The sequence below is a fragment of the Argentina silus genome (genome assembly GCF_951799395.1).
Source record: "Argentina silus genome assembly, chromosome: 6".
Lineage (NCBI taxonomy): Eukaryota > Metazoa > Chordata > Actinopteri > Argentiniformes > Argentinidae > Argentina > Argentina silus.
Window position 1 is genome coordinate 9513865 of NC_139660.1, and position 69320 is coordinate 9583184.

Consider the following 69320-nt stretch of genomic DNA (forward strand, 5'->3'; position numbering starts at 1 on the left):
GGGCCACACTGATCTGGCTCAGTGAAAACCAGACCTCATATTTTGACTAAGTACCTTCTTAGCACTCAACCTTAATATTTCAACCTGTGCAGAAACTAAAACTTAGGGAATCTGAAACCTTCCGTTACTCCAAGCCAATCTATCTCCCACACACAACTGCAGAGAAAGAGGCCATGTCAGCTGACTAGAAGGAAGCTAAAGGTTCTGTGTTGTGTGACAGTGATATTCAGAGGAACTGACTGCCTTTAAGTATTTACATCTTCTCTTTTGATTGAATCACCTCCTATTCCCCTGGTTAGGACCTCCTGAACCTCCTCAAAAAGAAGTTTAATGGCATTTGAATATATTCAATTTCAGGCCTTTGAAATGACAAGCTAGGCAAAGTACCAAACCACCCCTGGAAGATGGCCTCTCTGAGAGGAGTGGGAAAGAGCATGAAAAAGGAAGGAAAGGTAGTCCTGTGAGAAAGTAGGCATGTTTCATTCAAGATAAGCTTAAAAGCAAGAGAAGACCCCATCAGTGCTGTGTCTAGATCAATAAGTAATATTCATTGCTCTATTGAAAGGCCCATCTAAAACCTGATTGGCTCCAGCCCCTAAAAACCAAGACATGACCCTGTTGTTTCCGCCCCTTCTAACAACAACACCCCTAGGGGTTGGCCATAAAACAGATAGTTGTGCTCTGTGAGGAGGTGCCTGAGCCCACCCTACTTGGCTGAGTCTCCCCAATATCAGTGTTAAGAGTGCTGCTGGTCAAGTAAACCAAGGGTATATTCTCATAAAAGTGATCCTTTGTCTGAGCTGTCTTGATATGATGCAATGCTTACTCGAGTGCATGCAAACTATGACTGATTGAATTAGCTTTGGATTGTAAAAACAAAATAACAAATCTGTCTGTTTGGCTGTCAGGTAAAAACAAAACTTTCCCCTGGATAGACAATAATCATATGAAAATCTGTGATCTCACCATCTGGCTCCGGATGTGAGGAAGTATACAAATGAGGACTTGGAGAGGTGTATAAAGAAGTTGGAAAATTAGTAATCAATTGGAAAACAGCCTCACTGAGTGGGGGATCACTCCTGGCCTGGTTCATTCTGGTCAACTTCACACTCTGCAGTTTGAGGACACAGAGGATGTAGAGACTGACAGGCACTCAGGCCAGCAGAGTGACATCATACAGGCAGAGCTCTTTGCCCTTAAGTGGTCAGCGGGGTTTGGGAAGTGTGGACGGGTCAAGTCAAACATAAGATGTCGTCATGAGAGCTCTCATCCAACTCGCCCTGGGCCTCTCTCACACTGTATGCTCCAAGGACCTCTAATCAAAAGAGAGGATGGGCCAGCTTTGCCTTAGGGGAGAGAATGGTGTGTGTGTGTGTGTGTGTGTGTGTGTGTGTGTGTGTGTGTGTGTGTGTGTGTACTGTATGTGTATGTATGTGCAGAGGTGCACATGATTGCTTAAGTCTAGGCGGTCTCCCAGAATGCCACATGGTCTGCATCATGTAATGACCTCACCAAAGAGAGAACTCATGACTTCATATCAACTGTGCCAAACACATCATTACTACTCATTGTTGTCAGACAAAGTCCATAGAATAAGAGATATTTACACTGCTCTACAGCATGTCAAATAATGGATCAATGGTGTATAGAATGATATGGATCTCCAACATTTAATATATTACACTATACACATCTCCAGCTTAATAGCAACTTAAGAGCTACCGTGAAAGGAAGATAAGAAAACAAAATGAGAAAAGCTTATGAATGGTTATAAGAATTTATTGAGCATAAAATGTGCATACAAATGGCATGCTTATTTACAGCATATATCATTTACAAAATGTTTCACAAACAAACAAAATAACCTTGTACTATAACTAATAACTTTGAGGCCAAGGGTAATTTGACGGGCATTTGATAAATGACTTCTTTGGCTGTGTAATGTTTTACATAAACAACTGTGATAACAAGTACAATAAAGGGGTAATGCAAAGAATCAAGAGTTTAATTTTGAAAATACAATATGGCCTTTCTCAACAAGCTCTCCATACCATAGTAAAACACCATAACAGACATTATTTGCAGATATAATGCCCCAAGCCCTCTTCTCTCTCTCTCTCTCTCGCTCTCTCAAACACACACACACACACACACACACACACACACACACACACACACACACACACACACACACACACACACATTCACACAGACACACAGACACACACACACACACTACAGTGAGGTAGACAAACGTTGAGAAAACATTCAAAATAGAGAAACAAACAAAATACGTACAATCAATAATTCAGCGGTTTCTCCCAAAAGAAAAGCTGTTTTCAGTTCAGAATGCCTTTGGCTGTATGGACTGTATACTGTAGAATGGGGCTCTTATGTGGTGTCTAAAACCAGAACACAGTCACAAACACCCAAATCTACTTGCATGACACAGTGACTAATCAAGAATGTGACATCACAGATTTGGGAAAGATCTATTGACAGAATATCTCATCTAATTAAAATTCAAACTTTTCAACACAATAAAGTCACTGGACTTCATTGGTAGTTTGACCATAAAGGAAACAATCATGTCTTTAAATGTTCCTGTCAAAGGGTGAAACCTCTGAGGTTTTACTGAGTTCAACCCCTTTAAGACAGGGTGGCGTTAAGGAGGCAATGACATGGATGAACTTGCCAGAGCTGATAAGAGAAGCCACAAAACTACAGGAATGTCATAAACCCACAAACCCACAAATGACCACGATGATAGGCTACTGGAGATTCCCATACCACTAGAAACAACATCTCAGAGAGGACTTACACATACAGTATAATACATTATGCTTGATTTGAAAGAACTTCACAATAAAAGGCTAAACACTGATTAAGACCAGAGTTCAGAGAGTAAGCATGCAACTAAACCTGTAGTGCTTAATATGTGTTAACAATAAACTATAGCCCACAGAAACTTCCATTAATTTCTTTATCCATTGATTTGTGTAAAATACATAACTATGTTTTACTACATTATACACGACTTCACTTTAGCTTAAATGTATGTTAAATTTGCAATTATGATATGGATTTAAAATATATTACTTTTGTAATGCTATATAATATTAAATGTCTATGTTTATATATAAGACACATTCAGTACAAGACAGTATTAATGTAAGGTAGTCAATGGAACAAACCTCAACACTGAGTGAACACTTAGGGAAATCTCTTAAAATCAAAACATCGCATATGAAAACAATACTAATAGTTTAATATTTTCAAATAAAAAGATATACAGAAATGTATGTACATTTAGGGAAAATTGAATGAGCACATAAAAAAAAAATTCACAGTACTCAAGGAGACAATAATAGTTTGGCTCTAGGTAAATAGATTCAAAAATATAATTTTATACACAAATATATATTTATACTCTGTTTTCCTCTGTTGAGACATCTATACATGTTTACAAAAAAAACTAAAACTCAAAGCTGTGATATAACATACATTCTCTATTTAGGATCTGCAGCAAGCAAAAAACAAGGATCTGATGTAAATGACGTAATTGTGTCTTATGTATTGGGTTTCTCTCTCACATTTAAACATACACTGTAAATTCAAAGTGTATAATTGGTGGAAATTCCCTTTATCTCCTTAATAATATAATATTTTTCCATTCAAACCCCCAAAATGCATGAAATTCTTTGAGTTAAGGCACACCTACAAACATTCGTAAGATTGGCGTGGGACGGTGGGATTATTTTGGTTTTGTATTAGGGAAAATTACAAATGAAGCAAATCAAAGGTGTATGTCACCTCCAATGTACTTACTGTACATGCATGTAAATGTAACACTAAGTGCCCACACAGGTAGACGTAGCAAGAAAAAAATACATTTCTCACTTGAAACCAGAGCACATACAATCAGGATGAGTTAACCAATGAACGGTGGAATGTTTGTAGGAACATGTACACCTGTAAGAATCTGAGACCTGCTGAACGGCCACATCATCACATCATCTTCATTTGACAATACTGGTCCCTCGGTTGAACAATCTCACTGTAATTTCCTTAACTAGCTTAGTTCCAAAATTGCAAGCAGATCATTATTAACAATCATTTGGTTTGAAAACATGGCCATATAAAATAGTGTACAACATTGTGTACTATACAATCAGGAGAAAATAAAGTTGGAGGTCTGCTAGTGGTGTAGGACCCAGACAAGCACATTGTTTTATGGTTTCATATAATGCCCAATTATTGTGACCAAGTTCACTGTCACTAATATAAGCTTTTTATGATCCAACACTGTTCATTTAAATGTTTTAGTTAGCTTCCTCACAGTGGATAAAACATAAAACATTTGGGCATACTGGCTTATACAGTATTGTAGCCAAAATGTCTTAATGCATCATATATGTATAATGTATCTAATGCATAAAAACTCACAAACATTTAGACTTTCTTATAACATGATCAATTATTTACATTATTTACAATATATACATACCTTTACAATGGCTGTCTTTTTCTAGAATAAGGGAACCCATAATGTCCCTGTAAAGCTGTGTAACATCAATCAAATTCAAAGCTGAGACCAAGGACTGATAAGCACTCACTGTCACTCAACATAACCAAATACATGGCACTGATATTAACCCTTAGATGTCTCAATCCACTAGGTAATGAGAGAAAAACTGTCCTCATCAAATGTGTTGTAGTTCACAAGGAGGGATATCTTGTGACAGTGCTAATTTGAATGATAGCAGCAAACTGACTAGAAACACTGTTATCATCAGGGATAGTTCACATTACTTTTGTCTTCACATTTCTTGGCATCTATCTATCTATCTATCTATACATTCAACATCCATACATCTTGTTTGATGTTTTAGTCCCTTCAAATAGCGAATGATTCATAGCACACACCAGGATGCTTCACTCTATCTGACATTGAAAAGCAGAGATAGTGGTTGCCTTGATTATATATATATATATATATATATATATATATATATATATATATATATATATATATATATATATATATATATATATATAGCATGTGGACCGGATGCTGCAGGCAGAACTATTTACAGCCATAATAACTGATGGCAAATGCCGCCATGCTCTATGCAGACAACCTCATTAGTTCCAATGCTATTGGTATATACTTGCTTTTTATTTACAGCCAAAACTATACCATTTAAGGTAAAAACTAAATTCTCTATTGTGGTTGAAGGAAAAAAGCAGCATTTGTATAAGAAAAAAATTGGCTGGTATTTACTAACATTTGTTTGTTCTTTTAGCTACAGTTAAGCACTAGATTTGAGGCTGTGTTACCATTCTGGGTCTTGGAACGGTTTTGCTCTCACACCAGTAATACCAGTACAGTAGTTCTGTCTAAAAATATAAAAAAAAACTTTGTTTAAAAGAGTCAATTTAGCGAGGAACACCAGGTGTGTGTTTTTTGGTATGTGAAAAAAAAAATTCCCTTCTTCTTCCTCTTCTTCTTCTTCTTCTTTTTCCTCTTCTTTTTCTTTAAATCACCCTTCTTCTTTGCTTTCACAAAGCATCCCAAAAAATGTCCTTTCATCCAGGGAAACAAATGTCAACAAACCAGTCCCTGTGACCCGTATGGCCCTTCCTGTGGCCCTGCAGGGGAGGGCATCCCACTGGGCTGCCCTGGGCTACGCTGTGCTGCTGCTGGAACAGGGCGTGCTTTGTGTGCTGCCGATACTGTGGGCCACACTGCTGTTCTCTGAGGCGGGCTGGGACTTCGAGACCTGCTGTCGGCCAGCTGTTTCACCTGGTAAAAAAGGAGAAGGAGAGGGAGAGAGAGAGAGAGATCACAATCTTTAATTCAATTCAATTCAATTCAAAATACTCTTCAGTTATGTAGTTAGGAGTGCAGACACACAGAAACAACACACAGCAGTTTACACAGGACAGAACACAACAACACACACTCATATTATCAGACATTCAAAACGCGATGTACATTGATCCAAGTCTAGTCAGGTAAAGAAAAAACAGATGATTATAAATATAAATATAAAGTGACTGTGTGCTATCATTGACCAGTTTAATGGCTTCAGGAACAAATCTGAACTTCCTCCTGTTCGTTTTGCACTGGGGGCAGAGGAAGCGCCTTCATGAAGGCAGGACTTTGAAAGAGTGATGGAGAATGTTGGTTCCATCCCCCAGTATAGCATGGGCCTTCCTCAGTGTCTGCTGTGCATAGATCTGGGCCAGGCTTCTTTGGGGCTCACCAATGACCTTGGAGCTGAGGTTCACAATGCTCTGCAGGCAGTTCCTGTCCTTTTGGCACAGAATTGTGTGCCAGCATATAACAGAGAAGGTTAAAATACGTAATAAAATAGCTGTAAAATGTGGATAAAATCTTCTTGTTGACTCCAAACGAGATAAGCCGCCACAAGGTGGTGATAAGAGCTGTGAAGGATGGGATATGCGTCTTGCACTTGCAAACATCCATGTTTGTTTACACTTGATATTATCAGATAGATTGGCAAAATCAAGTTTATTATAGCAGCTCATGAATTGCAGAGATGAAGGGTGGAATGGTTTAAATATCAGGTTATTTTAACGAGGACCCAACTCCAATCTACTCTCATACCGTCATCAAGCATTCTCTCACAGCGTAGAGAAGCGGGGGAAATGTTTAGCGCCGTCTGACATGAATAAGCGTGAGTAGGCTTTAATAATGCATAATAAGCCCTCTGATTGCCTGTTAAATACAGCCCTTGATTGGCTATAATATACAGCCCTCTGATTGGCTGTAATATTGAGCCTTTTGATTGGCTGATAAATACAGCCCTCTGATTGGCTGTTAAATGCAGCCCTCTGATTGACCAATAATTACCACTCTGATTGGCTGTTAAATACAGCCCTCTGATTGGCTGTTAAATAATGCATGGAACTTAATAAGGAATGGTGTTAAACACAAGTTCCATTCCATTTCATACATTGATGAGCCTGTCCTCCGATCTCTACCTCCACAAGCCTCCCCTGATATACAGTTCATGGTATCTTTTCTATGTTGACGTTACTTGAACATTGTATTGAGATTGTTTCTGTGCCACGGTCAGTATGATGCCAATCCACTGATTAAAGTTAATGCCTGTCTTGTTTAATTGGTTGGAACTCAATGATTGAAATTGAAAAATTGTATTGATGCATATAGTTACAATACAAGCTTACAGTACATGGGATTGAAGGTCTTTGCACATCTGTGAATGACCTGTGTGTGTGCGCGTGGATTTGTGTGTGTGTGTGTGTGTGTGTGTGTGTGTGTGCGTGTGTGCGTGCGTGCATGTGTACTGTAGCTGTTAACAGCTGTTAGAATCCTTTAACACTACAGGCTTCTTGTTATCTACAATAGAAGCCACAGGCTCAATCTCGTCAGTTCCTCAGTTTGTGGAGCATTCGATGTGTTGACCAATCCACTGCTGTGGCTTTTCTAAGTGAAAGTAACAGTTGCTGGCCCAGAGTCAACGCAAGTCAGGAGGCAACCAATCATATCACAGAGACAAAATCCCGAGTGGAAAGAACTGAGGCTTCTTATTCCAGTCCTCCTCTTTGTTATCTGCAAGCAATTAGCATAGCTTAAGCACATGTAGCAGAATAAACATAAGACAGATCCCTCTGCCTGGATCTCAAACCACTGACTTGTTTATTGTTCTATGTTTAAATGAGCATTCCAGTTTGTAGATTCCAAGGGCTCCAAAGCAGAGACTGAAAGTTAGGGGGCAAATAAAAATGCTTCCATTTGTTTGGAAAGCTTGTCTAACAGGGAACTGAAAAAAAAGCCTGTGTTGGTTTTCCATATCTGGCACAGTGTGCTTTTGGTATTAAAATGCACTCCATCCTTGTTTGCAAGCAGTCTCTCTTCCTGCATAGCGCAGTGAGGACCATAGAGGATTCTACAGAGAGAGCCTGGAAGAACCAAGTCTGTGATTACCATACTGTATCAATATGTGTTGGTTTCTTGTGTGTTTCGATGTTTATTACTTATTAGTGTGTGTGTGTGTGTGTGTGTGTGTGTGTGTGTGTGTGTGTGTGTGTGTGTGTGTGTGTGTGTGTGTGCATGCGTGCGTGCGTGCAGTGCCTGCGTGCATGTGTGTGTGTGTGTATGTTTGCATGTGTGCGTGTGTGTGTGCCTGCGTGTGTGTGTGCGTGCACATTTAGGCCAACATTCTCATTCCCTCTTTCAGGCCCCTCGCCTCTGCTAATGTTTGCCAGAGCAGGGCTGCCAAAGAACTCCAGCTAAAAACAGTCCATCTCCTCACAGAACTTGGGGCTTTCAAACACAAAAGTGCCTCATCTCACATAAACTTCTCTTCTCTGTCCATTCTCTGAGAAAACCTGTGTTCCAAAGTTGTTTTCATATCTTTGTAGGAGTCTAATGCTTTATTTGGTTTGTCCCAAAACCAGATTGTGAACAAACAAAAAGATTGTACATTCATGTATCAGTAACTCTCACAAGGAGTTTTTCAGACTACATAAACACGTGGCCCAGCTAGCTGATTGAGACACATGTCACATGGTGACGTGTCATTGAAGTAGCAGTCTATTGAACCTCTTCCATCAAATGTTCTGTTCCGCGGGTAACTCCCACTCTCTCTGTCTCCGGGGGCAACCTCCTTAACCTTTGGTGTGATCTATCACCAACAGGGCTGCGGGATCACAGCATCTCTTTTATAACCTCCACATTCCAAACGTAGCATTTCCTAAAATAGAGGCCTCTGGATACTTCTACAATATACAGGATGCACCACTAATGCACTCACATTCCTTTAAATAATTTACTGTTTAAACAACATCATCATCTGTGTTAGAGGTTTACGAAAAAATGCCCCTTCCCTGTGTTTAGGGACAATGTATCAATAAATAATAACTGACAGTGTACTCTCCCTAGTAATAAACCAGAGAGTTATGCATATCAAGGTGTGAGCAAGTTCTGTAGAGCCTGGATTGATCAGTGCCTTCTGCCACCTGTTGTGGTCCTCTGTGGCTCAGTTGGTAAAGCATGGCGTTAACAATGCTAAGAGTGTGGGTTTGATTCCCGCTGGGACCATATATACTGAAAAATGTATGCACTTACTGCAATGTAAGTCGCTTTGGATAAAAGCGTCAGCTAAATGGCATATATTATTATTGTGTTTTGATGCCTTTTCTTTTGATACAGTAGGCTTGCGTTTTAGGCCATCTTAATAAATTCTGTTTTGATGCCCCTGCACAGTACCATGTCAGGAGTAGGCCAAACAGGGTCCACAAACCCCATGGAGTGAACTTCAAATGTGTGTTTGTGAGAATGTAAGGCAGCATGGTTTAATGAAAAAGCTAAGTATATTTGTGTAAGAGAGCTGCCCATATGAGGCAAAGTAGCTTTGGCACAAATAGGAAAAACCTATAAAATTCTAACATTGTCATTCGCCCCTGAGGGGATGAGTGCAGATATATTTTCATGTTTCATTCACTGGTTTGAAAAATGCTCTAGGCTGATATTTTCGGTTGTTTTTGAAGCTCAAAATTCTTGGGGTTAACTTGGATATGCCAAGGTTTCCATGTAGGGCTATTTCAGTCAAACAAGTCAATACTTTCCAAAAAAGCAGAATAGGCCCTTCCTTACTATGATCCAACAGAGGAACTGTTTGAGGGATCATTATCAGAAACATATGCCTGGAGCACTTCTATCAAAACTTCTCAAAGGACCACTCCTAAAACGTTCATAACTACATTCCTTACACCTGTTTCCCTACAGAACATAAACTTCTGACCTCAAGAATCTTTGGCAAATAGGCCAATCAAAAGGCTTGCATTAGTGTATTGGTCTCTCTAGGAAACTCATGAAACTCAAATAAAATGGCCTTTTAAAGAGGTGCCAGTATAAACAGGCTGATAAAGATAAGGGAACCCACATCTGACACCTGATCTCTCCAGCTTGATGTATGAATGAAGACTCTTTCTACAGCAGGCACAGTTGACTGTACTATAAATGTAATGGGAGAATAAATGCACAAAAATGTTTTATAGATTGCAGTTATCCAATGAACCCTTACTGTAGAGAAGTAAGTGTCCAATGCACACTTACTCAGGAGAAAATACAGAGAGCATAAACTAAATTGCTGGATGACACACGACACAGGTCACTATTATACATTGACTGACACAATTCTTGAGCATCTTGACTCCTTCCACCATGTACAGTATATGTGTATGAGTTGCACACAAACACACACAGCCACATTGTTCCTCTCACTGATGACCTCATGCACCTAGAACTCCCTGGTCCTGTTTATGAAAGATATGTCAGTTTTCCATGAGAAACACCATCAGGGCTGGAGGAATGGGTCAATAGCATGGCAGATACACAGTCAACCAGTCAGGCAGAGAACAGGGCTGTTGTATGGTGCTCATGCACTCATCAGGCCGCAGGGACCACGTTTCCTCGCAGAGGTCAGCTTGGGTTAGGAGCCTTGGGACGGTGGGGAAGGTCTTGGCATCTAACGACAGATTGTGTCTCTCTTCCTGCGAGCGCCCCGCTAAACGGACATGGGGAATTCCAGCCTCTCTCTGGCCATTGTGCTGAGAATACTCAGAGAATGACCACCCCACAGCCCCAAAATGCAGGAAAGAGAAGAGCCGCTTTTGATGACAAACAGGATATATTTACAGTAGAGCAGTCAATCTGTTAGAGTTAACTCACCTCTGTCAGCATCGGGATGTTTTCCAATTATAAAAATGGCAGCTTTCTGGCATGGTGATGCTCAGACATTCTTTGGTAGCTTATCTTTTCATCAGCTTAGAGAGGCTCATGAAGGCCATGTAGCAGGTAGATGAGTTCCGAGAGAGACTTACCTGTGTGAGAGTAGATGAACCACAGGGCTCCGGTCAACAGGGCCCCGATCACAAATGCAGCGAAGGCGATTCCGACAACCATCGGAGTGTCCAAAACATACATGATGGCTGAAAGAGAAAAATGCTTGTTATCATTCACTGTGTTACCTGATAACAAAACCATGTTCATGTGAAAGATAAATGCTGAATACACTAAAACACAATAATGTTTTGATCTGATACAATTCTTTGAGAATTATTAAAGCTCATAATAACCATTTTTAGCATGGTTGATGCAAATTATGCAGCTTGGATAACAATGCATTAGTGTATTGGTCTCTCTCGAAAACTCATGAAACTCAAATAAATGCATTCAAATAAATGCACAGTATGTCAAAGTGTTGCTGATTAATACAAATAAAAACATCAGTTCAGTGCACACGTGGGAATGATAAACATACTTTCTTTTGGTGGATCAGCTGGGCCTTGGGATTCTGAAAAATTAAACATCCTCAAGTTAACTCAAAAACACTTGAACAATAAAATAAAACAGCAACCATCATCACAACTACAAGTATTTAAGTGTCATGGACAGCTTTGATGTAAAATGGTCACCATAAGCCTGCATTGGGATAACCAGATCCCTAAAATGGCATTGTTTTGATAAGCCTTTTTCTGATGTTTGTGGTTTCTCTGATGAAGAAATCTGATGCAACTCAAAGCTGATACCCGAGCTAAACCTAAAGGATGAACCCATTGACTCCAACCAAGGCTCTGCTTACTATTTAATTTCAAGTCATCTGGACTGTTTTCAAAAGTGAAATTAGCTTTAATTACTTCTGAACAAACAACACAATGGTGCTTGTGTAGAGGGGAATTCAAGAGCAAGTTTGGTCTGGGTCCAAGACTTCGGAACAATGGCAGCTATTCTCGGAAAGAACACCTTTGGAGTTTCATTCCTCGTGACGGACGATGACAGACCATCACTGGAGAGTTTGGTTTCAGAAGGGGCTACCGCTACATGACAGCACCCCCTCCATCCCAGCCCCCCCTCCCTCCCAGCCCTCCACTCTTATCTGGCCCGCCTGGCTCGTTATGTAGAGAATGCAAAGCTGAGCCTTCGACACACTGTATATCTATAGCTGTTGGACATACGTTTAACAGTCTCGTGAAATAGACTGATGTATACATACTGTGTATAAATGAATAAAATCTGGGCTGCTTTTATGAAGTTTGAAAGAAGAGCCCCATCTCAGTTGCTGCTGGGGTTTTGGCCGAGGTTTTGTGCATCATGGGTCACAGCTCTGCTCTGCCCCACCCACCCATGTGCTCTAGTAAAGCACTTGAGTAGACAGCTATCCATAGGTCTCCCTAACCAATTCACATGCCAGGATTACGAATGAGACCCTCAGGACCAACGATTTTCCATGTACTGTAAGCACGGTTTTGTTCATCTCACTTGCTAACCAGTTGAAGTGAGCTCAGCTGAGCTATGGGTGAGAACTAAAGGCAAGGCCATGTTCTCATCTGCATGCTTTAGCCAGAGTTGACCCTGGTCTGATGGTTGAGCCAATGTCATTTGCTTGCTCAAGTTTGCTATTCATGGAGTGGAAGAACACTCCTTTGAGGTTCCTTGTTTCTTGTAACCTCTGAACCATCTCCCCTAAGTGTGCAAAAATGACTAATGGAGTCTCTGTGAGATCTTTGACATCAAAGGTCTGATCTCATAAACCAAGCCCCAGTTTACTTGGTTGCACAACCAACAGGCAGACAGTTTCATGTGTTTTATAATTACTGTAAACAGCCAGTCCATTTCAAAGGAAATGCTTCAAGAGATGAAGACCTGGGATTAAAAATGGCAGTCACACGCTTCTCATCACCTCTCAACACTACTGTCCCTTTCAGTATCAACCAGAAGGAAATGGATCATTCTATTTGACTTTTCCTTACAGCTTACAGGTCTACAAAAAAGGGTGAACATTTATTGATGTTGTGAGGCAGTAAATCTACTTTTGATGGCAAGGCTTTGAGGCTGTTATGTTTTTCCATGCACCACTCTGCCCACAAACGGCCCTCTTTGATTTGTAGATCAAGCTGAACTCTTTGGGATCCTGTCCAGTGCAGGACGGAGGCCCTTGAAAGGCTGCTTGTTTTCTTTGCCATCTCAGCATAAGAGATGCCTTTGTATTAAAAGCATGGCTTTTGAGCTCATGGTATTTTTTTCATTAGGTTTATGGCATATCTGGTTTACTTAATCAGCACCACAGAATATAAACCCACAGCATTGGCATCCTGGCATGAGCAGTAACACTCCCCGCCCACTGCCAGGTTTGGCTAGCTAAGGCTTGTGTTGGCATGGTCTCACTTGGGCAGTTACTCCACCTTCAAGGTTGGCTAATAGCTACCGTAAGACGGGTTGAGGTTGTTGAAATCATTTCTCTAATTTAACATCAACAAGGACACACCACTAGATTACAGCATATTAGTCTCTGCTCAACTGGCAGACCCAAGAGTAGCATGGTCATTTATGAACAATGCCAAATTGAAAGCAGTAAACACTCCCATTCCTATTTGCCATGCTTCATTTGCTAGTGGCACAATGACAGCCAATAGTGATTAATATGGTCTGATTTATATTGAACTTGTGAGTCAGTAAAGTTGACTCACACCAACCGCAGTCTACTTGTTGATGTAATTACACCGTGGGGATGCTGATTTGAAAAGCCCTGGCAGTTAAACAGCAATTGGGCTCTCATGATATCACCCCATCTCGGTTTAGGTCTTAATCAGTAAAACGTGATGTTGGTCACCCCCGGGCCTCCCCTACATGCCCCACCCTGACTCTGATGACATACTCTCCCAGCCTTCGGAGCCCCAGAGACTGAGTGAGTGAATGAGTGAATGAGTAATTGACTAATGCAGCCTTGAGGGGCCTCAGGCTCTGGCTGCAGTCCCAAAGCTAGCAAGACCACTCCTCTCTCTCTCTCCATCGCTCCCTCTCTCTGTCCCTCCCTCTCTCTACCGGGAAGAAGAGGCCACAGAGAAGGGCTAAGTGAAAACAACTGTAGCCCCGCGCTGGATGACTCCCTCTTTTTCCACTCCTTCCGCACTGCATGGTCTAGTGTGGCAGAACTGGGCTGGGGCCTCAGCAAGTTTTCCTCCACTCTAATCAGCCCCACATGCACGCACGCACGCACGCACACACCCACAAACACACACACACACACTCGCTCACTCACTCACTCATTCACACTCTCTCTCTCTCTCTCTCTCTCTCTCTACAGTATCTCCCTCTCCATCTCTCTCCAGCAAGCTAACCAAGTCCAGATGCAGGGAGCCAATGCTCTCTGTTTTGTGACTGGAACGGTTTGGTCTGTCCTCCTGGTGCAGCACTGATGTTTCTTCCTGCCACCCAGACAGGTCTTTTTACTCGCTCTGTCTTACTGTCACTCTTTAATGACCACAAAACAGTCGGCTTCGGCCAACTGGCAGACCTCTGCATGTCTCTTACTTAGGCAGGAGGCACATATGTCTTAGTTAGGCTGGCTTAGTGAAGCTTGAAGGCAGGCCTACGATACTCATATTGCATAGACTTGTTGTGAATAGAGATTAGCTTGGTTATAACCAAAGGTTCTATGGAACCACAAGCTATTTGCCCACCTGGTTGCTCCGGTGTTTCATCGTCAGACACCACCACCAGAGTTCTGGTAGATGTCTTGGTGTACATCATCATGGCAAGGATGATCTCTACATTGATAGAAGTGCAGGCCTCGTCCGGTTGTATACACTGTGTGGTAAAACAGAATCACAATAAGATACAGTAAATACAATTCAGCCTTGGATGTCATGTATAACATGAGTAATTAGAAGTGAATAATTCATTTGTCAGCCGTGAGACTACTGTAATTAGTGAATGACGGTAAAAATGTTATTCCTATTGCAAAGAAGTTAATAACGCCAATAAAACATCACATTTCTCAATCTCCCATTTAAGTGTATTGTTTGATCTTTGACCACAGGTACAATTTTGAGGAAATAATACCAACTCAAAACCTCAACCTGCCCCCAGAATGTAAACATTGAGCTCCACTGCCGTGAGTCAGCTTCAAGGCCAAGCCACAACTTTGACAAGACCTTTTTATCGTAAAATACCCTCAGAGACCAAAATAGAGGTCAAGTGCACAGGAAGAACTGCTTCAAGGAAGTTATGAAAGTCCAATGACTTAGCAGAGATGGAGAGAGAGTATGGCGAGGGGGAAAATGACACTTCAGCTTGGCGCTTGTTTAGTTCTACAGATGATTACTTAGGAAACCTGAAGTAGATTTATGCTTCCTGCTCACTTTGAGTAAGGATTGAGACTGGCAGATGGTGCAGTCCAGCCAGTGCCAATTCTGAAAACTAAAACCCAGACCATCCGAATGGCCAGCCTAGCTATACTGATGTTGTAAATACAACCTAAGTTGACTACTTAAATTACACAGGAATGTATAAATCATTGACTCCACTAAAATGCAGGCTACCTAAGTCAGTTTTGAGTCTGGATACTGGTGGACTTTGAGAGAGGCAGATGCTACGTACGTCTGGTAGTCCCTGGTTGTTGTGGGGTCTCTTGGAGCAGAGGGACATCTCACAGTGCAGGAAGAGCAGGGACTCGTTGAACTGAGAGTTGAAGGTGAAGCTAAACCTCTTGCGGTCCATCTGTGCGTGATGGATAGGGAAATCCCTTTGAGGGTAGTACTTGACTGTGTCATCCGTGGGGCAAATGTTCTCAATGAGGGTGTAGTCAGAGGCCATGTTGGGGGAGGAGTTAGGAGAGATGAAGCATGTTCGGATCATGAATCCCAGCTCAGGATCTGCCTTGGTGGCTAGGATCTAAAGCACAGGAGAAAAGAAACGAGTTAAAACTTCAAAGGTGCATTATACAAAGGGAATATTTTACGGTTCCCGAAGTGCAGGCAATAATGGAGGCGATGATTGATATGCCTCTAAGTCATTTCTTGTTGAATCCTCTCCTCAAGGAGTGAAACTGTCAAACTGCCTTGTCCGTCTGCAAACTTTTGTGAGGAACACCATTTTGGCATCAGTCTATACACTGGCTGTCCAGGAGCTGACTATTTGTTTTAACACGGAGAACAAGCAATAGGAACACTATCAAAGTGATATCTGATCCAAGAATCACAGATCTTGAAGTAGGATTTCAGTCCCTTCAAAACTTTTAAGAGGATCTTTCCGTCGGCAGACCACAAGGCATTTCCCTGAGTTATTATCCCTCTGCTTCTTTTTCTCTCCTTTTTCTATGAAAAACCATGTGCTACATGTGTTTTCTAACTGTGGCATCAGCATGCCAAGGTTGTCAAAAAGCTTGCCCAGAGTCAAAAGCACACATACACACACGCGCACACAAAAGGACAGCTTTCATGCTCGGCAGGGACTAGCGAAAACAGGGAAAACATACAATCTATGAGTAATACAAGTTATGACAAAGTTCTTGCACAACAGCAATTTCTTACACACCTTTGGGCCTTTGCCTGAGGGCATGTCAGCTCTCAGCCCAATGTGAGAGGACTGAAGGTGGGGGAGAGGGCCAGGACTAGGCCTCACACACAGAGACCTCTTTGTTTGTCTCTAAGTCCACACTGTCAGTGAAGCTAACCCCCTCAGATGCCATCATAAATCCCCACTTCAAAGAGCCTCATATTATGAATCTTTACCATTTCTTACATGACCTACCTAATTACTTTTTCAGTACTATTAGCAACATGCATCCTGGGCCTACCAGACAGAATAAACATGCCTCAGTGGGTATGGAAAATTCCATATGTGCCAGGACACACTGTGGGGACAACAATGACTACTGTTGGAGGGGTAAAGGCGGATTTGAGATGTTAGCTTGTTCTTTCTATCCCGACCCAGACCAAATATTCCCTGACCATGTGGAAGCCACACTAAGAGATGAAAGTGCAACAGAGCTCATGTCCAGACAAAGAGTACACACAGCACAGTGCTCTGTCTTGTTCTAACAGGGGAGATATTAAGAGGGGGAAAGGGACGCACACGCACGTACATGCAGACACACGCACACACACACACATGCACGGACGCATGCACCGCAGGGACACGCACACACACGCACACACACACACACACACACACACACACACACACACACACACACACACACACACAAACCCTCTTGTGAAATCACTCACATATGACACAACTGTAATGTATTCATCTGCACACATACACATGCTAAGAAACAATGAAGAAACTGTACACTACTGAGTTCATAGCTTTCTGTTTCTTTCAGTTTACCTCCACAAAGACTTGCTTATTTTCAGAGACTCTGTGGAAGGTCTGGGGGGCAGGGAGGCGGAAGAGGTTTGTGTTGTAAAGTTCCATGCTGAACATCACACTGTCGACCGGTTCCTTTGCCGGTATAATCCTGGGAAATGATCCTGGGGTTTCCTGGTTCTTTCGGTATGTGCAGTTGAACTGGGGGGAAAGCAAGAGAAAGCCAATACAAACATCAGCATGGCTCTGACATCAGATTCCACCACTGAGCAATCCTCACCCTGAGCGGCAGTGTGTCAAGTGTTTCATCACAGCATAATGAGTGAGAGAGCAAGGAGAGAACATAAGAGATACAGACAGGAGAAATCAGAGGGAGAGAGGGAATGGATGGGAAAGAATCAGGAGAGAAAGGAGAGGTTGCAGTATAAAGAATATGGACAGAGAAAGAGAGAGAGGGAAAGGGAGAGAAGCAAAGAAATGGTGAGAGATGGAGAGACTTTTAAGTTAAACAGGAACAAAATGTCAGGTCAGGATAAGTTCAAGAAACAAACATAATGGTGAGACAATGAGAGTTGAATAATCCTCTGTCCTCCTTAGAAACCAGACCAACTCTTTACTAGCACTAAGGGACTCTGTAGTTAGGAGACGTAGTTTCAACAATCTGGACAGGATTCAAAAGAAGGTACTGTATACGATGTATGATGATCAGTGGTCTTGACTCCCCCACCCAGGCCTTTCATGCAATGTAAGAAACAAACAAATTAGAAATCAGATGTCTTACCAGAATGGTGGAGTGGTGTTCTGTGTGCTCCAGGAAAGTCCTCTCCATCTCCTCTGTGTCCCCAGGGAAGCCCACATCTCCGGACTCCAGATCCTCATAATCAGGAGGCCCGCCACTCCCATCCTTGGGCTCGGCTTGACTGATCAGGATCTGTCAAGCACAGGGGAGTTCATCAATCAGCTCGGATCAGCTACATCTGAAGGTGAACAGAACGCTTTCCCAGCAATTGGTGCCAAACTATTTTCAATACTATTTTGTGTGAATGGTGTTGCTCCACTCTGACACTCTGGATGCTCGTGACGCAGAGATCTGAATCTTTGAGAGGCCTGCCAAAATGTTCTGCAACAGATGAGCTGGAATTAAAACGTGGGAACATCCAGAGATTTCAACAGTGGGGCTCTCTAGGCAGAACCATGAGACATATTTTTCATTTCTCAGAAGGAAAGAAAAAGCCAGAGCCTATCAAGGGTCAGAGGTGAGTGGTGCTGGAGGACATAGGCTAAATGAGGTCTAATAACACCAAGACCACTGGCATTTTAACACACTGACATTTGCTTATTCCTGCTAGCACTCTCTTTCTAACTTGCTGACCCGCCAGTGGAGGCTACTTAATTAAAATGGCTTATCACAGGACAGTACAACAACCATAAAAGGGTATTGGCTTTGATGTACATAGGCATGGAAAATTAAGATTAATTTGTTTTGATCATCAGGGTCTGAAGCAATCACTTTGTCCAAGAGAAAAAAACAAAGAGAGGTTTGGCTGTGTGCCCAGGACTTTGAATCTGTATTTGGACTCAAAATTTCCTCCACAAATGATTTCAAGAGATGTATAAGGATGTGATTCGTCCTTGCTTGTTAGCGAAAACACACGACAGTATGCATTCCATGTTAATGATGATTACTCAAAATTATGTTGGATGGTTCCATTAATCCCATAAACCTTTCATAGTGTTGCCCTGATTGAACCCTGTTCCTCGTACATTCAATAGAGATGACGAGTCTCTGTGGGTAACAGCCAAGACTAAGGTTAGGGGATAAGATGAGTTCTTTGTAGATTACCATCTGGTTAGTGTGAATGTGGTCACATGGCAATCATAAAGTATTGTAGGTGACCCCTGGCCTTTTAGTTAGGGTGTATTACTGTACTGGGTGTATAGGGGTGTATTACTGTGCTGTACTCACTGAGTTTATGTAGATGACCACTGGGTGCTTGGGGTACTTGGTGGTCTGACAGCCAGTTAGAGGGGTCTCCAGTGTGTAGTGGGTGGAGTTGACGGTAGCTTTGCATGCTGGGTCTTGAAGAGTGAGGTTGGCATTACCATAACCTTTGGCCTGAAGAAAGACCCAAACCATATCAAGTCAATCATCTTAGAAGTTGCTACTTTATCAAAATATTCCAAATTGATAGCCACTGTACATTTCAGATAAATTACTAGTCCAAAACATCTTAAAGTTATTGAGTTACAAGCAACTATAGTGTGGCATGAGAAATGGCACTGTATGGCATTGAGTGTTTCTGTGAAGTTCCCAGGAAGAAATAAAACCTACAAGATGGTCCAACTCCACCCTAACTATTCCTAATTGCAGACTGGTTTTTCCCACACTAAGATGTGGTCTATTGTTTTCTCTGTGTCATGCAGTGCCCAGTGTAGGGCACTAGCACACACAGTCTGGGAAAATGCACACAACTCATAAATCCATGCCAGTCTGTATCAAAGGGGGGAGACTGACATCTCTCATAACACCATAATGAAGAGTTTTCCCTCTTTATCATACAGTCTGAACATCGTATCATGGTCTTGAGATTACAATGTTTGTCATTGAAGCACTGATACTGATGTATCTGACATTTACTGATGTGTTATTAATATTACTGTTTCATCACAGTGAGAGATCAGCTGGAAGCAGCCTACCACTCACCTGCAGGCTTTCTTTGTCAATGCTGACCACCATCCTTTTCTCTTCACATTGCACGCTGAGGCCCACACTCAGGACTCCTTGCCCCTCCTCGGGCACTGCGCCCCCGCCCAGCCAGGGCCGATCCTCCAGGTGGGGGGGCAGAGAGAGGTAGGGCAGGCCCTGATCCATGGGTGGGGCGAAGGGGAAGGGCACGCCCAAGCGTGGTGCTGCAACCCCTGGTCCTGTGAGGGGGTTGGTGTTATGCAGGATAGAGAACTCTGGGGGGAACATGGTATCCAGAAGATCCACTACATCTGGAAGTCACACACAGGCCACTGTTAAAGCATCATGAGGTCTGGCGTTTTTACAAGAAGGGAAATTAAAAGCAGAGACAGTAAAACCGGCCCACAACTTCACGCTACTCCATTTATACAATTTATAAGGACCATTAAATATAATGATATTAGTGAGTGATATTAAACATTTATACTCAATTCTCATAATTTATTAACAAAGTACAGTAATGTCCTTTGTTGGTTTGACTGGTATCATCTATTTTTGCTTGTTATACATTTCTATTTGTTTACTGTAACTGAACACACATTTGAGCAATTGAGATTAGCTGGAGTGTGGACAGGTCTGGGCCTCTATGATCTGGCTCTGCTTACCTGGCTCCCTGATGCGCAGGTTAAAGTGGTTGGCCACAGGGGTGCTGGTGTAGGAGGTGACTGGCCCATAACCATGATCCTCTGCCCACCTGATCAAGGCCTGGGACCCAGAGGGCAGGTGGTACTTGGGTGTTTTGGACACTTGCATCTGTCTCTCTGTGTTTGGGCTGAGACTAATGGTATCTGATGTCTAAAGATGAAGAAATGTGCAGATGTCAGTCATGTGAATATGTTGGTAGAGGCAAGACAATCATCAGAATTTGCAGTTTTTGTTTTTCATCAACAATCTTATCGGATACCAACGACGGAGAATGCTACTCTAGTTTCATCTCTTGATGTTTTAAGTGACTCAGAAGTCGCACCCCTACAAAAGCAAAAGTGGGTGTCCTTTTCTTATGAAGTCAGCAGCATTTACCAGTAATCTAACTGCTGACGTTTCATTTCCGGTGTCTCACTGTATGTTACAGTAAAAATGCCCCAGTCAGCTTCAAAAGCAGCCGTGACCACAACCCACAATGAAATTTTCAGTTTGCACATGCATAATTGCACTGCTTACATTTGCACTGTTTTATTATTATTATTGTTGCTTTTTTATTATCACATGCTGCCTTAAATTTTGTTATCTTGTACATTTTGTTTAGTATATATTGTATATTTTTTAGTATTGTACATTTTACATTGGTTGGCATTCTGCGGACAGCAAAGCAAGAATTTCATTGTACAGGGAAACATGTTTTCTACTGTGCATATGATAATAAACACTTTGAATCTTGAATCTTGAAAGTGTGAGAATATTCACTTTCATACTGTATCTTGAAAGAGTAAGAGGCATTTCATATTGTCATATGCAGTATTGTCCACACTGGGGAAGTGTGTGGGGGATGGGGGGTGGGGGGTGGGGTGTCAAAGTCTGATCAATGGTGGGACTCAAATGTGTCAAAATTCCTCATTAGTTCCCCGCATCTCCCTGTTGGTAATGTGAGGGAGCACTAATCCCTTCCCACAGCCATTTCCCACAGATCCACTCTGTCCCAGGAGCAGCACTGTTGCCAATCCTTCGACAGTAGCAAGGCTTTGATTTTATTAGGCTATCATATCACATACAGTACATAGCTGACTAGGCACTCTGACACAGTAGCTATTTCCCAAAGACAGATACACACACACGCATAGACGCACATACACACACACAGACGCACGCACACACACACACACACACACACACACACACACACACACACACACACACACACACACACACACACACCCACACACACACACACACCCACACACACACACACACACACACACACACACACACACACACACACAGACACACAGACACACACAAGGTATACATGCAGAGAGGCACATGCATACTACAAAATTACTTTGGTCTGAGATTTGTTTCATTTGTTCTTAACCTGGAGAAGCAAAACCAGATCCAGAAGGCAGCTCTGAAACATCTTGAACACACATCCAGTGGTATTGTCAATGCTGTGTGCTGTTCTGTATGTTTGTCGTATGTAGAATGCTTGGCCCATGCCTTCATTCTCACAGTGCAGCGCTGCCATGTGTTTCCAGTCACCTCCCCCTCATGTTGCCATTATTGTAGCGTAGCTATAGCTGCAGCACTGCTGACCTGATTGATTCAGTGCAGTGACAGGGCAGCTGTGCTAACAGGCTGTGCCTTGCAAAACTGCAGCGTCATGGCTGGTACCCGCCTTGCAGGAGGATCAGTGTTACATAGTGTGGGAACCTAGGGCCCAAAGTACACCTCCACAGAGCTCAGCACAGACACTATGGAACTAAGCTTTACTGCACTAAACACCTTTCATATCCATGTATGGGCGCAATGGCTTCATGATATTGATACCAGAGTGGTCTCCAGTCATTTTAGATATTGGTACTGAAAATTGTCTCTTTTGGTTTTTAACATACACTATTCTGCAGTAAGACAGAGCTAAACATTCCAACCCAAGAGCAAATGGTCATTGGACAGTTTCCCATAAAACCAAATTATTCTCCCTTAGTGTGTGCATCTTGACAACTTATGTCTGCCTTTCAAACATTTGAGAAGATTTTGTAAATAATAAAAAAGTTTATACAAGAGAAACAGGGTATCAATGTCAACAAATATGGAACAATATTTGAATTCCAGATAGATTTGGGCAATGATTGTGTTGTACTGCACTGAGATCCAAATCACTCAAATCTGTTGAAACCTTAGACAGAGAGAGCCTGAAGCCAGCAGGGGTCATAATTCATGTTATGATGGATGACAAACAGGTCAGGATTTGCTCACAATAAAAATACTGTGTTGGGCCTGGCCTATGAAAACGTCTTGTCTCCCCCTCCCCCCAGTCCCACCACTCATTTGATACGATGACAGCCCCTGGAGCTGTCAGGATGAAATTTCACAGTTAATTTCTGGAATCCCTCACCCCCACCCTACCCCACAGAGACCAGGTGCCACTTCAACACGCCTCGGATTGTGACAAATTTATTGGTCAGCACCGCAAAGTGGTGACATTATTCGTCTGCCTGTCTCCCCTCATCACTGGTGCCATTGTGATATGTTTATGGGCCATAAAATACAAAAATCTTGAATAAAATTGTCACTGAAAATATGAGCATTACTATTTAGGATTAAACAAAAAAATTGGAGAGGCTGTCTGTCACATTTGGAGTCACATACCACAACGTCCAGTTTGCCTATAACCCTGTGGGCCTTGATGACCCAGTTGACAGACTTGTCACACTTGAGCAGCAGGACGACATCACGATCCAGCGGCACGTCTGCCTCCAGTGGCCGTAGATCCACTATTACATCCACCTGGAAGGCACTGCTTAAGAGGACAGGAAAAAATAGATAGATAAAGAGAGAGACAGAGAGAGAAATCAAGAGAGCCATAAGAACTTTGGAAGGCCAGATACACTCGGTATAAACATGCCTCCTCTGTCTGGCCAACTGATTAAAAAACTGGATGCATTCCCAGAAAAGAGGAGGACATGTGCACTGCAGACCACATAGCAGCACTATGGTGAAACGGATCATGGCAGCCACATTCCCAGATTTCTGGGCTCTATTGCATATACAGAGTAATCGCCCCAGTGGGAGAATGAGGCGATTACCTGGCAGCCTGAAGATAGAGACTCAAATCTGAGATAGAATTCTCAAAAGAATGTCATGAGGTCAATATTATTCCCCCTTTGTATCCAAAACAAACTCCAAGACCATCTTGACCTCTAACATAAATTGTACTGTAAAAATGTGTGCCCTATTTGACTCAGGCTTTGGTTTGGTTCTGTTGGCCTACTCACCTGCTGGAGTTTGGGGCTTGCAGCTCGATTATGTGGACCTCTTGATCCTGATCTGGACCAGATAGAACACAACCCCTAGATGACTGGGGTTCTACGTAGCCAGCCAGGTAGTTCAGAGAGAGAAACTTGTTGTCGATCTTGCAAGTGTCAGAAAACACAGGATCTGAAACAGAATGGTTCTTTATTGTACTGTGTTAAGTGTGATTAGGGTTTCTTGTAAATGATATGGACAGGCAGACAAATTCTACATTGTACCTAATATTACATGAACACACATTGAAAAAACATCTCTATTCATGTCTCTGGGAAAATCTAGCCATATATTTTGACTGAACATTTTGAACAATAGCATTCATAAACACATGCAATCAGTCATTCCCGTCTGCTTTTCCAACTATTCTAACTGTTTAACTTATTCCAATTTATTTATCTAAATATTCGCCAACTGCCCATGCAATCATTCGTCTTCTACAGAACATGAAAAGCTAAGCCCTCCTCTCTTTACTCAACGAAAACAGAAGACAGATGCTTCCTTATTTGGCAAACACGGTCTTGGAAGGAACGGTTAGGAGAGTATAAACTAAAGGGTTGGCACCTTCCTCTTTGGACCCCTCATGGCACTTTGAAGAAAGTCTGTGTAAGGGCTTGGTAGGAAACAAAGCGGAAATCTGTCCAGCCTCATGAAAAGGTACAAGAGAGGAGAAGGGACTGGAGAGCACAAGCTCTTTCGTTGAAGTAAACATGGCATGTTGGGCTCTTGCCAAACCACAAGCTCTAATGACAGAGGCTTGAATGCTTCAAGGCAAAAGCCAACCACTCTGTGTTCCCCACAATTGAGGACATGGAGCACACATACCTGGCAGTAATGGAGCTGTTACTCCACTCCTGATACTCATTGTGGTATTCTCATGCAGTGAAAGATACTCATTAAAAATGAGGTGTCCTATCTGGCTGTTAATGTATTATGAAGTTGGATGTGCTGTCGGTTTGGTTTATAAAGTACCAGTTGAGAGTGAGGCATTACGAGCCCTTGGTTTAAACACATGCATGGATCAATCATATCTTCCCTTGAGGAAACCCCTGTACTTCTTTCCTCACTTCAAACAGCATCGCTGCTTACTCTGCCTGTTGGAAAGGTTGGAGAGGTTCCTCTGTCTGGTTTAGCTCACCCTTGACAGTTTGTTTCCACTCACAGTTATCAAGGAACAGCTCACATTTGCTAAACTCATTAATGCCTTCAATAGTTTACTACAAACTCTTCTCAAATGTGGCCTTCCTAGACACAGAGAGGAGCAGGGCTCTGTCATCTTACATAATAGCATCAGCTTGAAGAGTTAAAGAGTAGAGGAGATCATGATTTAATCTATCTAAAGGTTTCCATTGAAAACCAGGTCCATGTTTGATCCCTCCACTAAATTAACAGGCTTTCTTATCCATTCGTCAACCTGGGTATTGTGTTTTTCCCCCAAATGTAATCCACTTAATCTTCTCCATGTCACCTATTGTTATTTTTTCCCTAATCCTCTCTCTGCCACTCCTCCCTTTCTCTCATATTGCACGAGTCTGTAAGGCCTCAAGTCTGGCAGCAGGCCCACACACAAGTTAGCAATCAGAAGAGCCCTGTCACAAATTTACTAGGCATTTCCATCACTCACTTCTTCCTCACTCCACTGACTTTGGGCTCATGGTCAAAGAAGAAAGTGACAAGCAAGGAGAGTGGCTGATCACCAAAGAGAACAAAGTCAGAAGTCCCTGCAAACCAAGTCTATGTGCTTCTAAATGGATCAGAAAGCCAGCCAGTGGATCTCGAATCACAGAAAGTGTAAGTTGTGCTACTCAGGAACTTGGGAATGTTTTATTACTCTAGGGCCCAGTAACTCCTGAGACTGTCAATGGCCTCCATTGAGAATGAATTACCGGGGGTAGACCCCTGATTAGGTTTTAGAGAGGTAGAAAACACCTGTCAAGGCCTGTGAAAAATATACAGTTTGTGGAGTAGGTGTTAAAGTTCAATGGATCAAATGGCAATGTGGAACTACCTTGGGTTCTGAAGCAATATGTCTAAATTCCCTCTTTGAGGGGTCTATTCTAATTTCCTTGCGCACCACATTACGCTTGCGGATCTGTGCTTTACATGGATGTCGGTTTTGAACATTTTGTTGTTTTACCAAAGTTACTTTCAGGAACAAATGTTACAATCTTTGCAAACAATTGAGTGCTCCATGACAATTCTGACAGACAGCTGAAGGGTTACTGTAGCATGGACAGCGGCCATAAATGATTGATTGATAGCACTATGGACGAAACATTATTTTGCAAGCATATACAACTTTCTGTGATCCTATGGTTTATTGAAATGAAACAGGGGACACAAATATGTAGCACTCCTTTGAAGATCCCCCTCAAGCACAATTAATCCCCACATTAGAAGTTTCACGTGGCAAACCTGGCTCATTATTCTCCACAATTCAATTCCACTCCAAAGCAGGTGGGCTATGGCAAAGAACAGGCTATTTAGTTGTTGTTTAAATCCTATTGATAATAATGAGATTCTTTTTATACTTTTTTTCACTTTTTATATTTTACGATCCAGAAGGACTGCTACATAGGAATTCCTCAGATAAATCTATCTTGAATTTAACTCATAGATAATTTCTCTTGGACACAAGAGGGGTGGGATTTTGTGGCAGAGGGTTTGATTTTCCAAGTGCGTAAAGTCTGGAACACCTATTTGGCGAAATACGCGACGCACCTCTTCAAAATGAAAATACCAAATCTTCGAAAGTGCTTAGCCAGAAGTGCATAAAAGGCACGAAGCACAAGGAAATCAGAATAGACCCCTTAGTGAATACATACCCTCGCCCACTTTGATGTAGATGTCTAAAGCCAGCTTGAGCTCGGAGAAAGAGGTGACTGCTCTGTACTTCTTCTGAGCCCAGGTGAGGAGGTGTTCATTGCCATGGGGAAGGGTCTCCTTCTGGATCTCGCAGAAGAAGGAGAAGTTCCCTGGCTGAAAGTGCACCTCGGAGCCCTCTGATACCTGGAGGAGGAGAAGTGCAATGGTGTTACAGACACTGTACTGTAAATCATGAGGCACAGAGAAGGGTATAAATCATTGTATATGCTACAGGGGGACTTGAGGCAAGAATTCCACAGAGCTCCATAGAATGGCTAGGATAGGTTACTGAATGAGAGTGACAGTTCTCCTATCTCTTTTTTATAATCTATATAATTTAACGGTAACACATTACTTTAAGATGCCCTATACAGTACCTATGTAGTAACACTGTAATTATGACAGTAACAACATTGTATTAACCAGTTGTTACATAGTAATGTAAGTGTATGGTATATGGAGCAATAGTCATTCCACTTGTCTAGGTAACACTAACTCAACTCTTTTACTCAATTGTAAAGCAATTACTAATGCACTATGTAACAGCATGTCAGCGCAATGTTGTTACTTGAATAATTACAGAGTTACTACACAGGTATAGCAAGTTATTGTAAAGTGTGACCCATTTAACTACTGATTACTTTACAGCCTCTCCCGTTGAGTAAGAGTAACTGAGGATATAAAGTGGTAAAAAAAAAGAAGTAGTAGTAGGCTGGACTTCAATGTAAACACAGAGAAGATTTACAGTTATGACCGTTTTGCTCTATATGACTCATGGAGTTACGTTTTCAAGGCTTCCACTTACAATGACTTCTTTGTTGATAAAGATATTCACATAAAACTCGCTGTATTGATATGCTCAACCACTTTTACAGGGGAAGAAATTTGAGATAAAATGTACAGCCTTGAGGCAAACTGAAAAAAAGCACCAGACCTTTCTAAAATTAAACCTTCCATCTAACCGTGCCACAACACATCCTTCACACTCCATCCCAATCGTTATTTCAAGGTCTCTCCAAATGTGCTCTCCGTATTTTCACACATGGTCTTCTTACACAATAAGGTGTCTGGTTTCTAGTGTTTATATAATGTGTTATTGTGCGTCATCACAAGTGTGCATGGCTTTTTAAAAATGGCTGCAGCTGGAGTAGTATGGAACTGTCTTGCTTCTAGCAGACATGCATAGCACACACACACAAAATCCATATCAGACATACGCATACACTTAACACGTGTGCATGCATGCTCACTCAGAGGCAAAAAAAGAACACTGGACTCAATCTACTGTAGTATGTTGATTACTCTTAACCTCTCTGCTATTTGATGAACTGTTTAACTGTAAGGAAATACAAACTAATACCGTGTCTCTTACACCATATGATAATAGGCAGTCTGCTTGAAGACCATAGCTATGACCATAGCTAGGAGGAGGAGCGCTGATAATCAAATAGCCATTTTGCCAATTTTGAGTTGAAGTTGCCAACAGGACATATATAAAAGATGTAAATCACTTAGCATTTCTGAGATACAGAAGAGAGAGAGGTGAATTCACATCCTAGCGTGAGACAATGGGGAGATACTGTAGGTAACAGGGTGCCAGAGCACAAAACCCAACTGGGATATGCAGAGAGTTACGAAAAAGGAAAATGAGCTAGAGGTCTTAAAATGTGTGAGGAGCCCGCAATGAAGTGCTGATTTGTTTTTTGGCAGGGAGACTTGGCTGGGCTGGGCGTGTGGAGCAGAGACCACCCCTTTGGCTCTTAATGGAGCTCGACCCATATGCTTCATTTCAGAGAGATAAACATTCACATGTGCTAAAAAACCTACCGTACTACAACCCAGCACACGGTCTAGACAGCCTACCTCATTATATTTTCATGCTTGTTTTTCTTATTCCCAAGGTATCCTATCTGCATGCATGGGGGTGTAGTTGAGACAAGCCCAATTAAAACAGTATCTGGAAAGTCGACATTAAATGGTTCCAATTGTGTTTTGTGTCAAAGTTGAGTATCTTTTTAAACATCCACCAACATTTTAACCCCAAAAAACATCAATAAGTATGATAAAACACAGCTTCTTGTTCGGCTCAACTTTCTGGTCAGACAATTCTGAGGGCTGTATGGGTGTGGATTTTGCACATTTGATTGACAGCTCCCTTTCAAAGCCTCCTACGTTGCACAAACAAACAAATTCACATGGCTATCTACGGATGGCGCTAGCAGGAAGAATCGGTCTCATTCAGACATATATGCATGAACCTTCTGACTCTGATTGTGAAGAAGAGGCAGAAGTCCCACCACAACAAAACTTGTATTCTGCGCAAATTGTTACAGAATGGTGAGTTTAGCCTGTTTACCAGATCCACCATAGCCTAGTAGAGGGGGTTGTAATGCTATGATTAGCTAAATAATGTCAGCTATGATGTGCTATTTGATTCTAAATAATGGTTGTCATTTTTACCAACACGGCCTCTCTATTCGTCTCCAAAAATATCTGCCTCTCTCACCAGGAGTTGAACGTTTAATCTTGGGATATACTGATGGGGAAGGTAATCTTTTTCCTGATAACAAACAAATGCGTGACAATCTCTCCAGCACGCTCTTCCCCTTCAAACGATCCCTCAAAAAGCACTACAGTATAAAAAATAAATGCATCATTATTATTATTACATTGTGTGAACAAGAGAAGGCTGCCTTGGCTGAAAATATGGACGTTCGCACCCTTTTATAACTGTATAAAGAAAAGGCTACTTTTCTTTTTTTTTAATATATGTTTTTAGGGCATTTCTGCTTTATTTGGGATAGAGAGGGTAGGGATTGACAGGAAGGATGGGTGAGAGAGAGAGGAGGGATGACATGCAGGATATGTCGATGGCCGGAATCGAACCAGGGACCTTGCGATGATATGGTATGCGCCTTAGTGTGCTATGCCACTGAGCGCCCCCGTAGGCTACTTTTCTACCCAGTCTCAATTATACTAAAACCCAACATACTTAGTGCTGTCACGCGAAAATTCCTAATTTCATTCTGTAATCATTCTGTTACATTATTAAAGCGGATTCATGCTTATTCATGTTAGACTGCGCTAAAACATTTCCCCCTGTTCCTCTGCACTGTGAGAGAATGCGTGATCTGCAATTCATGAGCTGGTATAATAATCTTGATGTTGCCAATCTACTTTGAAGTGCAGCAGCGTGCAGCGGCATGCAGTGACAGTGTGCAGAGATTAAACCCCTGCCTACTGTACATGACATTAATCTATTAGATGTGCTTATAGTTCTGTCCTTTAATTACCAACTATTTAGCTACTGTTGAAATGTGTACAATAACACTATGAGAGTGTGTGGACAGTGTGGACCCTTTCATTGAAGCCAGGGAGGACATACGGACAGAATTATTAAGGGTTTTGATGGTATCCAAAAGTTTTAGGAGTGTTTGTATGATAAAAGATAGTCCAATTTCCATTGTGGGTATTTGGAGCTTCAAACTGAGTCATTCTCTCATCCTCCCTACATCATGTGCAACATCTGTCTGACCTCTGGACGCTCCTCTCAATGTTCCTGGCATTGTCATCAAGGGTAATAAATACAAAGGAGACGGACACTGTCGAAGAATTCAGGACTACAGTACTTAGATTGTATTTTTAGCAATAACGGTTACTACGGTTACTACGGCAGGAAGGAAAAGTCCAGAGAAAGATGGCGTCGTACCATGCTTAACCAAGGCAAAAGCAACATGGAGCTATGCAGCACAGAGCAAAAGAGGAAGGGGTCGGGGTTTATTTTGGAAACCTTGCCAAGCTCAGCAGAGTTTACCAATTTAATTGCGGGAATACGACTGTAATTAGTCTCAAAGAATTAGAGGAGGAAAGCCTGAAAACCCAAATTAGCTCCAGGCGTTCCAGAGCATTGGAAACCTCAAGCATTTGAAAAGGGAATATAAAAGCAAGAGCCCCACTCTGGGGTTCTACAAACCAACCCTCCCTCTCAAAACAAGATCAATCCCAGTGCCATAACAAGTTAACAGAGGGAGAGGACTTTCAAATCTGCAAAACACAATGCATGAGTAATGTTCATACAACAGCATAGCCTTGAAAGCTTTAATTAGCAAATACCATTAGTATTTTAGTATTAGTACCGTAAGTAATACCACTTTAACAAGAACACATAAATTGTGAAGCAGGGCTTGTAAGAAACCTGTTTGAAAGAGATACCATCTCAAAGCCATGAGGCTCTTAATTATTCTACTCCCAGGGAGTATCTCAACACTTCGTAATAGACATCAATGAACAACACACGCAATGAATGACCTACAAGCAACTATTTGGAGAAGCCATTCATACAATATTATACAGAACATTTGTTTTTCCAAATTTGTTTGTCCCATTCCCTACTGTCATTGCAATTGTCAAGTTCTCGCTGCCTTGAGACTCTTATCCACTCCCTCTTACTGAACAGAGGACAGGACACACAGAACTGGAAGTGCAGAGGGTCTTAACCCTGAACACATAAATCAGTGGTGTTTATCTGCTCTCTGGTAACAAACAACCCCAGACAGAGATTCGTCCTGTGCTTGTTTCACATATGAGCTAATGTCCAACTAATGCTAGCAACGAAAGGCCTCTGTCTGTGCCCAGATCTACAGATGTGAGCGACAGAACTCTGCAAGGCTATGCTTACTTGAAATGAACAAAATATTAACAACAAATTAAACTATAGTTGAGAGTTATTGAGCAGTCCAAAAATAATTGCATATGCAATTTCTCAGCATATTACAGTCTACCTAAAAAGCCCTAGAGTGCCTGCTGCCCAGTACCCGGCATGGTACGTGGCTTTTTAAAAGCATATTTGAATGTGGTTTCCTGGCGTATGAATGTCTACATATTACTGCCATATGTGCAGGATGGTGGAGACAACATGCCAAATGTTTTCTATTAATTATCAGAGAGCTGCAATCCTCCACAGCCTTTTCGCAACACCCACAGCCTGAGAAAACACAAAGGCTGTTTGGAAATGATGAGGTGTTCGAGACAGAGGGGGTGAGCAAGGGTGCAGAGAGGGCTCCTAGATATTATGAGCATGCACTAATTCACTGATGATATGAATGTGCTAAATGCTTTTGTGGGTGATTTGACCCGCTCACTCTAGATTAGCTCCAGAGAGAGATAATCAAGCTGCTGGCTGCAGACATGCGTCTGTTCCTGTCAACTGGCAGGGAGCTGATGTGTAGAAAACAACACCATCTGTCTCCGCGCCACAGTGGAGCATTCCTCTAGCTCTGTCTCCATCGAAAAACCAATATTGGGCTGGCTATGGTTTCAATTAACAATCAGAGAGACCAAGACAGAGAGAGAGGGGGAGAGAGAGAGGAATCGTGAAGTAATAAAAGAAAGTAAAGAGAGAAAACTAGCAACTTGGCAAACACAGAAAGACCAACACATTCCAACAGCTAAACTTTACAATGTTGCTCCATCAAAAGGCTTGAGAGATGTGTTCCAGATCGAACTTTCCAAACAAAGCAGGCACGATAGCCCCCACAAAACATGCTTGCTATAAAGCCCGAACAGGACTCTCAAGAGACTTATACCCCACTTTGAATAATTGTCCCTTGATGAAATTATATATTTGGCTTGTATCTTTATGTCTATCTATCATTTCATGTTAGCCTTATGTATTTTCATGACTCCTGCTGATTGACAGGGAGTGCCGCAGAGCATGTTTTACAACAAAACGTCTGGATTCTGGGCAGAAGGATCCAGCAGCCAACAGCAACAGTGTGCTCACCAAACCTGAACCGGTTCCAGGCAGCCCATCTGTGTCTGTGGACCCTAGAGCAATGGGACCAGGAAACCAGGACTGGCAGGCCTGATTCAGGGCCCAATTAGCCTCAGGAAATAGCCTCTCTAAAGGAGGGCTAGAGTGACGGAGGTCTAGCTGGGAGGATCTGGGCTGAGGTGTTAAGACCTACAAACCAATCTTATTGACTCTGTTACTCTATATGACCACCACAGCCTTCTCTCAACTCGCTATAAGAGGTATGAACCTAAACACACTGGACATGGCACTGTCTCCTCTAGCACAGCCAGACAGGAGATCTGTGTTCTTGTCAGACCACCAGTTAGAGCACGAGCCTGGCTCTGGTCAACATTTGGTGAAGCATTGACCAAGGTACATGTGGCTCTATCTATGCAGTGGGTGATTCTGTGAGGCTGCCGATCAGCCTCTGTTTGTCACAGGCCTATGCAGTCAGTCTAGGCAGAGCAAGAACAGGAAGCGGGAGCACTGTCAATGTACGGGGAGATTGGGTGTTCTTTCTTTCAGCGGGCCGTCTCTTTGTGCTGTGTTTGGGTTCCGTTGCAGCATGTTAACGAGGTGTCCCCGTGGAGCGAACCCGAGAAGAGGAGCAGCTCCTGGGAATCTGGTTACGGCTCTGAGCAGCCAGCCTAACGGATAGGATGTACCAGTGCTCACTCTGTGCACCGCTGGAGGGCCCAGGGCTGTCACTCAAACATACAACACGTACCTTGCCTAACTCAGGAGGGATAATGCAGACAGCCAAATGATTACATTAAACCCACTGTATGAGTCAATGTGTCTCAATGAGAGACACATAAATGGCTGTAAATAACTGGTCATGCTCCAAGGATGTCTTCATTTTACTATTTGGAGGAAAATCCAAAATATTTCTATTTTGTAAATACTGTATGCAACTTTATCTTGTGACATAATACTGAGGTATGCCGAATAGTAAAGCTGTCACTGGAGAGGGTTTTGGTCTTACCCATTACTCTGGGAAAGCAGACACAGGGTCCCATATCATATCCCATGTCTAACAACATTAGACAGTATAAGCTCTGCTTGGACTGTCGGCTTCATAGCTGTTGTCAGCTGTTTTATGTCTGCCACCATTGACAAGGGGAGACATTTACTACTGCACTGACCTGCTGATGGACTGCTCAGAGACATGCAGAGCACTGGCTCTACGGAATTACAGATTTACAAAAAGCAGCGTAGGTAGCGATCAAAGAATGAGTTTGCATGGTAAAGAACGTTCATTGGAGAATGCTGTTATTTGGTCTGGACAAGGGACTTTCTAAAAGTTGAGGTCGAGCACTGGCCTCTACGTACCATTTGTATGTTTTGTGGATATTCACACATTTGCCGCTATTAGAAAACGTAGCATCAGTGTCGCCAAAGAGGGCAGCAACACATAAAATTACATGCTACACCTTTAATGTAGTTTTTGGAGATCATGTGCATGTGTATTTGTGTGTGTGCATCAGTATTCAACATTTTGTCTCAAGCTTTCATGCTAGGATGATTTGCATGTGAGGGATAAACAAGAAAACATATCACCACATATGGAAATAATTTGAGTATGCAATGCTGCATTCTTGTGGAATGTTAACGCAAATTTGAAAATGATTACTTCAGAGAACCCTTAGCCTGAATGTTTTCAGAGCGTATAAGTCAAGGTAGGAGTACTGTATACAGCTAGGCTTACAGGTTGAGTTAAGCCAAGGAGGCCTATTGGTTTCATTTTGCTGTGATTTTCTCATGTGATACGGTGGCTTAGGCCTGGAGAAATGGGGCAGTCCATTTTAATTTTTCTCATTAACTCTCACAGCGAGGCCCTCTGGTCTCCTTGCTAAATATGGCTGGCTGTCTAGGGGGCCTGCCTCCCACTACTCCCAGAAACCCAATCTCATGCCCCCCCTCATATGCACCTTTGTAAGGGTTTTCGTGACGCGGGAATACGCCCTAGATGATTTGTACTGCTGTCCAGCCATCAGCAGGATTGTTTCGAAGAGAGAGGGAGGCTGTGGTGGAACAGCCCTCCACTGTTTAACAGAAGGACTGGAAAACAATCATGTTCTTAGGGAGTGCGGTGCTAACAAGCTGATCTCTCTGCCCGACTTTATCTTCTTGTATAAACAAATATGTTTGATCCCAAACTGTGTCAGAGCATTTCCGCCGACAACCTCTATGTGACACTGACTTGAGCATAGCATACAGTAGGTATGTGAATGCAGACTTAAGACTTAAGAGCTAACCCTAATCACTTTTGGGTTGACTGTAACAAAGTCTTAAATCTGGTGTCTTAGCCATCAGAGTGGTGTGTTTGTCACCAATTATTAGAGTTTACTACAAAAGGAAGTGGAAAGTGTGTGTCTGCATTGCGTAAGGACAAGTCTGCCCACAATGGCAAAACCACTGCTGTTGAAGGGTGTGTGGTTGTTGTCTACAGACTGAGTGCAATCATGATTAATCTGTAATCAACAGCAGAGTTTGCATGGCTTTCTAATGCAAAAGGTTAGCAAACTAAATACCTGAGGAAAGTGGATGCCTGAATGTTCACAAATGTTGGTATGAGAGAAATACATCCATGGAATAAAAGAGAGAGATTGGAATGGGCTTAGTAAAGCTGGACTCACATGGAAGGTGTGTTTGATGCCCAAGGCAAGCTTTTCTGTCTTGATCTCCCAGATCACCGGCTGGGGCGAGTTGAGCACGAAGGCCAGGGGCTTCTGGTGGACCAGCAGGGACTGGATGGGCTTCAAATGCAGCTCCACCTGGGCAGGAGACACAGAGGGTTAATACTGGGGCCATTTACACCTGGTGCAGGAAGAATACAAAGCGTAACATACAGCATTATAAAACTGAACCTCAGGGTCATTTTAACAGAGCTCAAGGGGAACCCACAGAGAACATTTACAAGCCATGGTAGGGTCAGCTACAGTGCATCAAATCAACCCATTTCACACAGCTGCACTATGAAAAAATACAAAGCCTTTTATTTGCTGGTGTTCTCTCAGTGTTATCAAAACACTGTGCTCCAGTCTGTTGACTGTTCCTGCGTAATTACAGAGCTATAATGTTGCAGATTGTTGTCCTTTATCTGAGTTTTTTTTTTGTTTATGCACTCACTTTGCTGATAATCTCACAGAGATTGCTAGTTCTGTTTTACCCTGGAAGGCAGTAACACAGCTCTGATATGTGGTCTCAGTGGTATCTGAACTTTCACACACTGGAGTCTTTGTTAGTGCAGAAAAAAGAAAGGAGCGAGTCTCTGTTACCCACCCCACAGCGTGGAGCTATGCCTTTGGTGCTCAGACTGTCATTAAAATACATTTTCGCAATCTGTTAGACAGGAGAGCGCAAACTCCCACTTTTGGGAACTCTGTTGTTGTACACTGCCCTCCACTGCTGGCCCCATCTAGGCCCAGTGGACCAAAACTAACAGGGTGATTTAAGGCCCTGGCGTGCACTGAAACCAAACTCTGCTCCAGACATGTTTGGATTTAGCCCCCCATCATGAGCTTGACAAATAGGCACAATTTCATCACAATTCCAGTTTTAGGTGCTCCACTATCAGATTGTCAAGTAGGTACTCCATTACCTGAGGGTAAATACTGAACACCCTGAGAGGAAATGGAAGTTCTTACATGAAAACCTTTTCAGGGTGAAATACCAAGTCTTGATCAGTAGTGATAAAAGAGGAAAAGACGGGGAAAACTACAGTTTGACACAATTTCTTAAACCTTTCTTCACTGCCTCTCTCCTTTCAGCCCGGTCTCAGCCCTATTCCCAGGCTAATCATATTAGTCCTTTCCTGCGTGTGAACTGCCAAGCTTGTAAATCACTAACTCAACCCACAAGGAATTCTGTCACTGTCATATTATCTACTTTAACTGACTCTAACTTAATCAGTCAAAACAGGTTCAAAAGAGAAAAAGAGAATAGAGATTTCTTCTGTTCAAAATCTTTAGTTTAGTTTTATTTGACAAATTGTCAAAACAATTGCAATGATGATGAATCCATGCACAAATAGTAAGTTGTAAGTTGTAGTGAGCCAAGAAAACATTGTTGGCAGCACTGCATATTTCAAACCCCAGATTCTTATCTTGTAAAGAAACCCTCTTGAAATGCTTTTATGGTCTGTTACTGTAACAGATATGCTCTTGGGTTCTAAATGTTTAATATATTTCAGGTTAACTATGGTTAGACATAAACTGTGTGTGTTGGTCAAACTGCTTTGTGGGGGGATCAGTAACAACTGGTTAAGCAGTCTAATTACCTCAGACACCAAAAACTACCGTGAACCAGACGATTGGATAGACAGAAAGTTTGCCGGTCCCATCCCTCCCACCATCTTTCTCTCCCTCTTTTGCAGCATTTCATACACTGTCACTAAGACAAGATATGAGCAGCATCCCCCTCACACACTCCACGCCTCGGCCTGTCAGCCCCAGTCTCCTCACACAATCTCCCTCATTGTCCATCTCTAAAACACCCCACCTTTCTGCCTCGACAGAGACGTGTGCTATCCAGGGGAGAGTGACATGTTTATCCACCGGCTTTGACAGATGCTTGGCATCCAAAGAGCTGTGGCTTTGACACACTATGAAGCAGGGGGGGAGAGAAACTGAGACTGAGGAACAGACACATACAGAGCATAAGGGAGAGTGAATGCATAGCTTCAAAGTTGCCTGATCAGAGTCTCCCACAGATCTAAGCCCCGGAGACGAGGAGGTAAAATGAGAGTGTTTAGAGACGTGCAATAAAAGGGATGCAATAATCATAATAAAAAAGGCCCTCGGAGAGAGACGAATGGAAGAAATTACTAAACAATTATCTCCAATGGGGCTTGGCTGGCGCTTCACACGCGGTCATATAAGAGTCTCACAAGTTTCTCTCGCGGCTCTATCTCTTTCTTTTTTTCACTCCTCTCTCCATGTTTGTCCTTGTGGAAAATTGTTGATGCTCATCTAATCTACTTAAGCCTCCTCCCACTTTCCAGACTGTGGAAAAAGCCTGTCCATCCCTCCTCAGAGAATAACGGCAACCAAGATACAATCCTACCTGGATATATACGCTTGGCTGTTGGGCCTTGGCTTTGAGAGAGGGAGAGTTGGAGAGTTGGAGAGAGAGAGAGAGAGAGAGAAAAAGAAAGGGAGAGTTGTAAAAAATTTGGAATTTTAGCTCCAGACAGAAACAATTCCAAAAGAACTGAGTCACCTGAAAGTGAAGGCATAAACAGAGTTGCGAGGAGACAAAACGTCAACGGCATTTAAAGTGAGTAGAAAATAATCACATTGTAATACCCTCAGATTCAGTGTGCCCAAGGGAGGGACACTGAGGTATACAGTACATTGAAAAAACATTTCAATATGGGTCCATTTAGTCATAATCTTTCACATTCACCAATGGTTAGGTAAGAATTGATCAGGAGGGGGTAAGATAGATAATGTGACACCAATAAATTAGTTCTGCCCTGGGACTAGACTCTTTCAAACTCCCCACTCCCACTCCCACATGCCAGATGTGAAGCACTCAACAGCAGCTGCTGTACATCTCTGCCCACAGAGGGAGATGCCTTCATGAGGACTGGCGCATTGGCTGGTAGCAGACCAGTTTCTCAGCCTATGGTAATGTGATTTAGACCATGTCACAGGGCCCAGGGCGTGAAGAGAGGAGGACCAGAGGCATAAAGGATCAAAGGCCCTCCACTTGTGTTAGCAGGGATCAGGTGGCAACGGGCGGGGCTGACCAGCCCAGAGGCAGGCACCTTCAGGGGCCCTGTGTGCAGGAACCCAGGATCCCAGCTTGATTGATGATGAGGATTTGGTGGTCTAGGGTCCATTACAGTCACAGGCTGTATTTCCTTGTGGCCTGAGAAGGGAGGTGTGGAGGCTTGTCTGGGCCTATCACATTACAGTGAAATCAAAACCCTCACAGGGGACGACAGCTGTTGCCAGCCCAGTGAGGCCAGTGAGACAGCATACCGTGACTAGTCAGAGCACACAGAGGTAAACAAGGACAAGCCAATTCAATAGAAATCCACCAAAACTCATAATTCATTACTATAGACATTACAGATCATAAGCAAATGACTAGTATAAAGAAAGAAAACAAATACTGTAACAATACAAGAGAAGAAGATTGAATTGTAATGAACGCACACAATGCATATTTACTAAGGTATGGCAAATAGTATATTCAGAGGGAGACATCTGATGCTGCCAGAATGTAATTATGCAGCGTGAGCCAAAGCATTTGGCCAGTGTTAAGCATCTGAATGCAATTCCATGACCTTTTAGGCCAGAGTAAATTACATTTCCTGGCCAAGATTCATAAATATATCAGCATTGAAAAGTGAAACTTAAATAACTCTAATGCATGGCCCCTGGTCAAATAGTACCCAGTATAATGCAGCTGTCATTTCTTGCTGGTCTGTCAGACCTGACAGCATTGGCTTCAGTAGCCCTGCAGGAAAAGGGTGTTTCCTTTATTGACAGAACTAATTATGTGCCTGACAGTCCTCAGTGACTCAGAGCAAACTCAAAACATCCTTCAATTAGCCAAAGAGTAAGACTAATCTATGAAAACATTCTCCCTCCCAGGCAAATAATAATGGCAATCAACTTCAGCTTGAAAGAGGGCACTTTATTATCTGAAACAGAAATAGAGTCGAGCAGCCTCATAACAATGTGGAATGGTTTTCAATGTGTAAGCCTACCCATCAGGAACCGTTTGTAACTGGGTTGATATATTTAATGAACATACAATAAATGCCATATTTTACCAAGGTCTGGGGAAACGTGTCCCTGCATGCAGGCAGCACTGACAGAGACGAAAAGTCAAGGTGTGTGTGTGTGTGTGTGTGTGTGTGTGTGTGTGTGTGTGTGTGTGTGCGTGTGTTTTTGTCTGTCTGAATCTTGGTTCTTTCTGGATCACTGCACTGAGAGAGAGGAGGGTTGGTTCTCTGTGGGGGGATAAGGGAGGCCAGGGGAGAAGAGTTCAGTGGCAGGGGCAGAAGAAAACCTGTTGACTGCTCTTATCGTCGTCACACGCTTGATCTGGGGGTGATGGGACCGCTACCTGGAGCCTCTCCACTGCACTCTGATGTTAATCAGTCTGCCTCCAGCCCTCGGCCGAGCAGAAAAGAACAGAAAGATAAGACATAAGGGGCATATAAGGCCTCATGGGTAGATAGCAATCTGGGTCTGATAAAGGCCAATGGCTGGGGATGCTGAAGAAAACATCACAGCATCAAGGGGGGAACAGGCTGCAGCGAGGCAGACCCAGATCTCAGGCAGATACGTTTAAGTGGAAGGAGTCCTTACAACTTCCCGCCTGTATCGCGAAATGCATTCACGTCATGAAAGCCTACTAAACCCCTCGGAAAAGAGAAGGATAGTCAAAAGGTGGCATGACTGGCATCACATTAATGTACAACATGTTCAATAACCTTTTGTAGGATGTCAGTGATCACTCAATGGGTATGAGTGTCATGTATGATTCACCTATACCATACATCGAAAATATATGTTCCTTGGGACCCTTGACTCTGGAAAATGACAAGATCCCATTGCTACATTGTGTATGTAGCTTATGTAGCTTGCCTATTGTGTGCGTCAGTCCCATTCTAAACCTCCTCCAGGAGCTGTGCTCTCTGCAATCGGCTGTTTGTGCCTGGTGAGTCACAAACAGTCACACGCTCACACAGGCAATGCTATCTAAGAATTCCACCTGATAAAACAATCATCTGCTCAGGCTCACGCTGATTCAGGGCCAAGAACTCGCCGTTTGATGTTAGCCTTTGCTATTACTGGCCCCCTTTGTTTATTTCCAGCCCTATCACCCAATCATATGCCCAGATGAGTACAAGGAGCTCCAACAACTGTTTATATCCACAGCTACCAGAGAATAATGTTTGTTTTTCAGAAAACATTGCTGCTAGATGCCAGCGACATGGGAAACGGCACCTCCAGGAAATACCTAATATTTCCCACAATGCCCATCTGCGTCAACAGGGATGTGGCTGGTGGCTTGGAAGGAGAATGGCAAAAGGGCACTTTGACATGTGACAGAAAGGGCAATAAAAACCTGATACCAAAACCGGCAGACCAAGGTAGAGTCAACAGAAATGTATACCTCAGATGAGATAATCTTTTTGGTAGCCCTCAAAAGATATAACATTAACACCTTAATGTGTTTCTCTTACCACAAAAGCCCATAGGTTTAGAACTTGGCTGAAATTTGAGCAACAAGGCTAAACTGTTGATTCAAGTCTCTCTGCCTCTCCCCCTCCCTATTTTTCTCTCTTTCTCCCCCTCTCTCTGACTCATTCACTCGCCTTCTCCCAGCTGGGATACTTATTAACATTGCAAGTGGCGCATCTAATCTTGTGCAAATGCTCCACAAAATAATGATGTGCTTATCTGAGAACAGTATTAAACACAGCCCCGACCTGATGCTTACAGGCCTTATCAGGGATCTGGGGGTGTAGAATGGCCGCTTTGTCCCCCCATACTGGGCCTACTATTCCCTTTCCAGTCTCCGGCTTGTCTCTTACATAGGCACACACTCAAACACGGGGGAGAGAGAGAGGAGGTGGGGCTCTGGTACTTTGATCCTGGTCACCGTGACTGATGAGGTCATAGCTGTTTACTTCATAATGATTGTGAACATTAACCTGGAACCAAAGGATTACCGTCCAGTTGAATTTGTTGATTGGCCAATTTCTATATCGTAGTGTTTTCGTGAGCTAGTACAGCGAGGTTTCCAGTCCGTCTTCTCCATCTTAAACCCAGCCTGGCCAGGAGCGTCAGTCCTTCAGAAGTCTCATCAAATAAAGCCAGTGAGCTCTCTCTCTCTGAGATATAGCTCCCTTGTTCTAGAAAATCTCAAAGAGGGCGGGGGTGGGGGGTGGGCGGTGCTTTGATGTCTCTGGTTACAGTGATGAATTCTGCTACTACTCATCAATAAGTCATAAAGCTGGCAATACATACAGCTACGTATCTCAGGACACCATCACTCTGAGTTTTACAAAATATGTGATACTGAATCATATTTCTGTATTTGGTTTTACTGTGCAGTAAGTGTCAATTGATTGTTTTCCCCAAGCCAGGTCACAGCACCATAGTAACGAGTACCAAATAATTTACTGGTCTATTTCATAAGAAATGATTTGTTATCATTTTAACAGTGAGAGGTATTAGTGTGAGCATATCACTGTCAAACCAGTATGCACAGTCACCACTAAGGTGTTCCGTTTCACTTAATCACCCAATTTAGCTGTGGAGATTGGACGAAAGCCAGTCGTATTGTGAGGCAAGTGCAGCTGTGCATTTCTCTCTGTTATTAAAAGCATAACAGCCCCAGACCCTCTGGTTTATGCCAATACAGAATGAGTTCACCCAGAGCAAGCAGGAAACTATTCATTTCTCTCACTTCTTTCGTGAAAATATGGGGGAACTGCAAGCACTTGTCCAGTTTCACACACAGATGTGGAGAGGATGTGGAGCAGGCCTGATACACTGCAGCTGCTCTGTGTGTGTGTGTGTGTGGGGGGGGGGGGGGGGTATGGATGTATCAGCTTTTCCTGCACTGTGAATGTCCTGTTCCTCTTCCTTTTCTTCCTTCCTATATTCTATATTATTTCCTATAACTTCCCTGTAACCATGGGGATCAGATGCAGGACTCTCTGTTGTAATCAAGCCAGAAGGGACCGATCATATAACCCATTTTCTGATTAAAGAATAATTTTGAATCGTCTCAATAAATGCATTGTTTTATAAGAGGCATTGTATATTTGTACCTTTGCTATGCAGAAAAACCTATCTTAGACAATGTTTTTTTTCTGAGACCATTGGGTGGAAGGTTTAGTGGTCTCTGCTTGGCCAGGCCAATATGCTGATGCACAGTTCAAAACTGAAAACTGCAAGTTCCACATCAGTCCCTCAGTCCAAATAGTGAGTGCTTGAGCTCAGCTCAGCCAGAGCAGGCCACAGGCCTACACATTCTGTTCTGTGGCCCAGACACGACTTCCTCCTCCATCATGAGAGGCGGAGGACTCCAAAAAACATCTTCATAATCACAGACTGACCAGCCACCTCTTTGCTGACTTAGAAAACAAGCATCCGAGCCACATTCCAAAGCAAACAGAGGATAAGCCTCATTACAGAGAGTGAGATGAATTAGCATGTATCCAGAAAGGACTGAGATGGATTAGAATGTCCGTACTAACAAACCCTCCCTCGCATTTGTCACATTGTGGATATTGTTAATGGAAGCCGAGGCAGTAAATCATAGGGTCCAGTGAATTGTTTAATGTTTGTGTCTTGGATGATCTGCTCCATCTGTCGCTGAAGGTCAGGGGCAGCTAGTGTCCATGAAACCAAACCCTGACGCTGGGCTCCCTGTCATACATATGCAACACAGTGGACTATGGTTGAAGGACAGGGGAGGGCTGGACGGGGGGGGCTGGAGTCCAGATGGGCACATCTGTGCCCACGTCTCAGGTAGGAAGGCCGTTAATGTCAAGGATCACAGTCGGCGAGCTGCCAGATGTCCTTAGGATGCTTATCTCTTAAAGAGACACCCACAGTCACAGTCTCTGGTCGAGCCTGTGCAACCTTCTGTAGCCAAGGCCAGGTCTGGGAAAGTGTGTGTGTGTGTGTGTGTGTGTGTGTGTGTGTGTGTGTGTGTGTGTGTGTGTGTGTGTGTGTGTGTGTGTGTGTGTGTGTGTGTGTAGAAACAGCAGTATTTATGCCTCCTCCACATCCCTCCTCCTTGGACAAAACAGGTGAGAGGAGGCAAGGCCAGGCGAAATAGATGTTACGTTTCACAGACAGACATAAAAACATGTTTTCCATAACAATGTTCTTTTCTATCTGCTAACCCTGCATTAGCATTGTTTTATTGTTACTGTGAGAGTCATCATAATTTCTTTGTATTGAGCAAAGAAATTGAGACATCATGGAATTGGCCCAAAGCAAACAGTTCAAGTGAAATACTCTCAGTGAAATAATAAAACTTGAATGAAATATATTTCTTTAGAAGATGACATGCACGTCTGTTTTCGCATGGCTCTTGAATGTGTTTCTTTGTCCAAGCTCAGCGGAAGAAAAAAAAAAAAAAATCATTAATCTGATTTAAAGTTTCAAATTCAGTCTGAAAGGGGGCAATGTCAGTCACAAAAACATTAACAGTGGCCAAAATGACAAACAAAAATACATGAAACATCAGTTTCACAACCAAAACAAGCCCATTCTCATACAGTGTGTCAAGGGGGATGACAGCTGTCTCTAGGGGCCACCGGGCTAGAGTATGCAGCTCTGTTTTCTGTCCCTCCCAGGCAGAATTAGTTGACAGTAATAGAAGTCATTATTTGGGCGGTGGCACCAAGCAGGAGAGGTCTCTAAGGAGAAAATGATTTGGACAGCCATCTTCTCCTGGGTTATGCTCAGCCTCATCATTGCAGAGGCCTTGGTTTCCCATAATCTCCATGATTGTGTATCACTTGTCAGACCGGAATGATCCCAGATGTGTTACGTTGAAGGTCCTCTCTGCTTGGTGCTTCACCAATCTCTCCTCTGATCAAAGACGCACAATAATTGTGCAGAGGATATCAAAGTCTAACAAATACCTGGGACTTGGAATGTGGTGAGTGGAACAATCTTATCTGCCAGCCGCTGTAGACAAAACTCACCTCAGGTTAGCTTTTGTGGGAATACCTTTGCCACTTCATAATGCACCTTTACACAAGTACTCTATCAGTTGCTGCTCATGTTCAAGAGAGGCAGGATCTCTATTCTAAACTTGGCAGGTCTCCCCCACAATGAAAACCAAAAGAATGAAATCACAAAAACACCTACCATCTCTTTTCAGTGTGATATTTGTTTCAATGTGTTTCGGCCTAATGTATAGCATTCCATTGTTCAACTTCAGACTATGTCCTTATAGGCAATTTGTTGTTTATTTTAAAAGAAACCCTCAATCAAATAATTGAACTTAAGCTAATTAGTATTTGTACACTACCCACCATAGGCAGCATGAATTTTGGAAGTTAATTAGGAGATAATCAAAAGGCTATTCAATCACAAGCAAGATTGTTCGATTCCAATAGGGTTAGGCCTACAGCAGGTCTACATTAATGTCAATGTATCTATTCTATCATTGCAGACATTGTGCTCAGTACTACTAGGAGACAGGGTCCTGTGCTTTCCTTCTCAATACCTAAGAGTGTAATCAAAGACTTTGCCACATCTCAACTATGATTTAAGAGGACAGGCATGTATGTAATAAAACATGTGTGTATATCCTCATTTTACAGTATAATGCAGTCCCTTAACTTACTTTCAAGGAGGCTATATAGTCTATGTCAGAGGTAAAAACTGGAAAACCTTTTTTCTGACCAAGTTATCTGACCTGAAAACTCTTGACCCTAGTTATAACCTATAGTTAGGGCCCAGTTTCTCTTTCTGGTCAGGTCACATGGTCAAGAAAGTCTTCTGGATGAGAACAGACATCCTGGAGTGAATTCATTATTTACCTGCTGACTCAACACACTGACACCAAGTTCCTTTAGATCTGGCCTTGGCAATGTTTAGGTCTACATCAGCAGCTTAATCCCAAAGGCAAGCCTAGACATGCTGCGTTTCACACTTTCATGACTGAAGACGTTGGGACATTTTAAAACCCTGACACAGCAGAGAGAGAGATGGAGGGCCCATGATTCATGGCACAGCTTCAAAACAGAGGTTCTGTCATATTAGCACACATGAGAAAGCAATAAGGATCCAGGCAGTCGATGAGGAATCTCATAAAAGGTGTTGTTGGAAAATGCTTGGATATGCATACCATATCAATGTGCAACAAACAAATATGATGAATATGATCCTTTTCTCTCCTTTTAGAGAAAGGGTAACAGGGTTTGTTGACTGTACGGAGATAGGGACGATAACATTTTCTCTGCCTTTTGTTTTACCCTGCGGAGCTTCCAACAACAATCTGATCTCCCGCGGATGTTTACAATCTTCTGCTCCCTTGCTTTGGCCAACTAGCCTTTCTTGTGCATCCTGTCTACAATGGGTGGGAAGGAACGGCGGCCATTTGCAGGGCCCCTGATTACAATGGGGGCAAAAGAGGGCAGTGGATAGATGCAACAGATTTGGTGTACAGTACTGTATGTGGAATCACTATGGAGCAGCTGAGGTAGATTGATGACAGACAGGAGAGCTATGACGATCTTGGCACAGTTAAAAACAGTTGAAGCAGAAATCATATCTAATAAGGATGAGAAATTCAAACCTCTCTATTGTCTTTCATGACAGGGTCAAGTAAAGACTCTGACTTCCGCCACCACTACCTCCTCAGCCTAGGCTGCTGTTATTCTTTTATGTTACATTTTGTACTGTCTCTTATTAGATTATTTAGCCTGAGAGCAGCAAGGGGTGATATTTGCAGGGTTTTGCTCTGAGTGGGAACCCCTCTTCCAGCCCTGTTGAGCAATGATAAAGTAAACAAGAAATTATGGAGGGTCCCAGAAACTGCTTGAGTCAGCACAACTCACAGCCAGAGAGGCCCTCCAGCATTTACAGCATCAATTAATTTGGTATGGCTGCTGAAAGCCAACCCACACAGCTATTTCTTTAAGATGGCACTCTGCCCATGCTACAATACTGATCAAATTATCAACTAGTGGATATGACAGTTTTCTTATATACTCATCTGCTGAGGCCAAACTAAACTCTGTTTTTTCATTGACACCTGTGTGTGTGTTATGGCAGAAAGAGCAAGTTGGGAGGAAATATCACTCTGTGAGGTGTGTTGCACTTTTGTCACTCTGACAGAGGTCTGTAGGTCAGTTAGAGACAGTCTACTACAGACATTGACAGTGTGGGGCTCTGGAGTCTTCAGTAGACTCTCTAATGCCACCATGGTTCCCTGGAACATCCCTTGGTGTTCTGGCGTAGATGACTCTGACTCACCTCTGCTGGAGAGTCCTCTGATCCTTCAGGCAAATGGCTCCTCAGGTTGATGATGTGCACCTCCTGAGGGAGGCCAGTGGTGCCCCTGCTGGCACAGCCTGACATGGCGGTGAAACTCTTCAGCATGGCCTGCACTGGGTGGCCCACGCCCACTGGAAGAAGCTCACACGGGCTACGAGACAATGGCCCTGCGGGCGGAAACAAAATATAATTATTAAATACCATATCATTAATTCTCAAGGTACATAAAACATAACTGCACAAAACTAGTAAATAACTAGTCAGCAGCACAGCAGAAATGGGCATTGTCTGCGCACACAATTCACTTCTCAAACTAAGATATTCTGTCCACTCCACAGCCCACTAGCACAGACTCACCCCTTAACAAAGCACCACCACTCTAGCTGGCCCTCCACAGGCTGTTAAGGTGCTAGACGTATAATCAAGACGACCCATAGCATCCCCATTATATTCCTCTACTGCCACTTTTACCCATTCTTCTTTTCCTTAAATGGTTATATCTGACCTTCACTAATCACCTAGCAGAGCTGGACGAGACTTCACACTTTGCTGCACTTGGAGCTTGAAAGCCTAGAATTAGCCATTAACTGTAGTCATCAGAGTAGTTGCCTTGGAGATGTGGCAGGTTGAAGTTATAGTCTGAAGCAAAATGCCTGTCAGAGGAAAAGTCTACAGTAATGGCCTGATTCACCTCCTACATTTCAGATAGATGACCTTGGAACACAACAAGAGAAGCTAGTGTAATAGGGATCAAGCAATTGAACATAACGAGCACAACTTGTTAACAACGCCTCTACAAAGGGTTGTCCTAATAAGGTCATATATTGGAGGGGGGTTTTCTCAAAATTTTCTATGGATTTGAATCAGATTTTTTAAAATCCTTTCATGTCACTCACAACTAATTGGTATCTAGTGCAGGTCACATTGTGGGGTATGTTACTTAAACTGAAGATTATGCATTATCCAGCTGAAGTCAATCAGTAATTGGTGAATTCTCAGAGTGCGACAGGGGGCTGAGTGTGAGGGCAGCAGTCTAAACTCAGGGCCCTCTCACCACTCGGCTGATGTCCCGTCCATCCATCCAGTTGTGTGAGCAAGAACCATGGCTCTCGTGTGGAGAGGAACAGTAGGAGCAGTGAGCCCCGTCAGTCATGCAGAGCCCGGACCCAGCATGGTGAGAGGGCACTAAAGCCCAGTCTGGAAGGCTGCTGTCTATGTTTTGTCTGCTGGCCTGCAAAAGCACATTTGGCCATCACCTACAGTGCAATGTGCTGTAAGCGTCTGGTGAATTTGATTTAAGTTCAAAACATGTCATTATTGTAAGACAACACAACACATCGCACTGCACTTCTACAGACCCTTCTACAGACCCTTCTACAGACCCTAACCCTAACCCTAACCCTAACCCCACAGGCTTGCGCCAGCCAAGGGCCACTCACATTTCAAACACTGCACGATAAACATGCAAATGTTGGCGATAGTGATCAGGGGGAACATTTGGAAATAATTAAAGAAAAAATGAAAGACAAGGAGATAACTTTTATTATAGAAATATTATTATATTATATTATATTATATTATTCAACTTCATATACAAAACCATTCAAATACCTATTTACTACGTCACAATATGTTAATACCATGTTGTTACTAGAGTAATCACAGAGTTTACGCAGGTATTAGTGCAACTTGTTGTAAAGTCTTACCCTGTATGGTACAGTATGTATGATCAGCATAATGGCCTCGCCTCTACTTGTAAGGACAGAAATACTTTATTGTCAGCATTTGTCTCCCGAGATCAAGTCTCTGACAGATGTCAACCTATGCTTTGTACAGCTTCTATCAGTCTCTTGGCGCTTGTGAATTCATTCTGCGTGCCCACAGGAGTTGCTCTTTGATGTTCTAGATGGGAGCATACATTCAAAAACACAGCGATGGATGGCTTTACTGGGAAAAAGAAGGAGAAAGGATTTAATGGCAAAACCTTGTTGTGGTGCATCTGTGTTCCACCCCCTGCTTCCCCCCTAACCCCTTTCTGCTCCCTCCGGAGTACAGCCTGGTCCCTCTGTAACCAAAGTAATCACGCCTCACTCCTTCAACCACGTCTGAGAGTACTCAAACTCACTTTTTCCCCCCACACATTCAATTGTGGAATAACAACAACCAGCCAGACATAGAGGAAAAAAGAAATTGTTCTTTCTGGAAGACTGCCAAAAGATTACAGTACTTGTTGGGCAGTGATGTTGTTTCTTTATTTAACTGCTGGAAAAAAAGACTACAGACAATAAAAATGTATTGGAAAAATGAATACAGAACATTTGGACAATAGTAGAAGGAAACCAACCATTTGTTTAGGGAATAAACAAAGACAGTGTTTCCATTGCACAGAATAATGTTTTTAGTATCTCATCAAAAAAATATGAGAACAGAACGGTGTTGGGAAAGATGCAGCTATACTGCTTTCAAGAGAAACAATAGAACCATAATGGATACATTCAAAATTATTTTGAGATTCTTTTGGTGTATGACCTATTTACACTCTATTAAAATGCAAATGTCTATCGGTCATTTGCAAGAGGGAACTTTAGTGGTTACACTAAATTAGGCCACGGTAGACCCATAGTACTGTACACTAATATCCAGAAATGCATGTATTATTTTCTGTGTAGTTGCATCCAACTGAATTTGAATCCCTGCACATCTGCTATAACCATCAGAGTCTGCAGCCTCCAAGGAGAAAAACAAATATTGAAAAAGGTCGGTCTTGCATCTGCTGGCCTTGCCACAGCTTTGTCTCTTCTGTCACCTTGTCTGTCTGTCCGTCTGTCTCTCCCTCTTTCTCCATCTATACCTCTCTCTCTCTCTCTCTTCTAGCCCTCTCTGTGTTTCCTCTTTCAGCAGCAGAGCACAGAGACGTCCTGTCCAGCAGCTGCTTGTGCCTCTCGCTGGCCAGGCTGTACGCCCACAGGAGAGGAATGAGAGAAGCTGTTGTCCATTTGAAAAACAACCCAAGCCTGAGCCCACCAGACACTCCACAGACTACACTACCTACTAAGCCTAACAGATGCAGTCCTATCTGATTATACAATTGATATTCCATCTGTGAAAGTGAAATGTCTACCGTAAAACAAAATATTAACCTAAGATTTTGGTTGGGGGAAAAAATAATCCTCTTCTGGTGGAAAATAGACAGACAAGGACCTTGGAATATCAGCTGTACTGACAATACAAAAAAAAAAAATCAAACCAATTTCAGCCATTCAAGAAGTTAATTTCATGTCTAGGATATTTATCCTGTAATTACATCACTGCATTTGTAACTGGTATGGATCAGTGTAGCGAACAGAGGCATGCTGATTAGGAGAGTAGAGGAGAAAAGGGTTAGATCAGCTTCCCTGTCCAACCCTCACTTCCCTGAGACTGAGGCCTGAGGGCATCAGGAAGCTCTAGTCAAGCAAATCTCCACACCAGGGGAGCCTGGTTCCCATAGGACTGGCTCTTCCTGTCTCGGTCTGGGTCCTGTCAGAGATGGGCCAGTCCCTTGGGGCTGGGAGCTTAGGGCTGTGGGAGAAATGGTCCTACAGGAGTGCAGCATGTGGGACAGAGAGCACACCTGTGTCAGTGCAGACAGTGTGGTCCGACCTGGCCCGACAGACTCAACATCAACATTCCACTATGCTCACTACACCACGCAGGGCCAGCCAGAGCCAGGAGCACATAGTCAAATACAGAGCAAAAACAACATTTCTGAACACTTCACCGAGTTGACCAGAGAGGTTTCTACAAAACTGACTAATGAACTTCAGTACACTCCTCCTTTCTCTTAAAAGCTCAAGTATTACTTCAAAAGAAAATAGTATTTGTTTTCATAAATGAATATTCAAATTCAAGTCCCAGTCATAGAAAGAATAAAATGAAGATGAATAGCTGAAAAATGTGTCTTTGCCATGTGTCTCAGCTGCTATCTCAATTTCCTGAGTACTTGTTCGTCTTCTACTCTTGCTCATCAATTTAGATTTTAAATGATGTATCCTGTCTTGTGATAGATACCAATGTGATGGTAGAATGCAATAAATGATGCATGCTATTAAGCTGAATCACTAAATGTATACATGTCACTCAAGCCATTTGGAGTCACAAGGCAGCAGTGAAAAGGCTCTTGTTATCTACAGTATGAGCCACAGTTTAAATTAAGTCCTATGAATACTGTGAATAAGGAGGTTAATAAGCCACCCACATGGTATGGCCAAATTAAAAGATGCCAGAGAAAATGAGAAAGAGCTGATAGCCTACTGTGACTTTGACACCGCCCTCGCCCCTGATACAAGGGGAGGGCTTTCTGTCAGCACACATGAGTTAAGGAAAGGGTGGCAGAAAACGCTGACTGGGTTATATAGTGTCCTAGGAAAAGCATCAGTGCAGTTGTGAGTTTGAGGTCACTGAATGTACACAGGGTAAAACCCACAGGCATTCACTTCTTCTAACCATGTGTTTTTGGAGAGAAAGTGAGAGATGAGAGATGAGTAACTCTTTATCAGATGAGTATCTCTTTATTATTCTACCAAACCCCACCTGACTGTGGGGGAGTTTGACACTTACAGCCAAAAACAGAGCTGCACTTCCCCTGCAGACTTCATTCTGCCCTAATACAACAACTTACTATGCCTCAAGTGTTTTCTTTCATGGTTATGACTCTTTTGTGAAAAACCATAGAGTATACACAGACTAATGTGATGGTCACTGTATATCAGCCTTTAATCAGAAGTTGTATATGTGAACTGAAACTGTAGTGTAGTCTGTCGTAAAGGTTGTTGATTGCTTTGATTATTAAACTGATGTTTCAAACTAGGAAATAGGATACAGACTTGTGCACGCAAGGATTCGTGGAAATACAGGGAGTAGAAACGCAAAACAATATTTAAGGAGATAGACTGAATAAATACTCTCTAAGCCAACCAACTTTAGACATCTTTAAACACACCAAGTTCCAAGAAATGCACTTTGTTGCTTTACATGCCTGGCAATGTGCCAACATTTGGGTACAGGAAGTGATGTAATTCCATGTGCCAGTTAGGAACAAATCTGATATTCCCACAAAGCCATTTCCGAAGAGAAACAAACAGACCCTTCCCCCAAGTGCACACACACACCCTCACGTGTCTAGTTCCCAGCATCCCTCAGCAAGTGGGCTTTTGTATATTTCTTCAGTGGGATATGATGGAGAAAATCTAAAGAACTTTGACTTTGTTTCATAAAACAGATGATGCTGCATGTGCCTTTATCAGAATACATTTTCCCTGTTAACATTTCCAAATAGAAAAAATCTTTAAGTTTAATCTTAAACATGCTTGTTCAATTATACAAAGACATCATAAGGCAGGATTGATTACAGCAAATACAAGGAGAAGACAGGGGATGTGTGGGGCCATAATGTGTAGTCCTACCCATTAAACCTAAAGGTACAGTAGGTCAGGTCCCATATGGAACAGAGGATTAAATCAATCCACCAGTCTCATTGGTTCTCTGCTCCTAGCTAAGATTCCCATGGTTCATGGACCATGCAAACCTGTTTAGGAAGCACAATATTCTGTCTGGTTGTGTTTTTCTAAGGGGCTTTTGACGACACAATCACTAGCCCTGCAGTGTTGACATTACAGTAATCCACTCACCTCTGAGCCAGGGGCCACAAACACAGGGAGTGAATAAAGTCTTTCATAGGGATACTGAAAGTTCAATTCAATCGCTTGAGTATAAAATATGGATTCATCATGAAGCAATCTGGGGCTTTAAAATTGGATGAGAGAGGGAAGATTGAAGCAGGATGAAGGGAGTGGGGGAGGGGGGGGGGGAGCAGGGCTGCCCTGCACTCCATCAGGGAAGTCATAAACTTTCCCATCAAAGAGTGAAATGTGAGACCCAGCGTCCCACAAACCTGTCCACTGCCAGCATCGCCAAAACAATCCTCACTGAAAAAATCTTATCAGCTATTGTATACTGAAAAGATATACATATACCAGAAGAAAACATGTACTTCCTGTGGAAATGTAAAGGTTGGGAGTAATGAAGCTTTCTTCCATCTCCAAGTGTGTTACCAGGTGTGTTACCAGGTGTGTTACCAGGTGTGTTACCAGGTGTGTTACCAGGTGTGTGATGGTCATAAATCCTACTTCTGTATTCATTGGAATTTCAGTGACAATTGGGCCATTGACCTAAGATTGAAAACATCACTCCAATGGGGACCCATCTTTAATCGCCTGATAAACATACTCAGTCCAGGAATGGCAACAGTTGCTGATACCATATGCACTGATATTGGTTAACAACATAACACTCCATCTATGACAAAGAAAGAGGTGGGTTCATACAAGTGTGGGCAAAAGTGTGAAGTTAATCCTTAATGCCTAAACTCAAGACAAATGAAGTTCAATGCACTGACTTCATCTTTCAATGCTTTAAAAATGAAAACAGACTCTGTAAGTTGAAAAGTGAGCAAATGATTCTTTTGACACCGACACTGACTGGGGCAAGTATTCAACACCACTGACGGTGTAGGCAACGGGCACCGGTTTGTAAAACATCTACACCACGCTATAAATAATATTTAGAAAGACCAATTATATCAAGCTCAGAGAAAGGGAAGAAGAACATGACTGTTCATCCAGTAGGTATGTCTCTTTCTATCTCTACATGAAGACATAAATCACAAGGCTTTCAAGTAATAGATGACATGGCTAGTTCCCTCAGGAAAACAGGAGTCACTGTGTACAGTGAGACAGCTGTGAGTCCCAGGAAAGCACATGTGTGTACACGACTAGAGCTTTTACTGTCTGTGCTACTATAGTATATCTTTACTGATGGGTGCTGACATTCACTCTCTGGACATAGCCAAGAGAAAAAAGCAGTGAACATGGCAAGTACAATATGGGCTGCTTTTGCCAGATCATGCACTTCTCCAGTAGAGGCGAAATGACAACAATGGATTGTGACAAAAAGAGAATGAATGTCTCAGGAAGCACGTTTTTGAATCCCATTGAGTTAATAGATGAAATGATAGTGAGGTAGAAATCTATTATATCCATAGTTTTAACATCAAATGCAATTTTGAACAATTGCACAAATGTTCAATGGTAAAAGCAGAATGCATTGAGCATTCTAAATGAATGCACTGCCACTTGAAGGACATTTCACCCATAAATCAGAGATGCCATAGAAAGCTCAGCTCTTTCATCCAGCCTTGGGGGATATCAGGAGGAGCAGCTTTCTAGCCTGTTTTCTCAGGGTCTCAGACTCAGTCCTGCTGAGGGGAGAATGGGGCCCTTGAGTGCCACTTGTGCTGCTTGTTACTGGCCTCTTGTTGTTTATGAATGACCCACCCAGCACTCCTCTTGGCCCTTCGTATTGTTCAGAATTGTAATGACTTAACAACAGGCAATATTGAAAAGCCAGTCTGGTTAAACCAATGTGACATTCCCTCCCACCTCACTTGAAGGAAACTCGTTGAGATGTTTCTAAAGCTAAGTTCAGCTAAATAGATTCTCTGTAGGTTACATCAGCAACAGGTTGTGGAGGCTGTAAACGCTGTCGTCTGGAATGCAGTTAAATGACACAGTACTGATGACAGTTGTTTCTTGGTGCTTTCTGGACAACATATAACAGCAGAAAACATATATTTCTCTGTGTTTCTCCCTCAATTATGCACACACGCACACACACACACACACACACACACACACACGCACACACACTCAAAATGTGGCATGTGATATCAGCTGAATAAACATTAGCAAGCTTGTTTGTACTTCACCATAAACAGTAGGAAAATATTGAGTATCAGAATAAACAGCGTATCACTTTAATGGCTAAAGGGCTTAAACACTCAGTGTCTACTCACTCATATTAACGGGATTCTGACTTGTATAAACTGGAATCAGCTTCATCACATATGTATCAACGTCATGATTCTACAGAATGCGTGAGTGACCGAACACTACATTATTTCAACTGAGATACAGTGCAGGACCACACTTATGAATGTGTAAAGTTATTACTATAGGGCCTATCAATATAGGAAACTGCATAAACAAGGGAAATATTTAGCGTCACTACAAAATTAAATAAAAGGTTATCATAGGTCCTCTGAATGCCTTAGCATTTAGTTTGTGGGATACTTTCAAAAACATCAATCATTCCAACGTTATGACAGATGGTTTTGAGAACCAGTGGGTAGCCATCTAGTCAGAATGTGCAGAAAACAATGGCAGGCCTTTGTGCCAATGTGAAGGACCCTGAGAGGCAAGAGAGGGCAAAGGAGATGCAGGACTTTCACACAAGAAGCAGAATGAGAGCACATTCCTCTGGTCCTCTTCATCTCATGGGGAGGGTTGCCGAAGAAGAATGACATGTCAAATGTCATGCTGCCTCATGTATTAACACACACAAAAGACCCTAGGAGGGCCTCCCCCTAAGGCGCAAGTTAATAAAGGGACAGAGCCAGGAATATGTGGTGGTGAATAAACCAGCCTCTGTTTAAGAATGACCTAAGATCATCTTCCACAAGAACCCCATGGACGCAGAGCACACTAACAGCAATGCCACACAGCAGAGCTGACTAACAAGCCAGGTTGGAGGAGGCTGTATGATTAGCACATTAGACAACAACAGGCAAACAGGCAGGGTTGTTGAACAAAAACCAAAAGTTTCCATGATGTCAAATGAACAAAGGTTTCATATGGCAGGTTTTAACATGAGAGTGACGTGTGTGAGGAGTGATTCACAATGGTTTCAGTTTCTCCAACAAGTAATTGTTAATGCTTCAGAAGGGGAGAAAAGCATATTCCACCTCACATAACAGCACATCGGATTCTGGAGGAGAAATCCTTGTGGTGAATGTGGTGGTCCTTCCATCCCAAACGCAGCACATAGGCAAACCACAACTACTGTCTCCATTAAGCAAGTCCCTTCTTCAAGCACTGAGGCCCAAGGTATAAAAGATGCAAAAAACACACTTATAGTTTTCCGTTGCGTGTATGTGATCTCAGGCAAAATGATATCTGTTATTTAGTGCACAGAGGAGGGCCTGTAACCATTATTTGGAAGAACACTATGCTATTTTCCAAAGACATTTTCCATCGGGGGGACGTGGCCTTTCAGCACAACTTATCAGAGTGTATTCAGGGGAATAGAGGAGGGGAAAGGTGGGCCCCCCTGAAAGGCTGGGGTTTTCACCACCTGGAAGCCTTACTACAGAGACACATCATCATCTGTGGTGAATAGTGCTGACTCATATCCAGAATGCGTGGGGACAGATATTACAGCCATTGGTTAAGCCAGTACAGTACTAACCCACTCACTTAGTCAGAGAAAGAATGGCAACATGCTGTGAGCACAATAGCTAATAAGATACAATCAAACCAAGATGCAAAAATAATCTACAAAAAAACTTTCCACTACTACCAGGACAGAAAGAGTTAACTAGTAATCTTTTTTTTCTTTCTCTTTCTTCAATGAAGTCACACTCCACATAACTCCCCTACTCTCTCCAGCTTCAGTGGCCGCCTGTTTTTTATCCATTGCTCTGTGAAACACAATGGAAAGTGCAGGATCACCCCAGATGTCTCCCATTAGGGTGCTGGCTGATATTATTTACACACCCGCTTACTGGAACAGTGGAGAGAGAGAGAGAGAGGGAGAGAGAGAGAGAGAGAGAGAGAGAGAGAAGGGGGGGGGGCGTGGGGGGGAGCCCTGCTCATGCACATCAGATCTACTATGTGTATGCTGTCGGGGAAGCTGACGAGGTGTCGAGGACGCGCTTCAGCAACAGTGGAGCTTGTTTATCGGAGAGCTCTGACCGTACTGCCATTCTGTGTCACAGAGCAAGAAGGAGCCATGCCTATGAGTGCACAGCTTCATTTGTGCTGTTAATCACCAAGGTAAATAATAGAGCTAGGTTTACTTAATTACAAAATGACACAGGCTGAGAGAAAGCCTGCACGGCTGCCTCCTCCCCTTCCTCCTTGACAGGGTTGTTGAGATAAAGGCCTCACCACAGGGAGGGCAGAGACCTGTAATTAGAGACACGCAGGGCTCCCGTTGCTATGTAAACATCCCTACCACTCTCCATAGCAGCACATAGTCTCGATAGCGGGCCTGCTTTGACTGTTAGCATGAATCACACAGCAACATCTGGTATAACGTGCTGGGAGGGACCTCTTCACTTTGGCACAGTGTACATGTGTGGAGTGTGTCGATTTGGACTGGACGACCCACGACCGTGCCTGTGTCTCTCCTCCCCCAGCCTCCCCCACCTCTCAGATTACAGCGGTTGCACAATCCATTTTGGCAGTCCCCCTCATGCTAGCCTTAAAAAAAGTTGTGGATATAGATGGTGATTTACAGGCCAACCTTTTGTTCAACTATGGGGAAAAGGGCTAAAACAGCCTTTCTGGCTTGGTGAGGTGTCTGATAGCAAGGCTTGGAGCTGGAAAATAAAGAAAAGCTAACAAAGTTATAGCAACGGCACACAGTAGAGTCCATAAAACAGAAAGGTGTAGATGTAATCTTACTATCAAAGTGATAGTGTATAATATATGTGTGTCTATTGTTGTTTCTAAGACCCATTGTTCATACTACCATGTCTTCTGAATGAGACAAAATGGCACAAGGGATTAACATGATAGTAATCAACATAACATCTTATAAAGATTCCATCTTTTGGCTATGATGCTATGTCATTAAAATGAGCTGTTAGATAATAGAAGTGATGGAATGGCAAGTGCCCCAGCTCTCAACACATGAGCGTGTTTTTTTGAGAGAACCACCAGCCGTGCGTTGTGCCTCCAGTATAACCAGCATCCTGCAAGAGCTGTTTTTGGCAAGTGCCTCAAATTAATATCTGGCTTTGCTCCCGCTTGACTTTATTTCGCAGTTGAACTTGCAGTCCATAATATATCCTTCAGAGAATAAAGGTTTTGGCAAGGTGAGAAGAGCAACATGCAAAAAGGTAGCAGGGCTGCACGCAAAGTACAAACTGTCCCAGTAAACAGCAAAGCAGAGAGAGAGAGAGAGAGAAATAAGGGGGGGGGGGGGGGGGGGGGGCAAAGCAGACAAGGGTCATCAAGGTGCTTTTGGTAGAACTTTTTTTAAGAGTTATGGCCTGTATCCTGGATTGCATTACGATGAGAGAAGATTCATCACAGACAAATTTAAACATTACGTAAGAGCCCTCTGACAAGTTTAGTGGGCAGATGTGACTGTTTACACAGACGCTGCAAGATGATGGAAAGAGAGAGTGAGAGAAGCGAAGTTGGGGGGTGGGGGGGGGTAGAGAATGCAAAGATGCCAAGTTCTTGTTTTCTTCATATCTACGTCTTTCAGAAATAATTTGCTTTCAGGCAGACTTTCCTTTTTTATCCGAATGACAACATGTAGGCTAATAACTGATTAACATTTGAGGTTAATTGTTGATCAAGGATTGAAGCTGGTAGTATAGAATATTCTTAAACCCTTAAAACATAAGTCTTTTACACGAATAAATGCAAGTGATACATCTGTTATCAATATAATGTAGACTTATACAACTTAAAAATATTCATCATTAACGCTACAATAATAAAGATATACTGTAGGAGACTGTCCATGTCATTCATTAACTAGTCTGGTATGTTGAACTGTTACTGTAACTCAGTTTGTCAATTGCCTCAAATGCAATGGATTTGATGGAGAAGGATGACTGGGCAGCAGTCCTTCCTGAAACACCATAGAAAGCTACTGTATGGCATCTCTGAAGATACTGTACTTCTCAGACATTGACAAAGATTAGGATCACCAACAGTTGCTTCAGTTTGCTTCAAACCTAGAATATTAAGCTTCAATACAGCATAATTTCACAATAAAAAGAGATCTTCTATTTTAAATAGATCTCAGGCATCAGATGTGTCTCTAAGCGACTGCATGTCCCTTGTGAAGTAGAGGTAAGCTATAGGGCATTAGGAAGGGCTCAAAACAAATGCATCATGATTCGAAAGATTGACTTTATATGGGAACTATGCAGGAAATGCAACAATTCTGGCAGCCGTGTTCATGTCGAAGAATTTAGTAGAAAACTTAATATGTGAGTACGGCTGTGACAGTTACGTGGTTACTGGTTGTTGCACCGTTACACAACGAGCACAGCCTCAGAGAGTTTTTGTCCAGCGGGGAACATCGTTACCCCTGTCTGGTCTTGCCTGAAGCCGGACAACGTAAGTATGCTTGTGTTCCTGGCACGGACCTTAAAGAAAGAGGCCTAATAACAGACTGAACAAAGTTGTTATATTATATTATATATTATAGTCTATTTTGCTATTAAACTGCACATATTTTGCTCTTTTTTTCTGTTATTTTAAAAGGACAACTATTTGCACTGACTACAATAGGCTGCTACCCAAAAGTCCGTGACCATCACAGCCCTATATGTGAGTTAATTGTGTTCGAGAGCAAGGCATCGTGAGAGACATAGCATTAGCTCTACCCACAGCAGATTCTGCCAAGACTGCTATTGTTTGCCTAATGGTCATTATGAAGTCTCTAGACTGTGGTTACTGCCTTCAGAGAATAATGCAAGGAAGACTCCTGCCTAAGCTGAGGTGAGCTAAGGTGGCAAGAGCACTTTATTGTCGCACAAAACTGCTTAATGGTCATGTGTAGGCTATATCAGCAAGTAAGTAATATCAAAGCTATTAAGCTGTTAGAGGCAAGTAAATGAAATATAGCTGCAAGCAGCGCTGACCTGGGTGCAAGCCAGTTAAGGCACCACACTATCGATCACTCACTGTCAAGGGATTCCAATTTGACCAGTGGATGGAATCAAACCAAGGCTGCCATGGGTTGGCATGTATTACTAGACAGGGGCACTAACCCTTTGCGCCATGCTCACATCTTGGCAAATGTGGGGCCATGGAAAAGCAAAGATGTATGAATAGCAGAATATATGCATCGTATATTACCATCATAAGAATATTTTACATTCGGGCTAAGCCACCACCGTTTTATAGCACCACCAAATGGTACCACCTTCTACCAGATGTATTCGGCCCCACTGTTCACCATCCAACCAAGTTTGGTCTCGTTCAGTCTTACCATTTAAGAGCTATAGCTCTCCAAAAATTTGAAATAATAATAAGTCGAAAAATTATCCTAACAATTACATTAGGGGTCCCTTCAGGTCATGGACCCCTAATGAATATTACTTCCTATTTATCTGCAATAACACAGCAGAGCCTTATGGAAATAAGAAGGTAAATCATAGAGATGGGACAGTTCTGTTCTGATAGAACTGTATATAGGAGCGAAACAGATGGACAGAAACCATGCGATACACTATACCTCTATGAAGTGCTTAGAGGAGAAGACGGGAAGGCAATCAAAAACAAAAGTTTATACGTCGACTGAATCTTCAACAACTGAAACCATGCCAACAACCACAGGTTTTCTTCAGTCATCATCTTATTTGTTTGCTTGTTTTTTTTGTTTGCTTTGCAGTCTGTCTTGCCAAATGGCTGTAAATCACAGTACAGTGCTTATGGTGTTGCCTAAATCTCATTCCAATCAATCAGGCAGATACATGTGGAGACATCATGGAGGCCTTCTGGACCTGCCGAGTATTTGGGCTGTGAGATTGAACCTGTCAGCACTTTCTTAGCACAAATCCCCCTGCCTCAGTGCTCCGACAAGCGCTGTCTGGGGAGACATGCTGGGAGGAACAGGGGAAATTCCCAAAGTGTGGGGCGATTTGTGATTGCCTGACAAAACAGGCAACACTAGGCTCGCCCTGACGAGTGCAAAGTGTGCTTCCTGGGAGTGCGTCCACTGCCGTCTTCTATGCACAGTGAAGGCTTAATACAGCACGCATCACATAGCATATTCACATTCTTTTATTTTTTTAAGAAGGCATATCCCTTATATGTGTACTGATAAGATGCCAAACAGGACTTACCTGCAGAAGTAAAGCAACAAAATGCAAGGAGCAATATGGGCACAATGGAGCTGCCTTCCATTGTATTACTGGCCTGCAGCTTGTCCATTAAGAGGCAGGTGAGTGAGTCAGCCTTCCCCCTGGTTTTCACTAGGATGACCTTCTACCACACAGTCAGTGGAGAGAAGCCTCAGAGGTCCTGCTGTAAAATGAAGAGAAGCACAGAGAGTCAGAGAAACCTGGTAGCATTTCAGCATGACCAAAACAGCAGGGAATTAGGATCTAGCTAATGTTCCCTGTGGAACTGATGAGTTGAGACAGATAGGACAGCGGCCCAGAGACCAGGGGATTAATCTTGGAGGGCTAATTGGGCATCATGTGAGCGTTAGGGGTGCACAAGTTGGTATGAGGGTTGCTAACCTATCAGTCAGACGGGGGCCTCTCAGGTGCCGAGGATGGCTGGGTGGGAAACACAGTTGAGCATGGTATGGCTTATTTAACACACTTTAATTGAGATTGTTGGGAAACAGAGGATCTTCCAGTGGGGTCTTGAGGTTTAGTGCGGGACCGTGCTAATCAGCATGACCATGGCTGAACTTTTTAACTTGACTGGTCTAACTAAGCCCACATACTGCCCACCATAAGAGGTACATAAACCCACATAGTCTCAATTCATTCCATTCCTATTGCTTCTTTCAGCAAAAAATTAATCAAATGTATAATGCAATATCCTTATATTATTGAAAATAACTGACGTATTGTTTATTCTGTAAATAAATGTGTGTGTATAAAAAAAAATCATTATATTAAGTCCCATTGAAATGACACCCAAGCATGTACAAAGGTGTTATAGACTAGTTAGAATATACAGCAAGCCTGACTCTATTACAAAAGCAACGTGAGCCAGTTGGGAGAGAATGGGCTTTCTCCTCGTATCATTGTGAGGATTACCCTAAAAAAACCTTTTATCAAAGCAGAGGATTCACAGGACAATAGAGCAGTGGTGCACAACATAAACCTAAAGTCTTTCAGATCACAGCCTTGGTGCAGAGGATCCTGATAACCCCAATGGTTTCCCCTCTCTGTATCCCTTCACATTAGTGGCCAACACAGACAGAGGCTAACAAATACTGCTAACCCTATTGTGTACAATGTGTACTATGATGTGTCAACAACACAGGACAAAACTGTAGGCTACCTACTGGAGTGGCACTATCAGCTTCCTCCTACAGGCGTACCTTCCAGTCCACCTCAACACAACATGTGTCCTAACATCTACCTATGTCAGTACAGTAAAATGTGTGGCCGTATGATCAGCAATCATCGCAGCTGGTTGCTAACATGTCAGGTGTGAGAAGACATGCTGGTGTGACTGGGATGAGTGCAGAGTGAGAGAGATGTGACCATGTTAGAGTCCTGAGTATTCACCTGTCTCCATAGGAGGACAACCACAGCAACAGAGAGCACATGGGAAGCGACATGCACAGAGTGCTAAGGTGCATCACTTTTCAGCGCAAACAGCTGCTGGGACAAAAGGGCCTTTCATTCCCTGGCAGCTGCGGGGGCTGGGAAGTCATTTTGGAGGATCACGACAAATATTACAGCTAGGCGAGCAGGGCTATTGCCCTCTTTTTTGATTTGTGGCCCCCTCCCCACCACTCCCCTCCCCCTTACTAAGTGTCCATTCTCCTCTCTGGGCCAATGGGAAGCTTCAAAGGGAAGCTACATTCAAGACTGAATCCAAACTTACAAATCAAATCAAAGTTTATTTGTCATATACACAGAATACAGCCGTAGACGGTGCAATGAAATGCTTAGGGCAACCTAGCTCCTCAACAGTGCAACAAAGTAATAATAATAATAAAAAAAACATAAGGTAGCAAAAGTAAAAGCACAACAACAATAGTGGGGTGAGTAGTAGCAATAGTAGTATGTAATAGTATGCATGTATGTGTGTGTGTGTGTGGATGTGGGGGCTCAGGTGATGTCAGTTGAGCAGTCTTATGGCCTGCGGGTAGAAGCTGTCCCACAACCTATTGGTCCAGGTCTGGATACTCCAGTACCGTTTGCCAGACAGTAACCGTTAGAACAGGGTGTGGCTGGGGTGGCTACGGCCCCTGATAATCTTCCTGGCCTTCCTCTTGCACTTTTTTTACACAGTTGAGCCATCATTTTCATGAATTGTTGCCAGGAGAGTATACCTAACCTATGAAGCAAAGTCACATAAACTATTATTGGGGTTAATTGCGTGGGTTTGATTCAAAGCAACGCAGGAGACTGATGTTATTGCCTCAACAGTAGGATCACCTCATGTGACTTCTCTTACCCTAGCCGACCATCCAAGCAGAGCTGCCATTTTACTCAAAGCTGATCTGGAAAATGCATTAAAAACATGCAGACCCCAGACTGAACATAATAAGTAGCTACGAAGTGCTCCACACTATTGATGCATAGGAGAGACTAAAAATGCCTTGTGAAATGCAGCCTTATACTCAATCCAGGAATCCAGGCAGTCATACTATGATTAATCTGGTCAACATATGACTGGTCATATCTACTACACCTACAACAAACTTAAATCATTAATCATGTTGAGAAAAGGCTGTTATCTAGGCCTAAATCGCACATGTTTAACCCTCCAATCTTGAAGGAATAGGATCAATTCAGTGATCCTGTCACCCTGAAGTAGAAGCAGCATTATGCTCTGGGTTAGCTGTTGTTGCCACAAGTAAAGTATGCAACCTCCACATCACAACAGCAGCATAATAAAACAACAGGCTCCAGTTTGTAACACAGCTCTTCATTGAAATGGCAAACCAAACAAGAGCATCATATAATAGCTGAGGACAATTTAACTGCAAAAGGAAATTAAGAATGAACATCAAATTCACTGAGTTAGAAGCAGAGGTGGGCCTAAATAGCAGAGGCCACTAACCTGCACACTATACTGCCATAAAGATGGCTATTGTATGCTCTGGATCAACATTCCCCAACAACCTCATCTCAGTTCTAGCCCTCTGCAGGGAAAATGCACACTTAACAGATGAGGGATGTTTCTCCACTTGAACACTGGGAAGCTTCATGACCTAAAATGACACTCATTTGGCTGGGGTGGCACTTTATGATTTAAGTAGGCTAGTTCTTTCTAAACAAAGTCAGGTTTCTTTATTGCATAAGTAACCAATGATGCAGAGTAACTCCACTTGTTTATAATAGACAATGTGCGCGTTCGCAAGAGACAAATGTTCCCTACCCAAATCCTCTCTTTGGGAAGTGCAAAGCCACGTGTCGATGAGGCGACACAGTAGGGATGCACGTCATGACCAGCTGTGTGTGTGTGTGTGTGTGTGCATGTGTGTTTGTGTGTGTGTGTGTGTGTGTGTGTGTGTAAAAGTGTGCAAGTATGTATTGCGACTACACTTTCAAAATCACAAGGTAGGGCTGACCAGCTGCCAGCTGCACACTATCCCCATCCACTTAGAACATGTGTGTGTGTGTGTGAGTGTGTGTGTGTGTGTGTGTGTGTGTGTGTGTGTGTGTGTGTGTGTGTGTGTGACCTCTTGTGAGTCAATACACACATGCACAGGCAAGCTCCTCACACGTAGTCAGAAACTCCATTCACACACAGAACGTCTGTGTGATCCCTCAAGTGAGTCACAGAAACATATATACACATGCACCAACAAGCACAGCATATGTACACTAAGGCTATACTCTGGTAGCACACTGAGATCACACTGAGATACTGTGTGTCATGCTTAGTTAGATTGGTTTGTTTCAAGCAAGGCTTCACTTTGAGTGTTTTCATCAGCCACACCCAAGATGAAAGTCACAGCTCTCTCACCCCCTCTCCCCATTTCTCACAATACAGAACAGACATACTGTAAACCAAGCTATCAACCATAGCTATCAAACAAAGAACATGCATCCATTTCAAACAATGGGCATAGTCTCACTTATCTAACAAAGCCCAGTGTGCCTCAGCCTGAAAATGCCCTGCAAAGAACTATTAAACACCAATACCTCCATTCCTAAATCATCTAATTAGAAAGCAATACAAATATGTTTCCTAACAAGGGGAGTAATTCCTCACTCTGAGATCCTACAGCTGAAATGTCAGAAATTAGGGGGGAAAACTTTTAGAAGAGGAAGAGGTTTCTATTGTTTCATTATTATTTCAATATCAGATTACTTACATTATATTTAAATTATAAATAATATCAGATCAATTAATATCAAATCACTTACATTATACCAAGATGTACTAAATGTTTATCTGGGACTTTCAGTCAATAGTGTATCTTAATGTACATGACCAAGGCATTTCAAAGGTTTGTGAAAATCTCTCGAGAACATGACCAGCACTCCTGTATTGTAACAGTGCTGATTGATCACTGATCCTGTGTTCCATCGCTTAAGGTGCTCAAAATACTGAACATTTTCTTAGAGATGATCAGATTTAGGATGGATGGTAGTATGATGAGGATACACATAAGGGGCTTAAAGCTTCTTTTACATATCAATTACTTTTTAGATATTTTTTTTTTCTTTTACTTTCTACTGGGTAGGCTATTTAAATGTTAATATAAGTTAACCTAATAAAGGTAAATGCATTGCATATTGCTGGCCTATAACTCATTATATTAAATGCTAGGTCTTAAGTCAAAACACATCTAAAATATTTACTTTACTTTAATACATTTGCAATGTGTTTCACAAGTGTGGTTGGCGCACCTTGGTGAAGGCATAGATAGCAAATCAATTTATTGTTGTTGATTGTTCAACATTAAGTTGTTCAGTGTCATATTATATACCATTATTATACCAGGTCATAATAGTTTGTATCTTCCCACCAGAACCCCTACCAACTGAAACGTCACTCTCAATGTTGCACACATTCATGGCCAAAAACCTCACAAAATGTTTACAAAAATTAAAAAATAAATAAATGTTTATCCTGAGAATTTACTAAATAGGCTATCCAATGTGGTTTACCTTCCCTACAGCTGATTCTACAGTATTGACACCTGAGCATACTGTAATTAATAATTAATTAATAATAATTAACTGAACTTGTAGCCAGTAAGACACTTGCAGGGACGATTTATGATTTCCGAGCTTGGTAGTATCACCTATCTTCCAAATATTGTGCTTGCACATTGTTTTTGACAGCATGGGACGCCAAAAGTGCATGGTGTTGTGAAAGAACATTCAACTTATTAAAGAGCATGCATGTTTACCCACTAATACCAATTGTGTGTGCATTGAAAGAACATTCTGCGCAACGGCGTGTTGTGTGTTTTTTAAGTAAATAATAAAAAAGGCAGTTTGACAGGCAGTGCATACTTTCTACATCCTTAGGGCGAGCCACAAGGACGATTATTTGATACAGATGTGTTCGGTAAACATGCACGTTTTTAAAGATTATTTTCTTAATTATAAAAACAATTTTGATACCATGTCATTGTTTACCTAAAACATATTTCTCAAACTAGTGCAACATGTTGCAAACATATAAACGCTTGAAGACAAACACTGACGTACCATGCAGAATCTCCAGAAATGTCAAAGTAAACTTTGCTGAAGTTGTAGCTTGCAGCTGTTCAAATGGATGCAAAATGTAGCGTTCCCTTGTCTTGATATGACAATCCACTACACCTCTGTGTTCTTAGAAAATAGCGTCAAGAGGGGTAACGGAATTAACCAAGTTTTCTGAATAATGAGTCCACTACTATCGCTAAAAAGTTTTAAATACCAATCTCCGTTTTCACTGAACTTCATTTGGGGGTGGGGCTTGTAGAAGGAGGCTGGGGTAGTGGACTACATCAGTGAACTGGTACTAGCTACAGTAGAAGTGTTGATTGGAGATAGCTATCCAGTCAAGTTTAAGTTGTGAGCAGTTTGAACTGATAGGAGCTATAGCCAACAGCCTAGAATGAGAAAACTTTAACCAAACGAAAATTGCAGATTATTCCCAGTTAGTTTACCAACTCAAAAGTGGCAACTTGCCACTGCATGAATGGATGAAATTGTCTGGAGTAGTCTTTACAATAACTTATATTCCATTGTAAACCCCTAGGCCTATTGACAGATTGATTTATGTGTGAAACTAGACATTTGCAATGTCTATATAATATGTTCTCAGAGATATCTAAGGGCACAGATATGGTATCACAGAATTATATAGAAATATAAAAAACATCTCTAAAGATGTTGCACATTATCTCTGTGTAGGCCTACAGTTATTTTTAAGTGTTGAAAATGACAATCAAATCAAATTAAATGTTTGTCAAAAAGGTTGCCATTCTCATCTCTAGTGATTTGTTAGTAAGAGTATTTTGACTTTTGAAAAACCTGCATAAGGCCATGAGATCGTTTGAGACTAAACTAGCCTTGGAGCTGCACTCTAACCCTGTCCTTCAAAGGAAAGCATCACTGTGCATCTGGCACCTTAGATATGCCATTAGCATTCCTCAAGGTATATACTCCATTGAAGAACCCAATAGCTGTGTTTATTGCATGACTGGTTTGGCGGCCTTGACTGGTCAGGAAATTTGAAAAAAAGTTCTGAATGTGTAAACAAAATGCAACTTTAGATATCTTGAAAGGGGCTATACTCCCACTCTAAAAGGAGGAATATTCCAAATTCTCCCCTATTTTAGATCATTTTCGGTCAACACCAATACATTATTTTTTAATATGGGGAATGATTCTATTCAATGGATTCCATTCATTACAATGAGCCTGTCCTCTAATTTTCTCTCTACCAGCCTCCCCTCAGGGAAGATTAGTAATACTATAGTTTAAAGATGCATATTTAAGCAACAAGGTAGTTGTTATCATAGCAAGCATACTTCACTGTGTGTGTGTGTGTGTGTGTGTGTGTGTGTGTGTGTGTGTGTGTGTGTGTGTGTGTGTGTGTGTGTGTGTGTGTGTGTGTGTGTGTGTGCGTGTGTGTGTGTGTGGCCCAGGTGATTGATTCTGTTTTATTACATGCATACTGTATACCTTGTCACCTTACCCTCATGAATAAACACATCTGTTTTGCTCGGCTATGATATTAGTCTTCCACAGAGTGGGAGATTCTGTATGGCTGGGTACAACCTAAATGTCAGCACACTGAATCGCCACTAATGAGATCGCACCCCTGACAAGAGGAAAGGAAACTTTGTTTTGGAACACCTGCCTTCACAAAAACATTGATGTGCTGCTTTGGAGTTGACAAGGAAATGCTCAAAGGAATCAAATTATTTTACATCTCATAAATATGTATGCCTCAGTGAAGGCTTGCAAGTGTTGTGTGTTTATTTGCTTTCGATGTTTGGGCTAAAGGTACAATTCAGGCAGATGGAAATGTAGGTATGACTGAGAAAATGAAAATAACATAAAATGTATCTTTACATTTCAAAGTAGTGGTAAAAGTAGTATCATTAGCATTGTGGTTCTAATCTCGGAACCCAAAATCTCATGGAGAGTCTGACTTCGTAAAACTATTGAGGTTCAGATGGCTCCGTTGGTTGGAGCATGGCATTTGGAGTACTTGTGACCTGACCAGGAAAAACTCTGTGCCCTAGGTACAGTATATTCTATGTTCATAATAGCTTGCTGCTTGTATTTTATAATAAAGCATTCTGAAAAAATATAAGATCAGGACTTTGTTCCAGTACTTATACATACCTTAGGCCTATCTTAAAAGCTCATGAAACCTCATCCTTTCATGACCACAGATCCAGGTAAAGAGAGTGGGTCTTTCTTTTTTTTCTTTTTTAGGAAGATTGCAGATTTTTCAGATGCACTTTCAAGCTGTGAATCTCCTGTTCTACCACATCCCAAAGGTGTTATATTGGATTCAGATCTGGTGACTGGGAAGGCCACTGAAGAACATTGAACTTGTCATGTTCATGAAACCAGTTTGAGACGACTTTTGCTTTGTGACATGGTGCATTATCATGCTAGAAGTAGCCATTAGAAGATGGGTAAATTGTGGCCATGAAGGGATGCACATGGTCACCAACAATACTCAAATAGGCTGTGGCATTCAAGCGATGATTGATTGGTATTAACAGGCCCAAAGTGTGCCAAGAAAACATTCCCCACACCATTACACCACCTCCACCATGAGAAGGTGTACAGGTGTTCCTAATAAAGTGTTCGGTGAGTGTATATTATGGGCAACTGTGGCTATGTTAAACCAGTATAGCCCTCAGAAGATGAGTACTCAAACAATCTGTGGATAATACTGCCCTCCTGTGGATGCTTTGCAAAAGCACTCCTGACTCCTGTGGTCAAGATGCAGACCATTGAGCATCTACTCTCTGAGGACTCTTATCTGGAACTCTTATATGGTTGTGCAGATGGAGTCAAGACCAGCTAGAGTCCAAGACTGATCTGGAGACCCAGACCAAGAGATAGTACAAGACTGTGACGAAACCAAGACCAGTTTTTATTAACCAACAGTCTTAATTAAAATGCTGTCTTATTCCTTACGTTAGCCTGGACATCTCTGTGTTGAGTCACCCCTACCTGGCCATAACTCTGACAAAATGCTATTCATGGTCATATGCAGCCCAGCAGTAATAATCAGTATGGTTGCCTTCCTCAGAATGTACGTGTGACGGGTGCGGTTTAAACTCGCCCGGGTTTCCTACGTGAAAGACGCAAGCGACCGTTAGGCCAAGAGGATCACGCGTTTACAGTAAAACGCGTATGTTTAGATAACCTATGCAGAAAACAGACTTATTTTATACATACAATTAGACATAGGGGTTATTGCTCTAGATTGCAGGAAAAAGGTGAAAAATGCTAAATGCTCCTCCCCACCTCCTTCCTCACACACTTGGTGCACCCTA

At 42.4% G+C, this 69320-nt stretch overlaps 1 protein-coding gene across 1 annotated transcript; it reads right to left on the reverse strand.

The window, feature by feature from the left end:
* Nucleotides 1-5079: 5079 nt before the first annotated feature.
* Nucleotides 5080-60646, reverse strand: tgfbr3 (transforming growth factor, beta receptor III). The gene is made up of 16 exons (XM_083671490.1): nt 60493-60646; nt 46500-46687; nt 35157-35294; nt 26684-26867; nt 23828-23990; nt 23202-23352; nt 20504-20693; nt 19857-20149; nt 19119-19268; nt 17934-18083; nt 17174-17353; nt 15437-15730; nt 14518-14644; nt 11319-11351; nt 10879-10986; nt 5080-5806 (listed from the first exon to the last, which is right to left on the reverse strand). Exons 1-16 carry the CDS (start codon nt 60578-60580, stop codon nt 5688-5690), a joined length of 2556 nt encoding a protein of 851 aa, XP_083527616.1. The 5' UTR covers nt 60581-60646; the 3' UTR covers nt 5080-5687.
* Nucleotides 60647-69320: the final 8674 nt, after the last annotated feature.

Excerpts from the sequence above, each read along its gene's own strand:
- tgfbr3 (XM_083671490.1), bottom strand. The coding sequence starts at position 60,580 with ATGGACAAGCTGCAGGCCAGTAATACAATGGAAGGCAGCTCCATTGTG. Across the intron at positions 20,150-20,503 it reads CCTGCGCATCAGGGAGCCAG|ATGTAGTGGATCTTCTGGAT; the intron begins GTAAGCAGAGCC and ends TGTGACTTCCAG. Across the intron at positions 19,269-19,856 it reads TTGACAAAGAAAGCCTGCAG|GCCAAAGGTTATGGTAATGC; the intron begins GTGAGTGGTAGG and ends GTCTTTCTTCAG.